General features: G+C 42.4%; 6 non-coding genes across 6 annotated transcripts; 4 read left to right on the forward strand and 2 right to left on the reverse strand.

Moving 5' to 3' along the window:
* The first annotated feature begins 1,436 nt into the window (after window positions 1-1,436).
* On the forward strand, window positions 1,437-1,556 carry LOC140286981 (U5 spliceosomal RNA). Its single transcript, XR_011911370.1, has one exon. It is a non-coding gene; the product is annotated as a U5 spliceosomal RNA (small nuclear RNA).
* A 3,946-nt stretch (window positions 1,557-5,502) lies between these two features.
* LOC140286984 (U5 spliceosomal RNA) lies at window positions 5,503-5,622 on the forward strand. The gene has a single exon (XR_011911372.1). It is a non-coding gene; the product is annotated as a U5 spliceosomal RNA (small nuclear RNA).
* A 17,101-nt stretch (window positions 5,623-22,723) lies between these two features.
* Window positions 22,724-22,837, forward strand: LOC140286974 (U5 spliceosomal RNA). Its single transcript, XR_011911363.1, has one exon. It is a non-coding gene; the product is annotated as a U5 spliceosomal RNA (small nuclear RNA).
* Window positions 22,838-23,145: 308 nt separating this feature from the next.
* On the forward strand, window positions 23,146-23,329 carry LOC140286960 (U2 spliceosomal RNA). The gene has a single exon (XR_011911360.1). It is a non-coding gene; the product is annotated as a U2 spliceosomal RNA (small nuclear RNA).
* A 4,459-nt stretch (window positions 23,330-27,788) lies between these two features.
* Window positions 27,789-27,972, reverse strand: LOC140286962 (U2 spliceosomal RNA). Its single transcript, XR_011911361.1, has one exon. It is a non-coding gene; the product is annotated as a U2 spliceosomal RNA (small nuclear RNA).
* A 308-nt stretch (window positions 27,973-28,280) lies between these two features.
* Window positions 28,281-28,394, reverse strand: LOC140286975 (U5 spliceosomal RNA). The gene has a single exon (XR_011911364.1). It is a non-coding gene; the product is annotated as a U5 spliceosomal RNA (small nuclear RNA).
* Between the last annotated feature and the right edge of the window lie 41,161 nt (window positions 28,395-69,555).

Genomic DNA, 69,555 nt, shown 5'->3' on the forward strand with positions numbered 1-69,555 from the left:
ATGTTTTTAAAGATTTTGAAAAACTCGACCGACTGCCTGATAGTTTTAGAGTGGGACACAAAACCGCTCTCTCTCTTTTTTTTTTTTATCGTGTGCCAGGGCGTTGTCTCACGTATTAGATTATGCTTAAGATACGAATGGGTTTATCAGTCACATCAGAATCCATACATACTGATCCTCCCGTAATAAAATGGTCGGATCTTATCAAACACACTTTGTTTCTTGTGACAATCAAGTCAGCGAAACAGCGTATACACGTCAAGACACTGAATCAAGTTTGCCACAAGAACTCATAAGTTTGGCAGTATTGCTCTGCCGTCAGCAATCATACACCCATTTTATTTTCGTGAGACATGTGCAAGCACCTGTTCATCTACTGTTCTATCACTATGAATTAGTGATCTATTATCAATAAGGATACTTCTACAACTACTATCAAAGTATGTCCGGACTTCTTATGTTGTCAGTTGCTATATATGAATAAGTGGGTAGCTACTGACAAGCATTAAGCATGTCACACAGCCCAAACATATAACATTTCAGGACACACCACACAGTTAACAACCACAGTGAAGCGTGTCAAAGCCCAAACATGTAACATTCAACAGGACACTTACACAACACATTCAAATCAAACAGTCAGACAACATACAAGAACATATACCCCAGCCGGCATTGCTCCCTGCCTATTTTCGTACAGCACACTATGTGTGCGCACACCTTTATTCACAAACTCTTCAACTTATACTCTTTTACCGAAGCTGCTACAGCTCGATTGGCCGAATACCCTTTGATCCTATTTCGGTGAATTTGACATCTGCCTTACATATAACAGATTAGCGGTTTAGCAGTTTTAATTTAGTTTGAGTGAAGGAATTCATTTTATAGCAAAATCCGAAATCGTGAAGAACTCATGAAAGTAAGCTTATTCTCGGATTCCTGAAACTTTAGATTTGCTCTTTCTTTTACTGCAAAGTACAACGTTGTTTTTTTTGTTTAAATCTTTCTAGACATGGTAAATATTAAGGACAAAGCAGTTTTCACATAGTTTGAGTGAAGGAATTAATTTTATAGATAAAATCCCAAGAGTCTGCTGAGAAAAGAGAGTGAATGCGAAGTAGACTTTAACACGGCTATGGGAGCGAGCCGAGTGTGGGCTAACCGGGAGAATTGCTTGAAAGAAACGCGACACCGAATGAGCGATCAGAACAAAGCCTCAATACGGGATTCTCGTGGTGTTTTTGTTGCTGCCTTGTCTTTTGCACAGAGTAAAAGACAAGGCAGCCATCGAATAGGGCCCGATTGTTCCTACTTGGTCAGCCGAGGAGCAAGGGGGGGGGGGGGGGGGGCAAGCGTCTCCACCAAGCAAAGCTCACCATGGGGAAGGTGGCTATGCCAACTAGCCTGATGCCCTGCTCCCGCAGTGACGGATAATCGTACTCTGGTTTCTCTTCATAACTCTTTCTCATAAGTCTTTCGCCTTTTACTAAAGATTTCTGTGGAGAGCAGCACTAATGAGTTGTTTCTATTTTTGGCAGGCTTTACCTTTGCGGGTGAAGCCCTTTCTGTCTGTGCAAAAGAAATCTTCTTACTGTGCAGAGTGACTTCTCTGAGTAGAGTCGCCTTACTTGTTGCGACTGTGCCGATGTTCGAAGCTGGAGTGCAAAGTTGTTGCTTGAATGGTGCTTGCTGGAGCGTGCGGGAGTGCAAAGTTATACCATTTAAAAGGGCTGAAGAGTGCTCAGTGCAGCGGGTGGGCGACACTTTGGCCACCTTGAAAACCGAGGTTACATCCACTACCAGGGGCAGCCCAAGTTCTGCCGCAAGTGTGGTGAGCATGGACACCTGGTTGAGGCTTGTACCAAGGTGTTATGTGGGAAGAGCAGAGAAATTGGGCAAACTTTTGGAGAGTGTCCAAATGGCAGGAAATGTAATCTCTGTGGAGAATTAAATCACCTCTTCAGAGATTGCCCTAAATCTTTTGCCAACAAATTAAAGACGGTAAAGCCACAGTCAAGCCAACAAAGAGAAGGACCAAAGGTGGCAGTTGGTGAACAAAGTGAAGAGGTTGACCCAATAAATTCAAACTTCCCGCCAAAAGCTTGGATTGGAAGTGAGGAGCAAAAAGGGGAGGGGCCTGTAGAGGCCTCACCACTCAGTGTTGAAGTCTGTGAGAATTCACAGGCAGAGGGTGGAGCTACGCTAAATGAGGAGGAAGAGCAGACAGGTGAGTCTAGTGAAGATACTCACCTCCCCGAAGGTCAACAGCCGAAGAGGACGGCATCTGAGCCTCTGATTCCCCAGTGGTATCAGAGAAGAGGGGAAGGGTTAGGTCCCTTTCAGACAGTTCTTCAGTGGAAGAACCTAGAGTCTTCCCCTCCGACTCACCAAATGAGGTCTCCTTTTTAACTTCAGCTCTGCAATCAACCCCCAGGGACTCAAAGTTAAATGCAACATTGCGTCAGAGGCCAACACCGAGAGTCCGAAAAGGAAATATAGATCACCCTACTCACTTTTCACCTAAAGAAATGAAGGAAGAGCTAGTTTCCCAAGAAATAACCTGTGTGTAATTTGTTTTGATAACTTAGAAAAACGAAAATGACATACCTACTTTCCTTTATGCTTTTAATGGTTCTCACCTTCTCAACACTAAATGTGAGAAGTGTGAAATCAAAGACAAGAGCCCAGAGTATTTTATCCTTCTTAGACTCCATAAAATCAGATGTGTTTTTAATACAAGAATGTGGACTACCTTTTTTAAAAAACCATAGACAATGGGAGGAAATGTGGCCCCATTTATCGATATGGAGTGGCTCAAATCAAAATAAAAATGATGGTGTGGCCATTCTAATTAAAAATCCGCATGTTCTGGTGAAAGGTAGCACAGTGGTGAGAGACGGACGGGCACTTTTAGCACACTTGAATTTTATGGGGCAAGACTTTAACCTCTTAAATATTTATGGTTTCAATGGAAAAAATGAAAGGTATGACCTTATAGAAGATATACAGCTTTACATGCTAGGGCAAGTACCTTTAGTTGTAGGAGGGGATTTTAACTGTATCTTGAGCAGGAAAGATAGAAAAAGAGCAGGGGTAGATTTTAAAGTGGATAAGACTTCGATTTTATTTCAGGGCATATGCAGGGATTTTAAGCTTACTGACTGTTTTAAAACCATGCATCCCAGAGAGGAGGGCTTCACCTGGTTTAGTCATGATGGCACCAGAGCCTCTCGCATTGATTATTTCTTTACTAGAGATTGCCCACCCACTGATGTTAGATTAACCCCTGTTTTCTTTTCAGACCACCTTATGCTCTCCTGCACCCTTTCACCCCCTTCTGGTGTGACGGTAGGAAGTGGTCTGTGGAAACTCAACTGTTCCCTGTTGGAGGATGAAATCATAGTCAGTCAGTACAGGGAATGTTATAAAGAGTGGCAGACCCTTCAAGACCTCTACGAAACACATGCACAATGGTGGGAAATGGTGAAGGAAACGACCCAGACTTTTTTTAAACAGCAAGGTAAACGTAAAAAAAGGAAAGAGAATAGATATATGATGGGACTACATAAACGCTTACAGCGCTACTTTAAACTAAATCAGTGTGGCATAGACTTTAAAGAAGAAATCAAAGATGTCAAAAAGGAAATGTCAGTTTTAGCAGAAATAAAGAGTAAAGGAATTTTTGTAAGAAGCAGGGAGCAGGAAATTGAGGAAGGTGAAAAAGAAAGAAAGTTATAAATAAAAAGGAGTGTATTCAAAATCTAAAAAGAGAAGATGGGTTTTTAACAAAATCCACACAAGAGATGATTGAAACTGTACATACCTTTTATAGTAACATGTACAAAGAGAAACCAGTGCACTTGGAAACATCGGCAGAAATCTTAAAATTCGTTGACAAAACCGTAAAAGAGAATGCACACTTGAAACAGAATTTTACTGCTTTAGAGTAAAAAAAATGCCTAACAGGTTTTAAGAGAAGTCGAGCTCCGGGTTTAGACGGGCTTCCTGCAGAATTCTATCTGACCTATTGGGACCTTTTATCATCAGACATTTTAGATGTTTTTAAAGATTTTGAAAAACTCGACCGACTGCCTGATAGTTTTAGAGTGGGACACAAAACCGCTCTCTCTCTTTTTTTTTTTTATCGTGTGCCAGGGCGTTGTCTCACGTATTAGATTATGCTTAAGATACGAATGGGTTTATCAGTCACATCAGAATCCATACATACTGATCCTCCCGTAATAAAATGGTCGGATCTTATCAAACACACTTTGTTTCTTGTGACAATCAAGTCAGCGAAACAGCGTATACACGTCAAGACACTGAATCAAGTTTGCCACAAGAACTCATAAGTTTGGCAGTATTGCTCTGCCGTCAGCAATCATACACCCATTTTATTTTCGTGAGACATGTGCAAGCACCTGTTCATCTACTGTTCTATCACTATGAATTAGTGATCTATTATCAATAAGGATACTTCTACAACTACTATCAAAGTATGTCCGGACTTCTTATGTTGTCAGTTGCTATATATGAATAAGTGGGTAGCTACTGACAAGCATTAAGCATGTCACACAGCCCAAACATATAACATTTCAGGACACACCACACAGTTAACAACCACAGTGAAGCGTGTCAAAGCCCAAACATGTAACATTCAACAGGACACTTACACAACACATTCAAATCAAACAGTCAGACAACATACAAGAACATATACCCCAGCCGGCATTGCTCCCTGCCTATTTTCGTACAGCACACTATGTGTGCGCACACCTTTATTCACAAACTCTTCAACTTATACTCTTTTACCGAAGCTGCTACAGCTCGATTGGCCGAATACCCTTTGATCCTATTTCGGTGAATTTGACATCTGCCTTACATATAACAGATTAGCGGTTTAGCAGTTTTAATTTAGTTTGAGTGAAGGAATTCATTTTATAGCAAAATCCGAAATCGTGAAGAACTCATGAAAGTAAGCTTATTCTCGGATTCCTGAAACTTTAGATTTGCTCTTTCTTTTACTGCAAAGTACAACGTTGTTTTTTTTGTTTAAATCTTTCTAGACATGGTAAATATTAAGGACAAAGCAGTTTTCACATAGTTTGAGTGAAGGAATTAATTTTATAGATAAAATCCCAAGAGTCTGCTGAGAAAAGAGAGTGAATGCGAAGTAGACTTTAACACGGCTATGGGAGCGAGCCGAGTGTGGGCTAACCGGGAGAATTGCTTGAAAGAAACGCGACACCGAATGAGCGATCAGAACAAAGCCTCAATACGGGATTTTCGTGGTGTTTTTGTTGCTGCCTTGTCTTTTGCACAGAGTAAAAGACAAGGCAGCCATCGAATAGGGCCCGATTGTTCCTACTTGGTCAGCCGAGGAGCAAGGGGGGGGGGGGGGGGGGGGGGGGGGGGCAAGCGTCTCAACCAAGCAAAGCTCACCATGGGGAAGGTGGCTATGCCAACTAGCCTGATGCCCTGCTCCCGCAGTGACGGATAATCGTACTCTGGTTTCTCTTCATAACTCTTTCTCATAAGTCTTTCGCCTTTTACTAAAGATTTCTGTGGAGAGCAGCACTAATGAGTTGTTTCTATTTTTGGCAGGCTTTACCTTTGCGGGTGAAGCCCTTTCTGTCTGTGCAAAAGAAATCTTCTTACTGTGCAGAGTGACTTCTCTGAGTAGAGTCGCCTTACTTGTTGCGACTGTGCCGATGTTTGAAGCTGGAGTGCAAAGTTGTTGCTTGAATGGTGCTTGCTGGAGCGTGCGGGAGTGCAAAGTTATACCATTTAAAAGGGCTGAAGAGTGCTCAGTGCAGCGGGTGGGCGACACTTTGGCCACCTTGAAAACCGAGGTTACATCCACTACCAGGGTCAGCCCAAGTTCTGCCGCAAGTGTGGTGAGCATGGACACCTGGTTGAGGCTTGTACCAAGGTGTTATGTGGGAAGAGCAGAGAAATTGGGCAAACTTTTGGAGAGTGTCCAAATGGCAGGAAATGTAATCTCTGTGGAGAATTAAATCACCTCTTCAGAGATTGCCCTAAATCTTTTGCCAACAAATTAAAGATGGTAAAGCCACAGTCAAGCCAACAAAGAGAAGGACCAAAGGTGGCAGTTGGTGAACAAAGTGAAGAGGTTGACCCAATAAATTCAAACTTCCCGCCAAAAGCTTGGATTGGAAGTGAGGAGCAAAAAGGGGAGGGGCCTGTAGAGGCCTCACCACTCAGTGTTGAAGTCTGTGAGAATTCAAAGGCAGAGGGTGGAGCTACGCTAAATGAGGAGGAAGAGCAGACAGGTGAGTCTAGTGAAGATACTCACCTCCCCGAAGGTCAACAGAAGGTCAATTTGTTGATAGGCATTCATTTATTTCTTCACTTCTGATGAAGTTTCAACAATAAACAACAAACTTTGTATTATGAGAAAGAACCAGAATCATTCTACAGGAATCCGAAAATAAGCTCTATTTTATGAGTTATGCACGAATTCGGATTCTCCTATAAAACGAATTCCTTAACTCAAACCAAGTTAAGACTGCTTTGTCCTTCATATTTATTCATGTCTAATCAAGTTTCAACGATAAACAACGTTGTACTTTGTAGAATGAGAAAGAACTTCTTCAGCAATAAGCATCTCTCGACATATGACGAAGTACAGATTTTGCTATAAAATTAATTCCTTCTATCAGCCTGACTTAAAACTGTTTGTCCTCCTTATTTATCCACTTCAAATCAAGTTTCAACAATTAAAAAAAATTTGTAGTTTGAGAAAGAACAACTTAATCTTCAGCAATCAGTATAAAAAGAGGTGCAAATGCCAACCATACATACCTAAAAGGTGGAGCGGAAGTATTCAGCTGCAAGTAGGTGTGAATGTTCGACCATAATTTGTAAAAAGCGGGTAAGAAAAGGTTCGAATGCCCGACTATATATTAACAAAAGCGGGAGGAGAGGTCTTCGGATGAGAGTGGGTGAGAATTTCCAACCATAATCTATAAAATACGGTGAAAGAAAATATGTGAATGCCTCATAGAACACTAAAAGCGGAAGTGTTCGGCTGCAAGAAGGTGTGAATGTCCGACTATATTTGGTGAAAAGCAGGTGAAGCAAGGTCTGAATGCCCAACCTTACATCATCAAAAGCGAGATCAGAGGTGTTTGGCTGCAAGAAGGCCATAGTTTGCCAAAAGCGGGTAAGGTGCGAATGTCCGACTAAATATCAACAAAATTTGGGGCGGAGGTCTTCGGATGCAAGTGGGTGTGAATGTCCGACTATATTTGGTGAAAAGCAGGTGAAGCAAGGTCTGAATGCCCAACCTTACATCATCAAAAGCGAGATCAGAGGTGTTGGGCTGCAAGAAGGCCATAGTTTGCCAAAAGCGGGTAAGGTGTGAATGACCGACTAAATATCAACAAAAGTGGGGGCGGAGGTCTTCGGATGCAGGTGGGTGTGAATATCCCACCATACAAGTATGGTGGAGAGGAAGCTGTGAATGGCCGACCATAGTAAAAGGCGGGTGAGAGAAGGTGCGAAAGTCAAACCATACATAATCAAAACAGGGAGCGGAGGTGTTCTGCTGTAAGAAGGTGTGAATGTCCAACCATAGTTGGTAAAAAGCGGGTAAGAAAAGGTTAAAATACCCGACTGTACACAATCAATAGCGGGAGCGGAGTTGTTCGGCTACTAAAAGGTGTGAAATTCCGACCATGGTTTGTAAAAGCGGGTAAGAAAAGGTGCGAATGCCCGACAATGTATGATCAAAAGAGGGAGTGGAGGTTTTCGGCTGCAAGAAGGTCTGAATGTCCAACTATAATTTGTAAAAACCGGGGAAGAAAAGGCTCGAAAGCCCGACTATACACCATCAAAAGTGGGAGCGGAGGTGTTCAGCTGCAAGATGGTCTGAATGTCCATCAATAATTGCTAGAAAACATTAAAGAAAATTTTCGAATATCAAACTGCACATGATCATAAGCGGGAGAGGAGGTGTTCAGCTGCAAGAAGGTGTGAATGTCTACCCATAATTACTGAAAAATGGGTAAGAAAAGGTGCGAATGCCTAACCATACATCATCAAAAGAGGGAGCGGAGGTGTTCCGCTGTAAGACGGTGTGAATGTCCGAACATAGATGGTAAAAAGCGGGTAAGAAAAGGTTAAATTACACGACTGTACACAATCAAAAGAGGGAGCGGAGTTGTTCAGCTAAGAGAAGGTGTGAAAGTCCGACCTTGGTTTGTAAAAAGCGGGTAAGAAAAGGTTCGTATGCCCGAATATACACCATCAAAAGCGGAAGCGGAGGTGTTCGGCTGCAAGATATTGTGAACGTCCGACCAAAGTTTGTAAAAAGCAGTTAAGAAAAGGTTCGAATATCTAACTAAACATAATCAAAAGCGGGAGCAGAGCTGTTCGACTGGAAGTAGGTGTGAATGTCAGATCATAATTTGCAAAAAGCTGATGAGAAAGGGTGAGAATGCCCGACTATACACCATCAAATGCGGTAGCGGAGTTGTTCGGCTGTGAGTAGGTGTGAATCTCCAACCATAATTGCTGAAAAATGTGTTAGAAAAGGTAAAAATGCCGGTCCATACATAATCAAAATCGGGAGAGGTGGTGTTCAGCTGCAAGAAGGTCTAAATGTCCATCAATAATTGCTAGAAAACATGAAAGAAAATTTTCGAAAATCAAACCACACATGATCATAAGTGGGAGAGGAGGTGTTCAGCTGCAAGAAGGTGTGAATGTCCACCCATAATACCTGACAAATGGGTAAAAAAAAGGTGCGAATGCCCAACCATACATCATCAAAAGCAGGAGTGCATGTGTGCGGCTACAAGAAGGTGTGAACGTCCGACCAAAGTTTGTAAAAAGCAGTTAAGAAAAGGTTCGAATATCCAACCATACATAATCAAAAGCGGGAGCAGAGCTGTTCGACTGCAAGTAGGTGTGAATGTCAGATCATAATTTGCAAAAAGCTGATGAGAAAGGGTGAGAATGCCCGACTATACACCATCAAATGCGGTAGCGGAGTTGTTCGGCTGTTAGTAGGTGTGAATCTCCAACCATAATTGCTGAAAAATGTGTTAGAAAAGGTAAAAATGCCGGTCCATACATAATCAAAATCGGGAGAGGTGGTGTTCAGCTGCAAGAAGGTCTAAATGTCCATCAATAATTGCTAGAAAACATGAAAGAAAATTTTCGAAAATCAAACCACACAAGATCATAAGTGGGAGAGGAGGTGTTCAGCTGCAAGAAGGTGTGAATGTCCACCCATAATACCTGAAAAATGGGTAAAAAAAAGGTGCGAATGCCCAACCATACATCATCAAAAGCAGGAGTGCATGTGTTCGGCTACAAGAAGGTGTGAACGTCCAACCAAAGTTTGTAAAAAGCAGTTAAGAAAAGGTTCGAATATCCAACCATACATAATCAAAAGCGGGAGCAGAGCTGTTCGACTGCAAGTAGGTGTGAATGTCAGATCATAATTTGCAAAAAGCTGATGAGAAAGGGTGAGAATGCCCGACTATACACCATCAAATGCGGGAGCGGAGTTGTTCGGCTGTGAGTAGGTGTGAATCTCCGACCATAATTGCTGAAAAATGTGTTAGAAAAGGTAAGAATGCCGGTCCATACATCATCAAAAGCGAGAGAGGTTGTGTTCGGCTGCAAGTAGGTGTGAATGTCCAGCCATAATTACTCACAAACGGGTAAGAAAAGGTAGTATTGCCAGACCATATATGATCAAAACAGGGAGCGGAGGTGGTTCAGCTGCAAGAAGGTTTGAATGTCCGACTAAAGTTCAAATATATTAACAAAAGCGGGAGGAGAGGTCTTCGGATGAGAGTGGTTGAAAATTTCCAACCATAATGTATAAAATGCGGTGAAAAAAAGGTGTGATAGAACACTAAAAGGTGGAGCGGAAGTGTTCGGCTGCAAGAAGGTGTGAATGTCCGACTATATTTGGTGAAAAGCAGGTGAAGCAAGGTCTGAATGCCCAACCTTACATCATCAAAAGCGAGATCAGAGGTGTTTGGCTGCAAGAAGGCCATAGTTTGCCAAAAGCGGGTAAGGTGCGAATGTCCGACTAAATATCAACAAAATTTGGGGCGGAGGTCTTCGGATGCAAGTGGGTGTGAATGTCCGACTATATTTGGTGAAAAGCAGGTGAAGCAAGGTCTGAATGCCCAACCTTACATCATCAAAAGCGAGATCAGAGGTGTTGGGCTGCAAGAAGGCCATAGTTTGCCAAAAGCGGGTAAGGTGCGAATGACCGACTAAATATCAACAAAAGTGGGGGCGGAGGTCTTCGGATGCAGGTGGGTGTGAATATCCCACCATACAAGTATGGTGGAGAGGAAGCTGTGAATGGCCGACCATAGTAAAAGGCGGGTGAGAGAAGGTGCGAATGTCAAACCATACATAATCAAAACAGGGAGCGGAGGTGTTCTGCTGTAAGAAGGTGTGAATTTCCAACCATAGTTGGTAAAAAGCGGGTAAGAAAAGGTTAAAATACCCGACTGTACACAATCAATAGCGGGAGCGGAGTTGTTCGGCTACTAAAAGGTGTGAAAGTCCGACCATGGTTTGTAAAAAGCGGGTAAGAAAAGGTGCGAATGCCCGACAATGTATGATCAAAAGAGGGAGTGGAGGTTTTCGGCTGCAAGAAGGTCTGAATGTCCAACCATAATTTGTAAAAACCGGGGAAGAAAAGGCTCGAAAGCCCGACTATACACCATCAAAAGTGGGAGCGGAGGTGTTCAGCTGCAAGACGGTCTGAATGTCCATCAATAATTGCTAGAAAACATGAAAGAAAATTTTCGAATATCAAACTGCACATGATCATAAGCGGGAGAGGAGGTGTTCAGCTGCAAGAAGGTGTGAATGTCTACCCATAATTACTGAAAAATGGGTAAGAAAAGGTGCGAATGCCTAACCATACATCATCAAAAGAGGGAGCGGAGGTGTTCCGCTGTAAGACGGTGTGAATGTCCGAACATAGATGGTAAAAAGCGGGTAAGAAAAGGTTAAATTACACGACTGTACACAATCAAAAGAGGGAGCGGAGTTGTTCAGCGAAGAGAAGGTGTGAAAGTCCGACCTTGGTTTGTAAAAAGCGGGTAAGAAAAGGTTCGTATGCCCGAATATACACCATCAAAAGCGGAAGCGGAGGTGTTCGGCTGCAAGATATTGTGAACGTCCGACCAAAGTTTGTAAAAAGCAGTTAAGAAAAGGTTCGAATATCTAACTAAACATAATCAAAAGCGGGAGCAGAGCTGTTCGACTGCAAGTAGGTGTGAATGTCAGATCATAATTTGCAAAAAGCTGATGAGAAAGGGTGAGAATGCCCGACTATACACCATCAAATGCGGGAGCGGAGTTGTTCGGCTGTGAGTAGGTGTGAATCTCCAACCATAATTGCTGAAAAATGTGTTAGAAAAGGTAAAAATGCCGGTCCATACATAATCAAAATCGGGAGAGGTGGTGTTCAGCTGCAAGAAGGTCTAAATGTCCATCAATAATTGCTAGAAAACATGAAAGAAACTTTTCGAAAATCAAACCGCACATGATCATAAGTGGGATAGGAGGTGTTCAGCTGCAAGGTGTGAATGTCCACCCATAATTCCTGAAAAATGGGCAAAAAAAAGGTGTGAATGCCCAACCATACATCATCAAAAGCAGGAGTGGAAGTGTTCGGCTACAAGAAGGTGTGAACGTCCAACCAAAATATGTAAAAAGCAGTTAAGAAAAGGTTCGAATATCCAACCAAACATAATCAAAAGCGGGAGCAGAGCTTTTCGACTGCAAGTAGGTGTGAATGTCAGATCATAATTTGCAAAAAGCTGATGAGAAAGGGTGAGAATGCCCGACTATACATCATCAAATGCGGGAGCGGAGTTGTTCGGCTGTGAGTAGGTGTGAATCTCCGACCATAATTGCTGAAAAATGTGTTAGAAAAGGTAAAAATGCCGGTCCATACATCATCAAAAGCGAGAGAGGTTGTGTTCGGCTGCAAGTAGGTGTGAATGTCCAGCCATAATTACTCACAAACGGGTAAGAAAAGGTAGTATTGCCAGACCATATATGATCAAAACAGGGAGCGGAGGTGGTTCAGCTGCAAGAAGGTTTGAATGTCCGACTAAAGTTCAAATATATTAAAGAAAGCGGGAGGAGAGGTCTTCGGATGAGAGTGGTTGAAAATTTCCGACCATAATGTATAAAATGCGGTGAAAAAAAGGTGTGATAGAACACTAAAAGGTGGAGCGGAAGTGTTCGGCTGCAAGAAGGTGTGAATGTCCGACTATATTTGGTGAAAAGCAGGTGAAGCAAGGTCTGAATGCCCAACCTTACATCATCAAAAGCGAGATCAGAGGTGTTTGGCTGCAAGAAGGCCATAGTTTGCCAAAAGCGGGTAAGGTGCGAATGTCCGACTAAATATCAACAAAATTTGGGGCAGAGGTCTTCGGATGCAAGTGGGTGTGAATATCCAACCATACAAGTATGGTGGAGAGGAAGCTGTGAATAGCCGACCATAGTTTGGAAAAAGCGGGTAAGAAAAGGTTTGAATACCCGAACATACACCATCAAAAGAGGGAGCAGAGGTGTTCCGCTGTACGAAGGTGTGAATGTCCGACCATAGTTGGTAAAAAGCGGGTAAGAAAAGGTTAAAATACCCGACTGTACACAATCAATAGCGGGAGCGGATGTGTTCGGCTACAAGAAGGTGTGAAAGTCCGACCATGGTTTGTAAAAAGCGGGTAAGAAAAGGTGCGAATGTCCGACAATGTATGATCAAAAGAGGGAGTGGAGGTTTTCGGCTGCAAGAAGGTCTGAATGTCCAACCATAATTTGTAAAAACCGGGAAAGAAAAGGCTCGAAAGCCCGACTATACACCATCAAAATCGGGAGAGGTGGTGTTCAGCTGCAAGAAGGTCTAAATGTCCATCAATAATTGCTAGAAAACATGAAAGAAACTTTTCGAAAATCAAACCGCACATGATCATAAGTGGGATAGGAGGTGTTCAGCTGCAAGGTGTGAATGTCCACCCATAATTCCTGAAAAATGGGCAAAAAAAAGGTGTGAATGCCCAACCATACATCATCAAAAGCAGGAGTGGAAGTGTTCGGCTACAAGAAGGTGTGAACGTCCAACCAAAATATGTAAAAAGCAGTTAAGAAAAGGTTCGAATATCCAACCAAACATAATCAAAAGCGGGAGCAGAGCTTTTCGACTGCAAGTAGGTGTGAATATCAGATCATAATTTGCAAAAAGCTGATGAGAAAGGGTGAGAATGCCCGACTATACACTATCAAATGTAGGAGCGGAGGTGTCCGTCTGTGAGTAGGTGTGAATGTCCGACCATAATTGCTGAAAAATGTGTTAGAAAAGGTAAGAATGCCGGACCATATCTCATCAAAAGCGGGAGAGGTTGTGTTCGGCTGCAAGAAGGTGTGAATGTCCAGCCATAATTACTCACAAACGGGTAAGAAAAGGTACTATTGCCAGACCATATATGATCAAAACAGGGAGCGGAGGTGGTTCAGCTGCAAGAAGGTTTGAAAGTCCGACTAAAGTTTGTAAAAAGCGGGTAAGACAAGGTGTGAATGCCCGACAATGTATGATCAAAAGAGGAGCGGAGGTTTTCGGCTGCAAGAAGGTCTGAATGTCCACCCATAATTACTGAAAAATGGGTAAGAAAAGGTGCGAAAGCCCAACCGCACATGATCATAAGTGGATGAGAAGGTGTTCGACTGCAAGTAGGTGTGAATGTAAGATCATAATTTGTAAAAAGCGGGTAAGAAAAGGTAAGAATGCCCAACCATAAATTATCATAAGCGGCAGCAGAGTTTCGGCTGGTATTTATCAATGTCTAGATAGATTTCAACAAAAAACAACGTTGTACTTTGCAGTAAAAGAAAGTGCAAGTCAAAAGTTTTAGGAATCCGAGAATAAGCTTATTTTCATGAGTTCTGCACGATTTCGGATTTTATGTATAAAATGAATTTCTTCACGCAAACTAAGTTAACATTGCTTTGTCCTTCATATGTACCCATTTCTACATATATTTCAAGCATAAACTTCCTCATATTACCCTGAATGAGAAAGAGCCACACTTGTGATTAAGCCATACCTCCCTTTTGAGGAGTTCTGCATGATTTGGGATTTTATCTATAAAATTAATTCCTTCACTCAAACTATGTTAAAACGGCTTTTACCTTCATATTTATCAATGTCTCGATAGATTTAAACAAAAAAACAACGTTGTACTTTGCAATAAAAGAAAGAGCAAATCAAACGTTTTAGGAATCCGAGAATAAGCTTATTTTCATGAGTTCTGCACGATTTCGGATTTTATGTATAAAATGAATTCATTCACTCAAACCAAGTTAAAACTGCTTTTTCCTTCATATTTATCAATGTCTAGATCGACTTCAACAAAGAACAACATTGTATTTTGCAGTAGAAGAAAGAGCAAAACTGAAGGATCAGGAATCCGAGAATAAGCTTCTTTTCATACGTTCTGCATGATTTGGGATTTTATGTATAAAATGAATTCCTTCACTCAAACTAAGTTAACACTGCTTTGTCCTTCATATGTACCCATTTCTACATATATTTCAAGCATAAACTTCCTCATACTACCCTGAATGAGAAAGAACCACACTTGTGATTAAGCCATACGCCCCTTTTGAGGAGTTCTGCATGATTTGGGATTTTATCTATAAAATCAATTCCTTCACTCAAACTATGTTAAAACGGCTTTTACCTTCATATTTATCAATGTCTCGATAGATTTAAACAAAAAAACAACGTTGTACTTTGCAGTAAAAGAAAGAGCCAATCAAAAGTTTTAGGAATCCGAGAATAAGCTTATTTTCATGAGTTCTGCACGATTTCGGATTTTATGTATAAAATGAATTCATTCACTCAAACCAAGTTAAAACTGCTTTTTCCTTCATATTTATCAATGTCTAGATCGACTTCAACAAAGAACAACATTGTATTTTGCAGTAGAAGAAAGAGCAACACTGAAGGATCAGGAATCCGAGAATAAGCTTATTTTCTTATGGGCAAGTGGGAACTGCTTTGTCCTTCATATTTATCAATGTGTAAACTTCTTCTACTGCAAAGTCCAATGTTTTTCTTTGTTGAAGTCGATCTAGACATTGATGAATATGGAAGGACAAAGCAGTTTTAACTTGGTTTGAGCAAAGCAATTCATTTTATAGCAAAATTCGAAATCGTGCAGAACTCATGAAAGCAAGCTTATTCTCGGATTCCTGAAACTTTAGATTTGCTCTTTCTTTTACTGCAAAGTACAACGTTGAGCAGCACTAATGAGTTGTTTCTATTTTTTGCAGGCTTTACCTTTGCGAATGAAGCCCTTTCTGTCTGTGCTTTGTTTAAATATTTCTAGACATGGTAAATATGAAGGACAAATCAGTTTTAACATAGTTTGAGTGAAGTAATGCATTTTATAAGCAAAATCCCAAATCATGCAGAACTCACGAAATGCTTTTTCTCGCTTTTCACTGCTTTTTACAAACTTTGGTCGGACGTTCACACCTTCTTGCATCCGAACACCTCCGCTTCCGCTTTTGATGATGTATATTCGGGCATTTGAACCTTTTTTTACCCGCTTTTTACAAACCATTGTCAGACTTTCACACCTTCTTGCAGCCGAACACCACCTCTCCCAATTTTGATGATGTATGGTCCAGTATTCTTACCTTTTCTAACACATTTTTCAGCAATTATGGTCGGACATTCACACCTACTCACAGCTGGACACCTCCGCTCCCGCTTTTGATCATACAATGTCAGGACATCGCTCCTTGTCTTACCAGCTTTTTACAAATTTTAGTCGAACATTCACACCTTCTTGCAGCTGAAGACCTCCGCTCCCGCTTTTGATGATGTATAGTCGGGCTTTCGAGCCTTTTCTTACCCGGTTTTTACAAATTATGGTTGGACATTCAGACCTTGCAGCCGAACACCTCCGCTCTCTCTTTTGATCATACATTGTTGGGCATTCGCACCTTGTCTTACCCGCTTTTTACAAACTATAGTCAGACATTCACACCTTGCAGCTGAACCTCCGCTCCCTGTTTTGATCATGTATGGTCTGGCAATACTACCTTTTCTTCCCCCGTTTGTGAGTAATTATGGCTGGACATTCACACCTACTTGCAGTCGAACAGCTCTGCTCCCGCTTTTGATTATGTTTGGTTGGATATTCGAACCTTTTCTTAACTGCTTTTTACAAACCATGGTCGGACTTTCACACCTTCTTGTAGCCGAACAACTCCGCTCCCGCTATTGATTGTGTACAGTCGGGTATTTTAACCTTTTCTTACCCGCTTTTTACCAAGTATGATCGGACATTCACACCTTCGTACAGCGGAACACCTCCGTTCCCTCTTTTGATGGTGTATAGTCGGGCATTCAAACCTTTTCTTACCCGCTATTTACAAACTATGGTAGGACATTCAAACCTTCGTGTATCCGAAAACCTCCGCTCTCTCTTTTGATCATACATTGTCGGACATTCGCACCTTTTCTTACCCGCTTTTTACAAACCATGGTCAGACTGTCACACCTTCTTGTAGTCGAACACATCCGCTCCCGCTATTGATTGTGTACAGTCGGGTATTTTAACCTTTTCTTACCCGCTTTTTACCAAGTATGGTCGGACATTCACACTTTCGTACAGCGGAACACCTCCGCTCCCTCTTTTGATGGTGTATGTTCGGGCATTCAAACCTTTTCTTACCCGCTTTTTCCAAACTATGGTCGGCTATTCACAGCTTCCTCTCCACCATACTTGTATGGTGGGATATTCACACCCACTTGCATCCGAAAACCTCCGCCCCAAATTTTGTTGATATTTGGTCGGACATTCGCACCTTACCCGCTTTTGGCAAACTATGGCCTTCTTGCAGCCAAACAACTCTGATCTCGCTTTTGATGATGTAAGGTTGGGCATTCAGACCTTGCTTCACCTGCTTTTCACCAAATATAGTCGGACATTCACACCTTCTTGCAGCCGAACACTTCCGCTCCACCTTTTAGTGTTCTATCACACCTTTTTTTTCACCGCATTTTATACATTATGGTTGGAAATTTTCAACCACTTTCATCCGAAGACCTCTCCTCCCGCTTTTGTTAATATATTTTAACTTTAGTTTGACATTCAAACCTTCTTGCAGCTGAACCACCTCCGCTCCCTGTTTTGATCATATATGGTCTGGCAATACTACCTTTTCTTACCCGTTTGTGAGTAATTATGGCTGGACATTCACACCTACTTGCAGCCGAACACAACCTCTCTCGCTTTTGATGATGTATGGACCGGCATTTTTACCTTTTCTAACACATTTTTCAGCAATTATGGTCGGAGATTCACACCTACTCACAGCCGAACAACTCCGCTCCCGCATTTGATGATGTATAGTCGGGCATTCTCACCCTTTCTCATCAGCTTTTTGCAAATTATGTTCTGACATTCACACCTACTTGCAGTCGAACAGCTCTGCTCCCGCTTTTGATTATGTTTGGTTGGATATTCGAACCTTTTCTTAACTTCTTTTTACATATTTTGGTTGGACGTTCACACCTTCTTGTAGCTGAACACTTCCACTCCTGCTTTTGATGATGTATGGTTGGGCATTCACACCTTTTTTTTGCCCATTTTTCAGGAATTATGGGTGGACATTCACACCTTGCAGCTGAACACCTCCTATCCCACTTATGATCATGTGCGGTATGATTTTCGATGTTCATGATTTTCATGTTTTCTAGCAATTATTGATGGACATGTAGACCTTCTTGCAGCTGAACACCTCCGCTCCCGCTTTTGATCATACATTGTCAGGCATTAGCAACCTTGTCTTACCCACTTTTTACAAACTTTAGTCGAACAGTCACACCTTTTTGAAGCCGAACACCACCTCTACCGCTTTTGATGATGTATGGTCCAGCATTCTTACCTTTTCTAACACATTCTTCAGCAATTATGGTCGGACATTCACACCTACTCAGAGCCGAACACCTCCGCTCCCGCATTTGATGGTCTATAGTCGGGCATTCTACAGCGGAAAAGACTCATTCTTATGTTTGGTTAGATATTCGAACCTTTTCTTAACTGCTTTTTACAAACTTTGGTCGGACGTTCACAATATCTTGCAGCCGAACACCTCCGCTTCCGCTTTTGATGGTGTATATTCGGGCATACGAACCTTTTCTTACCCGCTTTTTACAAACCAAGGTCGGACTTTCACACCTTCTCTTAGCTGAACAACTCCGCTCCCTCTTTTGATTGTGTACAGTCGGGTAATTTAACCTTTTCTTACCCGCTTTTTACGATCTATGTTCGGACATTCACACCGTCTTACAGCGGAACACCTCCGCTCCCTCTTTTGATGATGTATGGTTAGGCATTCGCACCTTTTCTTACCCATTTTTCAGTAATTATGGGTAGACATTCACACCTTCTTGCAGCTGAACACCTCCTCTCCCGCTTATGATGATGTGTGGTTTGATATTCGAAAATTTTCTTTCATGTTTTCTAGCAATTATTGATGGACATTCAGACCGTCTTGAAGCTGAACACCTCCGCTCCCACTTTTGATGGTGTATAGTCGGGCTTTCGAGCCTTTTCTTCCCCGGTTTTTACAAATTATGGTTGGACATTCAGACCTTCTTGCAGCCGAAAACCTCCACTCCCTCTTTTGATCATACATTGTCGGGCATTCGCACCTTTTCTTACCCGCTTTTTACAAACCATGGTCGGACTTTCACACCTTCTTGTAGCCGAACAACTCCGCTCCCGCTATTGATTGTGTACAGTCGGGTATTTTAACCTTTTCTTACCCGCTTTTTACCAACTATTGTTGGACATTCACACCGTCTTACAGCGGAACACCTCCGCTCCCTCTTTTGATGGTGTATATTCGGGCACTCGAACCTTTTCTTACCCGCTTTTTACAAACTATGGTCGGACATTAAAACCTTCTTGTAGCCGAACACATCCACTCCTGCTTTTGATGATGTATGGTTGGGCATTCGTACCTTTTCTTACCCATTTTGCAGTAATTATGGGTGGACATTCACACCTTTTTGCATTTTAACACCTCCTCTCCCGCTTATGATCATGTGCGGTTTGATATTCGAAAATTCTCTTCCCTGTTTTCTAGCAATTATTGATGGACATTCAGACCTTCTTGCAGCTGAACACCTCCGCTCCCTCTGTTGATGGTGTATAGTCGGGCTTTCGAGCCTTTTCTTCCCCGATTTTTACAAATTATGGATGGACATTCAGACCTTCTTTCAGCCGAAAACCTCCGCTCCCTCTTTTGATCATACATTGTCGGGCATTCGCACCTTTTCTTACCTGCTTTTTACAATTCATGGTCGGACTTTCACACCTTTTAGTAGCGGAACAACTCTGCTCCCGCTATTGATTGTGTACAATAGGGTATTTTAACCTTTTCTTACCTGCTTTTTGCCAATTATGGTTGGACATTCACACCTTCTTACAGCGGAACACCTCCGCTCCCTCCTTTGATGGTGTATGTTCGGGCATTCGAACCTTTTCTTACCCGCTTTTTACAAACTATGGTCAGACATTCAAACCTTCTTGTAGCCGAACACATCCACTCCTGCTTTTGATGATGGGTATTCAAACCTACTTGTTGCCCGCTTTTCATTAATTATGGGTGGACATACACACCTTGTCGCAGCCAAGCACCTCCGCTCCCTGTTAGGATCATGTATGGTTGGGCATTCGTACCTTTTCTTACCCATTTTGCAGTAATTATGGGTGGACATTCACACCTTCTTGCATTTGAACACCTCCTCTCCCGCTTATGATCATGTGCGGTTTGATATTCGAAAATTCTCTTCCATGTTTTCTAGCAATTATTGATGGACATTCAGACCTTCTTGCAGCTGAACACCTCCGCTCCAGCTGTTGATGGTGTATAGTCGGGCTTTCGAGCCTTTTCTTCCCAGATTTTTACAAAATATGGATGGACATTCAGACCTTGTTTCAGCCGAAAAACTCCGCTCCCTCTTTTGATCATACATTGTCGGGCATTCGCACCTTTTCTTACCCGCTTTTTACAAACCATGGTCGGACTTTCACACCTTTTAGTAGCGGAACAACTCTGCTCCCGCTATTGATTGTGTACAATCGGGTATTTTAACCTTTTCTTACCTGCTTTTTGCCAACTATGGTCGGACATTTACACCTTCTTACAGCGGAACACCTCCGCTCCCTCCTTTGATGGTGTATGTTCGGGCATTCGAACCTTTTCTTTCCCGCTTTTTACAAACTATGGTCAGACATTCACACCTTCTTGCAGCCGAACACTTCCGCTCTACCTTTTAGTGTTCTATGGGGTATTCACACCTTTTTTTTCACCGCATTTTATAGATTATGGTTGTAAATTCTCCCCCACTCTTATCCGAAGACCTCTCCTCCTGCTTTGGTTAATATATAGTCGGGCATTCGAACCTTTTCTTACCCGCTTTTTACAAATTATGGTCGAACATTCACACCTACTTGCAGCCGAACACCTCCGCTCCCGCTTTTGATGGTGTATAGTCGGGCTTTCGAGCCTTTTCTTCCCCGGTTTTTACAAATTATGGTTGGACATTCAGACCCCACAGCCGAAAACCTCCGCTCCCTCTTTTGATCATACATTGTCAGGCATTCGCACCTACTTGCAGCCGAATACTTCCGCTCCACCTTTTAGTGATGTATGGTTGGCATTTGCACCTTTTCTTACCCTTTCTTACCCTACTGATTGCTTAAGATTAAGTTGTTTTTTCTCAAACTACAAAATTTTTTTAATTGTTGAAACTTGATTTGAAGTGGATAAATAAGGAGGACAAACAGTTTTAAGTCAGGCTGATAGAAGGAATTAATTTTATAGCAAAATCTGTATTTCGTCATATGTCGAGAGATGCTTATTGCTGAAGAAGTACAAAGTACAACGTTGTTTATCGTTGAAACTTGATTAGACATGAATAAATATGAAGGACAAAGCAGTCTTAACTTGGTTAGAGTTAAGGAATTCGTTTTATAGGAGAATCCGAATTCGTGCATAACTCGTAAAATAGAGCTTATTTTCGGATTCCTGAAGAATGAGTCTGGTTCTTTCTCATAATACAAAGTTTGTTGTTTATTGTTGAAACTTCATCAGAAGTGAAGAAATAAATGAATGCCTATCAACAAATGTGGGATCTAAACTCTAGTGCTTCCTCTAAAATAATTTCCTTTCTCAATTCAGAAATGTGTGTGTGTAAGTCACAACACCCGTGACACCAAAACGGCTTTCTTTTCTCTCTTTTCTCTACACTCTGCACTGTGAGCACACACACCAAATCAGAAAGGCTTTTTTCTCTCTTTTCTACATTATGGACTGTGGGGACACAAAACCGCTCTCTCTTTTTTTTTTTGATTGTGTGCCAGGGCGTTGTCTCACGTATTAGATTATGCTTACGATACGAATGGGTTTATCAGTCACATCAGAATCCATACATACTGATCCTCCCGTAATAAAATGGTCGGATCTTATCAAACACACTTTGTTTCTTGTGACAATTAAGTCAGCGAAACAGCGTATACACGTCAAGACACTGAATCAAGTTTGCCACAAGAACTCATAAGTTTGGCAGTATTGCTCTGCCGTCAGCAATCATACACCCATTTTATTTTCGTGAGACATGTGCAGGCACCTGTTCATCTACTGTTCTATCACTATGAATTAGTTTATCTATTATCAATAAGGATACTTCTACAACTACTATCAAAGTATGTCCAGACTTCTTATGTTGTCAGTTGCTATATATGAATAAGTGGGTAGCTACTGACAAGCATTAAGCATGTCACACAGCCCAAACATATAACATTTCAGGACACACCACACAGTTAACAACCACAGTGAAGTGTCAAAGCCCAAACATGTAACATTCAACAGGACACTTACACAACACATTCAAATCAAACAGTCAGACAACATACAAGAACATATACCCCAGCCGGCATTGCTCCCTGCCTATTTTCCTACAGCTCACTATGTGTGCGCACACCTTTATTCACAAACTCTTCAACTTATACTCTTTTACCAAAGCTGCTACAGCTCGATTGGCCGAATACCCTTAGATCCTATTTCGGTGAATTTGACATCTGCCTTACATGTAACAGATTAGCGGTTTAGCAGTTTTAATTTAGTTTGAGTGAAGGAATTCATTTTATAGCAAAATCCGAAATCGTGAAGAACTCATGAAAGTAAGCTTATTCTCGGATTCCTGAAACTTTAGATTTGCTCTTTCTTTTACTGCAAAGTACAACGTTGTTTTTTTTTTGTTTAAATATTTCTAGACATGGTAAATATGAAGGACAAAGCAGTTTTAACATAGTTTGAGTGAAGGAATTCATTTTATAGATAAAATCCCAAGAGTCTGCTGAGAAAAGAGAGTGAATGCGAAGTAGACTTTAACACGGCTCTGGGAGCGAGCCGAGTGTGGGCTAACCGGGAGAATTGCTTGAAAGAAACGCGACACCAAATGAGCGGTCAGAACAAAGCCTCAATACGGTGTTCCCGTGGTGTTTTTGTTGCTGCCTTGTCGATTGCACAGGGGCAAGCGTTTCAATCAAGCAACGCTCACCATGGGGAAGGTGGCTATGGCAACTAGCCTGATGCCCTGCTCCCGCAGTGACGGATAATCGTACTCTGGTTTCTCTTCATAACATACAAGTCTTTCGCCTTTTACTAAAGACTTTCGTGGAGAGCAGCACTAATGAGTTGTTTCTATTTTTGGCAGGCTTTACCTTTGCGGGTGAAGCCCTTTCTGTCTGTGCAAAAGAAATCTTGTTACTGTGCAGAGTGACTTCTCTGAGTAGAGTCGCCTTACTTGTTGCGATTGTGCCGATGTTCGAAGCTGGAGTGCAAAGTTGTTGCTTGAATGGTGCTTGCTGGAGCATGCGGGAGTGCAAAGTTATACCATTTAAAAGGGCTGAAGAGTGCTCAGTGCAGCGGGTGGGCGGAGGTGCAACGTGACACTCTGGCCACCTATGGCCATAAAAAGAACACTGCTACAAGTGCGCATTGTGCCAGCAAGGGCCCTCGGACCTGAAACAGTGGACAGTTATCGCTTCTCGGCCTTTTGGCTAAGATCAAGTGTAGTATCTGTTCTTATCAGTTTAATATGTCCTCTATACGAGGACTACATATTAAATGGATTTTTAAGAATAGGAGTTGAAAAAGAAGCTTGCTCCGTTCACTCCAAGCATCGACCCAGTACTGCAGTGCCGCTGGGAACGGTGCGCTCTTCTCTGCTCTTGTGAAAAAGCAAACAGCGGTGCAGGATGGAAGTTTCAGGGAGCCCAAGATGAAACTTTCTTTTAGTCTGCTGAGAAAAGAGAGTGAATGCGAAGTAGACTTTAACACAGCTCTGGGAGCGAGCCGAGTGTGGGCTAACCGGGAGAATTGCTTGAAAGAAACGCCATACCAAATGAGCGGTCAGAACAAAGCCTCAATACGGTGTTCCCGTTGTGTTTTTGTTGCTGCCGCTGTTTGCTTTTTCACAAGAGCGCACCTGTTGAGGGGGGGCCTGGGGGGGCCTGGGTGATGGTGGGTCTCAGGCCCGGGCTGCTGCGACTGGTGTGACCGGGTGGTTTGTTTGTTTGTTTTTTGTTGTTGTTTGTTTGTTTTTTGTAGAGGTCCTCCGGAGTGGGGTTGGGTTTAGTGGGGTGGGGCGGGATGGGTACCTTCTGGGGGTACAGTAGCTCCCAGAATATGGTCGCTGCAGGCCCCGAGCCTGGTGGACATCAGGCCCTCCTGTCCTGTGTTGGCTCCCTTTTAAAAAGTACAGAACTTAGAACAGGTCTAGTCCCTGGCTTTCGGCAGAACTGTCTTCTTTACTTTTTTTTTTTTTCCCCTTATCGTGTTCAGCATTATGGCAGCAGAATTGTAGTCTGAATACCTTTGATGCCAAACAGATTTGCTTTGCCAAGGGAAGTTTTATAAATGTAAAGCTCCCCTTGATGCCCATTTATTTATTTCTGTTTACAATATATGACATGTAATAGAACTGAACCGGACCGGGGGACAAGGAAAGAAGAAGAGGAAAGAAGAGAAAAACAGAACATACATCGCATACAACACAGCTGTGGATATAGATGACCTGAGACGACATGATAATACATCAACTGCTTAGCGACCATGCTACTGGACTAATGAATGTGGTTGTGTGTGTGTGAGAACATGCAACACCCATGGCACAGGACCTACATGATAACCGTGCTTAGTTATGAGTGTATAAGCATACAGGGCCACAATCCACAGCCCCCCCAAGCAATCAGAAGCAGGCAGAGAGGGCCACAAGACCCGGGCCACCAGCAGCCCCCACAGAGCACAGAACCCAGGAAGCCCACCGCAGGGGCAACCACGCATCCACCCAGAAGACTGCAGAGGAAGCCCCCGGAAAGAGCCCCCATAAGCATAGGGCAGAGGCCCTCCGGGAGCCAGGGGCAACAGCCCACCGACGTCGCCAGGCCCCAGCCGCCCAGACATGGGCCGTGCACTGGATCCGGGCCCCAGGAGCCCGAGCGCCCCCAAACCCCCCGGCAGAGGCCCCACCCAATACCCAGGAGGGCCAAGCGCCCCAGACAGCCACACAGTGGGTCAGCGCCTGCCCCAGCACCCCTGGCCAAGTGCCCTGGGAGTCAAGACGTGCCCACAGGTGGGTGAAGTCGCGAGCAGCGGAGAGAGGCCACGCCGCCCCCCCCATCGGGAGAAGCACAGACAGGCCAGGCGACAGCAAGTCCAAGATCCAGGCCCAATCATTACCACACACACTTTCATGTCCCATACATCCACACGTCCTCCCTCCCTCGACTCCGCTGGGGTGTAGTGCAGCGGGCACACCAGGGGGCCAGCAGCCACCACAGACCCCAAACCAGCAGAACAATTAATTAATCCTCCTGGCCCCTCCCGCCCCGAGCAGCAACCAGGAAGCAGGGGTGTGCGAAGAAGACCCCTCCCCTCACCCTTCTGGCTCTTCAATATTTTCTAATAGTGAGCAATTAAAATTGAGGGGCAGCCAAACTTGTAGAACTGGGAGCGTGGCCCTCTGGGAAGCCTACATACCCAAAGAGCCCCGCCCACCAGATGCCACTCAGTGTAACCACCCCCCAAGACCTAATGTGTGTGTGTGAGTGTGTTTGATAAGTAGTAATGTCTAAGGTGTAATTAAAACAGGGGTGGGAACTGCAGAGTGCAACTACTGCAGAGTCCACTACACCCCACCGAACACACACGCCCCCAAAACCCTTCATGTGTGAGTGTGTGCTGTGTACAGGAGCCAGAAGGGAGAGGGGTATGGGGATATACACTGGGGGCAGCCAGGGACTGGCTGCAATAGGCATCCCCGCTACCAGGGAGCCAACACAGGACAGGAGGGCCTGATGTCCACCAGGCTCGGGGCCTGCAGCGACCATATTCTGGGAGTTACTGTACCCCCAGAAGGTACCCATCCCGCCCCACCCCACTCAACCCAACCCCACTCCGGAGGACCTCTACAAAAAACAAACAAACCACCCGGTCACACCAGTCGCAGCAGCCCAGGCCTGAGACCCACCATCACCCAGGCCCCCCCAGAACCCCCCTCAACAGGTGCGCTCTTGTGAAAAAGCAAACAGCGGCAGCAACAAAAACACAACGGGAACACTGTATTGAGGCTTTGTTCTGACCGCTCATTTGGTATGGCGTTTCTTTCAAGCAATTCTCCCGGTTAGCCCGCACTCGGCTCGCTCCCAGAGCCGTGTTAAAGTCTACTTCGCATTCACTCTCTTTTCTCAGCAGACTCTTGGGATTTTATCAATAAAATGAATTCCTTCACTCAAACTATGTTAAAACTGCTTTGTCCTTCATATTTACCATGTCTTGAAAGATTTAAACAAAAAAAACAACGTTGTACTTTGCAGTAAAAGAAATAGCAAATCTAAAGTTTCAGGAATCCGAGAATAAGCTTACTTTCATGAGTTCTTCACGATTTCGGATTTTGCTATAAAATGAATTCCTTCACTCAAACTAAATTAAAACTGCTAAACCGCTAATCTGTTACATGTAAGGCAGATGTCAAATTCACCGAATTAGGATTATTCGGTATTCGGCCAATCGAGCTGTAGCAGCTTCGGTAAAAGAGTATAAGTTGAAGAGTTTGTGAATAAAGGTGTGCGCACACATAGTGAGCTGTAGGAAAATAGGCAGGGAGCAATGCCGGCTGGGGTATATGTTCTTGTATGTTGTCTGACTGTTTGATTTGAATGTGTTGTGTAAGTGTCCTGTTGAATGTTACATGTTTGGGCTTTGACACTTCACTGTGGTTGTTAACTGTGTGGTGTGTCCTGAAATGTTATATGTTTGGGCTGTGTGACATGCTTAATGCTTGTCAGTAGCTACCCACTTATTCATATATAGCAACTGACAACGTAAGAAGTCCGGACATACTTTGATAGAGTAGTTGTAGAAGTATCCTTATTGATAATAGATAAACTAATTCATAGTGATAGAACAGTAGATGAACAGGTGCCTGCACATGTCTCACGAAAATAAAATGGATGTATGATTGCTGACGGCAGAGCAATACTGCCAAACTTATGAGTTCTTGTGGCAAACTTGATTCAGTGTCTTGACGTGTATACGCTGTTTGGCTGACTTGATTGTCACAAGAAACAAAGTGTGTTTGATAAGATCCGACCATTTTATTACGGGAGGATCAGTATGTATGGATTCTGATGTGACTGATAAACCCATTCGTATCTTAAGCACAATCTAATACGTGAGACAACGCCCTGGCACACGATAAAAAAAAAAGAGAGAGCGGTTTTGTGTCCCCACAGTCCATAATGTAGAAAAGAGAGAAAAAAGCCTTTCTGATTTGGTGTGTGTGCTCATAGTGCAGAGTGTAGAGAAAAGAAAGCCGTTTTGGTGTCACGGGTGTTGTGACTTACACACACACATTTCTAAATTGAGAAAGGAAATTATTTTAGAGGAAGCACTAAAGTTTAGATCCCACATTTGTTGATAGGCATTCATTTATTTCTTCACTTCTGATAAAAATGATAAGACTGACCTAAAGAATTGGAGGCCCATCACACTTTTAAACTTTGACTGTAAACTTTTTAGCAAGGTTTTAACGACACGGATGTCCTCTGTTTTAGAGGAGGTAATTCACCCAGACCAGGCTTGTGCCATCTCAGAGAGACAACTCACCGACAGCCTCGTACTGATTCGAGACATCATTGATTACGCTAGAGACAGAAACACCCGGCTTGTCATCTTAAATTTAGACTTTGAAAAAGCTTTTGATCGGGTCTCGCATCAATATCTCTTTCAGGTGTTGCAGCCATCGAATAGGGCCCGATTGTTCCTACTTGGTGAGATTTGCTTGGTTGAGACGCTTGCTCCCCCCCCTTGCTCCTCGGCTGACCAAGTAGGAACAATCGGGCCCTATTCGATGGCTGCCTTGTCTTTTACTCTGTGCAAAAGACAAGGCAGCCACAAACACCACGGGAACACCGTATTGAGGCTTTGTTCTGACCACTCATTCGGTGTCGCGTTTCTTTCAAGCAATTCTCCCGGTTAGCCCACACTCGGCTCGCTCCCAGAGCTGTGTTATAGTCTACTTCGCATTCACTCTCTTTTCTCAGCAGATTAAAAGAAAGTTTCATCTTGGGCTCCCTGAAACTTCCATCCTGCACCGCTGTTTGCTTTTTCACAAGAGCAGAGAAGAGCGCACCGTTCCCAGCGGCACTGCAGTACTGGGTCGATGCTTGGAGTGAACGGAGCAAGCTTCTTTTTCAACTCCTATTCTTAAAAATCCATTTAATATGTAGTCCTCGTATAGAGGACATATTAAACTGATAAGAACAGATACTACACTTGATCTTAGCCAAAAGGCCGAGAAGCGATAACTGTCCACTGTTTCAGGTCTGAGGGCCCTTGCTGGCACAATGCGCACTTGTAGCAGTGTTCTTTTTATGGCCATAGGTGGCCAGAGTGTCACGTTGCACCTCCGCCCACCCGCTGAACTGAGCACTCTTCAGCCCTTTTAAATGGTATAACTTTGCACTCCCGCATGCTCCAGCAAGCACCATTCAAGCAACAACTTTGCACTCCAGCTTCGAACATCGGCACAATCGCAACAAGTAAGGCGACTCTACTCAGAGAAGTCACTCTGCACAGTAACAAGATTTCTTTTGCACAGACAGAAAGGGCTTCACCCGCAAAGGTAAAGCCTGCCAAAAATAGAAACAACTCATTAGTGCTGCTCTCCACGAAAGTCTTTAGTAAAAGGCGAAAGACTTGTATGTTATGAAGAGAAACCAGAGTACGATTATCCGTCACTGCGGGAGCAGGGCATCAGGCTAGTTGCCATAGCCACCTTCCCCATGGTGAGCGTTGCTTGGTTGAAACGCTTGCCCCTGTGCAATCGACAAGGCAGCAACAAAAACACCACGGGAACACCGTATTGAGGCTTTGTTCTGACCGCTCATTCGGTGTCGCGTTTCTTTCAAGCAATTCTCCCGGTTAGCCCACACTCGGCTCGCTCCCAGAGCCGTGTTAAAGTCTACTTCGCATTCACTCTCTTTTCTCAGCAGACTCTTGGGATTTTATCTATAAAATGAATTCCTTCACTCAAACTATGTTAAAACTGCTTTGTCCTTCATATTTACCATGTCTAGAAAGATTTAAACAAAAAAAAAACAACGTTGTACTTTGCAGTAAAAGAAAGAGCAAATCTAAAGTTTCAGGAATCCGAGAATAAGCTTACTTTCATGAGTTCTTCACGATTTCGGATTTTGCTATAAAATGAATTCCTTCACTCAAACTAAATTAAAACTGCTAAACCGCTAATCTGTTACATGTAAGGCAGATGTCAAATTCACCGAAATAGGATCTAAGGGTATTCGGCCAATCGAGCTGTAGCAGCTTTGGTAAAAGAGTATAAGTTGAAGAGTTTGTGAATAAAGGTGTGCGCACACATAGTGAGCTGTAGGAAAATAGGCAGGGAGCAATGCCGGCTGGGGTATATGTTCTTGTATGTTGTCTGACTGTTTGATTTGAATGTGTTGTGTAAGTGTCCTGTTGAATGTTACATGTTTGGGCTTTGACACTTCACTGTGGTTGTTAACTGTGTGGTGTGTCCTGAAATGTTATATGTTTGGGCTGTGTGACATGCTTAATGCTTGTCAGTAGCTACCCACTTATTCATATATAGCAACTGACAACATAAGAAGTCTGGACATACTTTGATAGTAGTTGTAGAAGTATCCTTATTGATAATAGATAAACTAATTCATAGTGATAGAACAGTAGATGAACAGGTGCCTGCACATGTCTCACGAAAATAAAATGGGTGTATGATTGCTGACGGCAGAGCAATACTGCCAAACTTATGAGTTCTTGTGGCAAACTTGATTCAGTGTCTTGACGTGTATACGCTGTTTCGCTGACTTGATTGTCACAAGAAACAAAGTGTGTTTGATAAGATCCGACCATTTTATTAGGGGAGGATCAGTATGTATGGATTCTGATGTGACTGATAAACCCATTCGTATCGTAAGCATAATCTAATACGTGAGACAACGCCCTGGCACACAATCAAAAAAAAAAAGAGAGAGCGGTTTTGTGTCCCCACAGTCCATAATGTAGAAAAGAGAGAAAAAAGCCTTTCTGATTTGGTGTGTGTGCTCACAGTGCAGAGTGTAGAGAAAAGAGAGAAAAGAAAGCCGTTTTGGTGTCACGGGTGTTGTGACTTACACACACACATTTCTGAATTGAGAAAGGAAATTATTTTAGAGGAAGCACTAGAGTTTAGATCCCACATTTGTTGATAGGCATTCATTTATTTCTTCACTTCTGATGAAGTTTCAACAATAAACAACAAACTTTGTATTATGAGAAAGAACCAGACTCATTCTTCAGGAATCCGAAAATAAGCTCTATTTTACGAGTTATGCACGAATTCGGATTCTCCTATAAAACGAATTCCTTAACTCTAACCAAGTTAAGACTGCTTTGTACTTCATATTTATTCATGTCTAATCAAGTTTCAACGATAAACAACGTTGTACTTTCTAGAATGAGAAAGAACTTCTTCAGCAATAAGCATCTCTCGACATATGACGAAATACAGATTTTGCTATAAAATTAATTCCTTCTATCAGCCTGACTTAAAACTGTTTGTCCTCCTTATTTATCCACTTCAAATCAAGTTTCAACAATTAAAAAAATGTTGTAGTTTGAGAAAAAACAACTTCATCTTAAGCAATCAGTAGGGTAAGAAAGGGTAAGAAAAGGTGCAAATGCCAACCATACATCACTAAAAGGTGGAGCGGAACTATTCGGCTGCAAGTAGGTGCGAATGCATGACAATGTATGATCAAAAGAGGGAGCGGAGGTTTTCGGCTGCAAGGTCTGAATGTCCAACCATAATTTGTAAAAACCGGGGAAGAAAAGGCTCGAAAGCCCGACTATACACCATCAAAAGCGGGAGCGGAGGTGTTCGGCTGCAAGTAGGTGTGAATGTTCGACCATAATTTGTAAAAAGCGGGTAAGAAAAGGTTCGAATGCCCGACTATATATTAACCAAAGCAGGAGGAGAGGTCTTCGGATAAGAGTGGGTGAGAATTTACAACCATAATCTATAAAATGCGGTGAAAAAAAAGGTGTGAATACCCCATAGAACACTAAAAGGTAGAGCGGAAGTGTTCGGCTGCAAGAAGGTGTGAATGTCTGACCATAGTTTGTAAAAAGCGGGTAAGAAAAGGTTCGAATGCCCGAACATACACCATCAAAGGAGGGAGCGGAGGTGTTCAGCTGTAAGAAGGTGTGAATGTCCGACCATAGTTGGCAAAAAGCAGGTAAGAAAAGGTTAAAATACCCGATTGTACACAATCAATAGCGGGAGCAGAGTTGTTCCGCTACTAAAAGGTGTGAAAGTCCGACCATGGTTTGTAAAAAGCGGGTAAGAAAAGGTGTGAATGCCCGACAATGTATGATCAAAAGAGGGAGAGGAGGTTTTCGGCTGAAACAAGGTCTGAATGTCCATCCATATTTTGTAAAAATCTGGGAAGAAAAGGCTCGAAAGCCCGACTATACACCATCAACAGCTGGAGCGGAGGTGTTCAGTTGCAAGAAGGTCTGAATGTCCATCAATAATTGCTAGAAAACATGGAAGAGAATTTTCGAATATCAAACCGCACATGATCATAAGCGGGAGAGGAGGTGTTCAAATGCAAGAAGGTGTGAATGTCCACCCATAATTACTGCAAAATGGGTAAGAAAAGGTACGAATGCCCAACCATACATGATCCTAACAGGGAGCGGAGGTGTTTGGCTGCGACAAGGTGTGTATGTCCACCCATAATTAATGAAAAGCGGGCAACAAGTAGGTTTGAATACCCATCATCAAAAGCAGGAGTGGATGTGTTCGGCTACAAGAAGGTGTGAACGTCCGACCAAAGTTTGTAAAAAGCAGTGAAGAAAAGTTTCGAATATCCAACCAAACATAATCAAAAGCGGGAGCAGAGCTGTTCGACTGCAAGTAGGTGTGAATGTCAGATCATAATTTGCAAAAAGCTGATGAGAAAGGGTGAGAATGCCCGGCTATACACCATCAAATGCGGGAGCGGAAGTGTTCGGCTGTGAGTAGGTGTGAATGTCAAACCATAATTGCTGAAAAATGTGTTAGAAAAGACTAGAATGCCGGACCATACATCATCAAAAGCGGGAAAAGTGGTGTTCGGCTGCAAGTAGGTGTGAATATACAGCCATAATTACTCACAAACCGGTAAGAAAAGGTAGTATTGCCAGACCATACATTATCAAAACAGGGAGCGGAGGTGGTTCAGCTGCAAGGTGTGAATATCTGACTAAAGTTTATAAAAAGCGGGTAAGACAAGGTGCGAATGCCTGACAATGTATGATCAAATGAGGGAGCGGAGGTTTTCGGCTGCAAGGTCTGAATGTACAACCATAATTTGTAAAAACCGGGGAAGAAAAGGCTCGAAAGCCCGACTATACACCATCAAAAGCGGGAGCGGAGGTGTTCGGCTGCAAGTAGGTGTGAATGTTCAACCATAATTTGTAAAAAGCGGGTAAGAAAAGGTTTGAATGCTCGACTATATATTAACAAAAGCAGGAGGAGAGGTCTTCGGATAAGAGTGGGTGAGAATTTCCAACCATAATCAATAAAATGCGATGAAAAAAAAGGTGTGAATACCCCATAGAACACTAAAAGGTGGAGCAGAAGTGTTCGGCTGCAAGAAGGTGTGACTGTTCGACTATATTTGGTGAAAAGCAGGTGAAGCAAGGTCTGAATGCCCAACCTTACATCATCAAAAACGAGATCAGAGGTGTTTGGCTGCAAGAAGGCCATAGTTTGCCAAAAGCGGGTAAGCTGCGAATGACCGGCTAAATATCAACAAAAGTGGGGGCGGAGGTCTTCGGATGCAAGTGGGTGTGAATATTCCACCATACAAGTATGGTGGAGAGGAAGCTGTGAATGGCCGACCATAGTAAAAAGCGGGTGAGAAAAGGTGCGAATGTCCAATCATACATGATCAAAACAGGGAGCGGAGGTGTTTGGCTGCGACAAGGTGTGTATGTCCACCCATAATTAATAAAAAGCGGGCAACAAGTAGGTTTGAATACCCATCATCAAAAGCAGGAGTGGATGTGTTCGGCTACAAGAAGGTTTGAATGTCTGACCATAGTTTGTAAAAAGCGGGTAAGAAAAGGTTCGAGTGCCCGAACATACACCATCAAAAGAGGGAGCGGAGGTGTTCCGCTGTAAGACGGTGTGAATGTCCAACAATAGTTGGTAAAAAGCGGGTAAGAAAAGGTTAAAATACCCGACTGTACACAATCAATAGCGGGAGCGGAGTTGTTCCGCTACAAGAAGGTGTGAAAGTCCGACCATGGTTTGTAAAAAGCGGGTAAGAAAAGGTGCGAATGCCCGACAATGTATGATCAAAAGAGGGAGTGGAGGTTTTCGGCTGCAAGAAGGTCTGAATGTCCAACCATAATTTGTAAAAACCGGGGAAGAAAAGGCTCGAAAGCCCGACTATACACCATCAAAAGTGGGAGCGGAGGTGTTCAACTTCAAGACGGTCTGAATGTCCATCAATAATTGCTAGAAAACATGAAAGAAAATTTTCAAATATCAAACTGCACATGATCATAAGCAGGAGAGGAGGTGTTCAGCTGCAAGAAGGTGTGAATGTCTACCCATAATTACTGAAAAATGGGTAAGAAAAGGTGCGATTGCCTAACCATACATCATCAAAAGAGGGAGCGGAGGTGTTCCGCTGTAAGACGGTGTGAATGTCCGACCATAGATGGTAAAAAGCGGGTAAGAAAAGGTTAAATTACCCGACTGTACACCATCAAAAGAGGGAGCGGAGTTGTTCAGCTAAGAGAAGGTGTGAAAGTCCGACCTTGGTTTGTAAAAAGCGGGTAAGAAAAGGTTCGTATGCCCGAATATACACCATCAAAAGCGGAAGCGGAGGTGTTCGGCTGCAAGATATTGTGAACGTCCGACCAAAGTTTGTAAAAAGCAGTTAAGAAAAGGTTCGAATATCTAACCAAACATAAGAATGAGTCTTTTCCGCTGTAGAATGCCCGACTATAGACCATCAAATGCGGGAGCGGAGGTGTTCGGCTCTGAGTAGGTGTGAATGTCCGACCATAATTGCTGAAGAATGTGTTAGAAAAGGTAAGAATGCTGGACCATACATCATCAAAAGCGGTAGAGGTGGTGTTCGGCTGCAAAAAGGTGTGACTGTTCGACTAAAGTTTGTAAAAAGTGGGTAAGACAAGGTGCGAATGCCTGACAATGTATGATCAAAAGCGGGAGCGGAGGTGTTCAGCTGCAAGAAGGTCTACATGTCCATCAATAATTGCTAGAAAACATGAAAGAAACTTTTCGAAAATCAAACCGCACATGATCATAAGTGGGATAGGAGGTGTTCAGCTGCAAGGTGTGAATGTCCACCCATAATTCCTGAAAAATGGGCAAAAAAAGGTGTGAATGCCCAACCATACATCATCAAAAGCAGGAGTGGAAGTGTTCGGCAACAAGAAGGTGTGAACGTCCAACCAAAATATGTAAAAAGAAGTTAAGAAAAGGTTCGAATATCCAACCAAACATAATCAAAAGCGGGAGCAGAGCTGTTCGACTGCAAGTAGGTGTGAATGTCAGATCATAATTTGCAAAAAGCTGATGAGAAAGGGTGAGAATGCCCGACTATACACCATCAAATGCGGGAGCGGAGTTGTTCGGCTGTGAGTAGGTGTGAATGTCCAGCCATAATTACTCACAAACGGGTAAGAAAAGGTAGTATTGCCAGACCATATATGATCAAAACAGGGAGCGGAGGTGGTTCAGCTGCAAGAAGGTTTGAATGTCAAAGTAAAGTTCAAATATATTAACAAAAGCGGGAGGAGAGGTCTTCGGATGAAAGTGGTTGAAAATTTCCAACCATAATGTATAAAATGCGGTGAAAAAAAAGGTGTGATAGAACACTAAAAGGTGGAGCGGAAGTGTTCGGCTGCAAGAAGGTGTGAATGTCCGACTATATTTGGTGAAAAGCAGGTGAAGCAAGGTCTGAATGCCCAACCTTACATCATCAAAAGCGAGATCAGAGTTGTTTGGCTGCAAGAAGGCCATAGTTTGCCAGAAGCGGGTAAGGTGCGAATGTCCGACTAAATATCAACAAAATTTGGGGCGGAGGTTTTCGGATGCAAGTGGGTGTGAATATCCCACCATACAAGTATGGTGGAGAGGAAGCTGTGAATAGCCGACCATAGTTTGGAAAAAGCGGGTAAGAAAAGGTTTGAATGCCCGAACATACACCATCAAAAGAGGGAGCGGAGGTGTTCCGCTGTACGAAAGTGTGAATGTCCAACCATACTTGGTAAAAAGCGGGTAAGAAAAGGTTAAAATACCCGACTGTACACAATCAATAGCGGGAGCGGATGTGTTCGGCTACAAGAAGGTGTGACAGTCCGACCATGGTTTGTAAAAAGCGGGTAAGAAAAGGTGCGAATGTCCGACAATGTATGATCAAAAGAGAGAGCGGAGGTTTTCGGATACACGAAGGTTTGTATGTCCTACCATAGTTTGTAAATAGCGGGTAAGAAAAGGTTCGAATGCCCGACTATACACCATAAAAAGCGGGAGCGGAGGTGTTCCGCTGTAAGACGGTGTGAATGTCCGACCATAGTTGGTAAAAAGCGGGTAAGAAAAGGTTAAAATACCCGACTGTACACAATCAATAGCGGGAGCGGAGTTGTTCGGCTACAAGAAGGTGTGAAAGTCCGACCATGGTTTGTAAAAAGCAGTTAAGAAAAGGTTCGAATATCCAACCAAACATAATCAAAAGCGGGAGCAGAGCTGTTCGACTGCAAGTAGGTGTGAATGTCCAGCCATAATTACTCACAAACGGGGGAAGAAAAGGTAGTATTACCAGACCATACATGATCAAAACAGGGAGCGGAGGTTCAGCTGCAAGGTGTGAATGTCTGACTATAGTTTGTAAAAAGCGGGTAAGACAAGGTGCGAATGCCCAACAATGTATGATCAAAAGAGAGAGCGGAGGTGTTCGGCTGCAAGGTCTGAATGTCCAACCATAATTTGTAAAAACCGGGTAAGAAAAGGCTCGAAAGCCCGACTATACATCATCAAAAGCGGGAGCGGAGGTGTTCAGCTGCAAGAAGGTGTGAATGTTCGACTAAAGTTTGTAAAAAGCTGGTAAGACAAGGAGCGATGTCCCTTCATTGTATAATCAAAAGCGAGAGCGGAGGTGTCCAGCTGTGAGTAGGTGTGAATGTCCGACCATAATTGCTGAAAAATGTGTTAGAAAAGGTAAGAATACTGGACCATACATCATTAAAAGCGGGAGAGGTGGTGTTCGGCTGCAAGAAGGTGTGAAAGTCCGACAATGGTTTGTAAAAAGCGGGTAAAAAAAGGTTCGAATGCCCGAATATACATCATCAAAAGCGGAAGCGGAGGTGTTCGGATGCAAGAAGGTGTGAACGTCCGACCAAAGTTTGTAAAAAGCAGTGAAAAGTGAGAAAAAGCATTTCGTGAGTTCTGCATGATTTGGGATTTTGCTTATAAAATGCATTACTTCACTCAAACTATGTTAAAACTGATTTGTCCTTCATATTTACCATGTCTAGAAATATTTAAACAACGTTGTTTTTTTGTTTAAATCTATCGAGACATTGATAAATATGAAGGTAAAAGCCGTTTTAACATAGTTTGAGTGAAGGAATTGATTTTATAGATAAAATCCCAAATCATGCAGAACTCCTCAAAAGGGGCGTATGGCTTAATCACAAGTGTGGTTCTTTCTCATTCAGGGTAGTATGAGGAAGTTTATGCTTGAAATATATGTAGAAATGGGTACATATGAAGGACAAAGCAGTGTTAACTTAGTTTGAGTGAAGGAATTCATTTTATACATAAAATCCCAAATCATGCAGAACGTATGAAAAGAAGCTTATTCTCGGATTCCTGATCCTTCAGTTTTGCTCTTTCTTCTACTGCAAAATACAATGTTGTTCTTTGTTGAAGTCGATCTAGACATTGATAAATATGAAGGAAAAAGCAGTTTTAACTTGGTTTGAGTGAATGAATTCATTTTATACATAAAATCCGAAATCGTGCAGAACTCATGAAAATAAGCTTATTCTCGGATTCCTAAAACTTTTGATTGGCTCTTTCTTTTATTGAAAAGTACAACGTGGTTTTTTTGTTTAAATCTATCGAGACATTGATAAATATGAAGGTAAAAGCCGTTTTAACATAGTTTGAGTGAAGGAATTAATTTTATAGATAAAATCCCAAATCATGCAGAACTCCTCAAAAGGGAGGTATGGCTTAATCACAAGTGTGGCTCTTTCTCATTCAGGGTAATATGAGGAAGTTTATGCTTGAAATATATGTAGAAATGGGTACATATGAAGGACAAAGCAGTGTTAACTTAGTTTGCGTGAAGAAATTCATTTTATACATAAAATCCGAAATCGTGCAGAACTCATGAAAATAAGCTTATTCTCGGATTCCTAAAACTTTTGATTTGCACTTTCTTTTACTGCAAAGTACAACGTTGTTTTTTGTTGAAATCTATCTAGACATTGATAAATACCAGCCGAAACTCTGCTGCCACTTTTGATAATTTATGGTTGGGCATTCTTACCTTTTCTTACCCGCTTTTTACAAATTATGATCTTACATTCACACCTACTTGCAGTCGAACACCTTCTCATCCACTTATGATCATGTGCGGTTGGGCTTTCGCACCTTTTCTTACCCATTTTTCAGTAATTATGGGTGGATATTCAGACCTTCTTGCAGCTGTAAACCTCCGCACCTCTTTTGATCATACATTGTCGGGCATTCACACCTTGTCTTACCCGCTTTTTACAAACTTTAGTCGGACATTCAAACCTTCTTGCAGCTGAACCACCTCCGCTCCCTGTTTTGATCATATATGGTCTGGCAATAGTACCTTTTCTTACCCGTTTGTGAGTAATTATGGCTGGACATTCACACCTTCTTGCAGCCGAACACAACCTCTCCCGCTTTTGATGATATATGGTCCGGCATTCTTACCTTTTCTAACACATTTTTCAGTATTCGAACCTTCTCTTACCCGCTTTTTACAAACCATGGTTGGACTTTCATACCTTCTTGTAGCTGAACAACTCCACTCCTGCTTTTGATGATTTATGGTTGGACATTCGCATCTTTTCCTACCCATTTTTCAGTAATTATGGGTGGATATTCACATCTTCTTGCAGCTGAACACCTCCTCTCCCGCTAATGATCATGTAAGGTTTGATATTCGAAAATTTTCTTTCATGTTTTAAAGCAATTATTAATGGACATTCACACCTACTTGCAGCCGAACACCACCTCTCCCGCTTTTGATGATGTATGGACCGGCATTCTTACCTTTTCTAACACATTTTTCAGCAATTATGGTTGGAGAATCACACCTACTCACAGTCGAACAACTCCGCTACCGCATTTGATGGTGTATAGTCGGGATTTCTCACCCTTTCTCATCAGCTTTTTGCAAATTATTCTCTGACAGTCACACCTACTTGCAGTCAAACAGCTCTGCTCCCGCTTTTGATTATGTTTGGTTAGATATTCGAACCTTTTCTTAACTGCTTTTTTACAAACTTTGGTCGGACGTTCACACCTTCTTGCAGCCGAACACCTACGCTTCCGGTTTTGATAGTGTATATTCGGGCATACGAACCTTTTCTTACCCGCTTTTTACAAACCATGGTCGGACTTTCACACCTTCTCTTAGCTGAACAACTCCGCTCCCTCTTTTGATTGTGTACAGTCGGGTATTTTAACCTTTTCTTACCCGCTTTTTACCAACTATGATCGGACATTCACACCGTCTTACAGCGGAACACCTCCGCTCCCTCTTTTGATGGTGTATGTTCGGGCATTCGAACCTTTTCTTACCCGCTTTTACAAACCAGGGTCGGACTTTCACACCTTTTAGTAGCCGAACAACTCCGCTCCCGCTATTGATTGTGTACAGTCGGGTATTTTAACCTTTTCTTACCCGCTTTTTACCAACTATGGTCGGACATTCACACCGTCTTACAGCGGAACACCTCCTCTCCCGCTTATGATCATGTACGGTTTGATATTCGAAAATTTACTTTCTTGTTTTAAAGCAATTATTGATGGACATTCAAACCTTCTTTTTGATTGTGTATAGTCGGGCTTTCGAGCCTTTTCTTCCCGGTTTTTACAAACCATGGTGTGACTTTCACACCTTCTTGTAGCCAAACAACTCCGCTCCCGCTATTGATTTTGTACAGTCGGGTATTTTAACCTTTTCTTACCCGCTTTTTACCAACTATGGTCGGACATTCACACCGTCTTACAGCGGAACACCTCTGCTCCCGCTTTTGATGGTGTATAGTCGGGCTTTCGAACCTTTTCTTACCCGCTTTTTACAAACTATGGTGGGACATTCAAACCTTCTTGTATCCGAAAACCTCCGCTCTCTCTTTTGATCATATATTGTCGGACATTCGCACCTTTTCGTACCCGCTTTTTACAAACCATGGTCGGACTTTCACACCTTTTAGTAGCCAAACAACTCCGCTCCCGCTATTGATTGTGTACAGTCGGGTATTTTAACCTTTTCTTACCCGCTTTTTACCAATTATGGTCGGACATTCACACCTTCTTTCGGCGGAACACCTCCGCTCCCTGTTTTGATCATTTATGGTCTGGCAATACTACCTTTTCTTACCCGTTTTTAGGTAATTATGGCTGGACATTCACAGCTTCTTGCAGCCGAACACCTCTTCTCCCGCTTTTGATGATGAATTGTCCGGCATTCTTACCTTTTCTAACACATTTTTCAGCAATTATTGTCGGTCATTCACACCTTTCTCATCAGCTTTTTGCAAATTATGATCTGACATTCACACCTACTTGCAGCCGAACACCTCGGCTTCCGCTTTTGATGGTGTATATTTTGGCATTCGAACCTTTTCTTACCCGCTTTTTACAAACCATGGTCGGACTTTCACACCTTCTTTTAGCCGAACAACTCCGCTCCTGCTATTGATTGTGTAGAGTCGGGTAATTTAACCTTTTCTTACCCGCTTTTTACCAACTATGGTCGGACATTCACACCTTCTTACAGCGAAACACCTCCGCTCCCTCTTTTGATTGTGTATGTTCGGGCATTCGAACCTTTTCTTACCCGCCTTTTACAAACTATGGTCGGACATTCAAACCTTCTTGTGGCCGAACACATCCACTTCTGCTTTTGATGATGTATAGTTGGGCATTCATACCTTTTCTTACCCATTTTTCAGGAATTATGGGTGGACATTCACACCTACTTGCAGTCGAACAGCTCTGCTCCCACTTTTGATTGTTTGGTTGGATATTCGAACCTTTTCTTAACTGCTTTTTACAAACTTTGGTCGGACATTCACACCTTCTTGCAGCCGAACACCTCCGCTTCCGCTTTTGATGGTATATATTCGGGCATTCGAACCTTTTCTTACCCGCTTTTTACCAACTATGGTCGGACATTCGCACCATCTTACAGCGGAACACCTCCGCTCCCTCTTTTGATGGTGTATGTTCGGGCATTCGCACCTTTTCTTACCTGCTTTTTACAAACTTTGGTCGGACGTTCACACCTTCTTGCAGCCGAACACCTCCGCTTCCGCTTTTGATGGTATATATTCGGGCATTCGAACCTTTTTTTACCCGCTTTTTACCAACTATGGTCGGACATTCGCACCATCTTACAGCGGAACACCTCTACTCCCGCTTTTGATGATGAATGGTCTGGCATTCTTACCTTTTCTAACACATTTTTCAGCAATTATTGTCGGTCATTCACACCGTCATTGGAGACGTCCTTTGAGTGAAGGAATATATTTCCCCATTCCAAGTCTGAGAATGGGAAACAGTAGTGAAAAAATATGTGCGCCTCCTTTATTGGCTGTGTCGCTCACTCCAGAGCAATTCGATTTTTTTAATGTTTGTGGTGCTCGCCCTCACATTTCCTTGGCCAAACCTACACACTGGCATTGACAAGGTGTGGGAGAGTTTGTTGCTACATGTCAGAAAGAAACAGATTGGACCGTTTCACCTGCTGATCCAAATTTGATGTTTTCTGAACGATTGTCAGCATACAAAAAAACATTTTTGAGTACAATGCATTGTCAAAGAACTGTGGAATTAATTCCTACCACAGAATCACATTTTTCAGCAACTTTTGTTGGTCATTCACACCTTTCTCATCAGCTTTTTGCAAATTATGATCTGACATTCACACCTACTTGCAGCCGAACACCTCGGCTTCCGCTTTTGATGGTGTATATTTTGGCATTCGAACCTTTTCTTACCCGCTTTTTACAAACCATGGTCGGACTTTCACACCTTCTTTTAGCCGAACAACTCCGCTCCCGCTATTGATTGTGTAGAGTCGGGTATTTTAACCTTTTCTTACCGGCTTTTTACCAACTATGGTCGGACATTCACACCTTCAACATGCCCTTCAATGTCCACAATTTTGGCGTCACGAACAGGATCCCTCGACTGGTGTCTCTGGACCGGACCGCAGTGCATGGCCAGCCTGGACTGAAGTAGCTGTTCCAGCCTCATACCTCCAAGGCCTTTTCTGAGAGAGAGGACTGGCAGGTCCTTTTCCTGAATACCAGCGCTCGGATCATTTTTTAAATATGATAGTCTGAGACGATAGGACTGCTTTTTAGTTTTTATTTGAATAAAAGAGGGTTTCCCGGTTGTGTCATTAGTGAGACAGAGATTTCATGGGTAAGTGAAACTTTTGAAGCAGTCCGAAGAAGTGTGAAGTACTCCGAAGAAGTGTGAGTACAGATTAAAGGTCCTCATTGGAGACGTCCTTTGAGTGAAGGAATATATTTCCCCATTCCAAGTCTGAGAATGGGAAACAGTAGGTCTCAGACTTTTGACCCTACCGGGGGACCTAAGCATGTTGAAATGAAAAAGAAATATGGTCCAGAGGTTTTCCACCTGAAGGTTCTTTTAGTATGTTAGAAATAAGAAAATTAGAAGAAAAGTTTTGCAAATATGAGAAAGAGATGAAGCAAAAAAAAGAAAATTAAGTTTAAATAAGAAGTAAGAAAGGTATAGAATGTTGGAAAAAATAAAGTGTATTAAGAGAAAGAAAGGAAAATGTTAAACAAATGCCATGACGGAATGATGATAATAATTTAGTATGTGGACGAAAACATAATTCAGCTCTGATTAAGACTGAATCTTCTTTTAAACCACCACCATATTCCACTGATAACACTTTTTCTCCTTCTGCACCTCTTTACCCCACCCTGAGCGCTCTCGCTGTGCCGGATCCAGACCTGGACTCCTGCCCTCCACGACGCCTGCAACAACAACAGCCAGCCCTGCCACAAGCCTCTGGCTCTCGGGAAGAAGGGACTTCTTCCATCCTCCCTCGGGAAGAAATTCCATCATTCTCACAACATCAGTTACATAGGTCTGATGATGAGGAAAAGGAAGACGTTTGGTTCTCCAGCGTACCTGCCCAAGAACTTTTAACGCAAGTGACAAAAATCCTTTACCCACAATCTGGACTTCAGAGATCTAAACGTGAGAAAAAACAAAACCAGATTCAAACCATGCCTATGGTTAAAGTTGCAGTTCCCACTGGACCATTACTGGTTTATCGACCCTGGACTGAGACTGACATCATGGAAGCATAACAATGCTTACCAGATCCAGAGATTTCTGGACCCCATTTTGCTGACGAGTTGCGAGATTTCTGCGCACAATTCTGCCCGACCGGGGTTGAATTGCGTCGCATATTGGCAAAAAAGTTCAAACTGACGACCTCTGCAAAATAGAGGCCAGTATGCTACAACTGGATTTGCGACCTACCAACAGTGAACGAGGACATAATGATAACGCTCAATATGAAGCAGCCATCCAAAGACTGTGTCAAGCCATCACCACTCAATTTCCAACCAAAATCAATATGTCCCACATTTACACCTGCAAACAGAAACCCGGTGAAGGGACTGATGATTTTGTACACCGCATCCTTGAGGAAGTCAGCAAGCACAGCGGTCATCAGAGACCAAGGGATTTGGGTAATGAATCAGGGCCATGGGAGAGTATTGCATGCAATGCAATAATTAAAGGCCTCATGCCAGATGTCGCCACTGAAGTAAAGAACATTTACGTGGGATGGTGTGAGGGTCCTCGTTTGGCTGAGGTTCGCCGATATGCTCGCCATGCTCATAACCAAGTTGAGACGCGTAAGACAACCAAAAGGGACAAGTGTGAAAAGGAGCTGCATTTGGCAGCCATGACCATGTATTACGCAGTTGGTGTAAACAGAGGACGAGGCCGAAGTTGAAGACGTGGACGTGTGGGAGAGGAGGTCGAAATGGGCCACGCCAGAGCTATGATCCGAATATTTGTTTTTACTGTGGCTGTGTCCACAGCTGAAAAGTGATGAAATTGGGCAAAAGGCTGACTGAGGGTGGGAGGCAGGTTCTGGACGTCACGCGGCAGCGGAGCCTCCACTAATGGGTGATAGCACAAACACACTCACACATTTTTCCTGCTCTGTGTAGTGAAGAAACGCTTGCCGACTGTGATTCACGTAGTAAAGTTTTGCATGCTAGTTCCGTCCTAGAGCAAAGATATTTCTCTCAGAATATAGGAACTTATGTTCATCAGTAGTGACGTCAGGGGAGGTTGATTGTCCTCCAAAGTTAAGTGGAAACCACGTTTACTCTATGTCTGCATCAGGCCAGGTTGTGAAGGAGAAAATGACATCGCCCATTGCGTGTGTCACTCCCGATGGGCTCTCCTTCAAACACTCATTTTTGTTATCAGAGTTGTGTCCCATTAACCTGATGGGCTGTGATCTCATGTGTAAATTAGGCATTATTTTAACTTCTACACCAGAGGGTGTTAACGTTATGTTACAGCCTGACAAAGTTTTTACAGCAGTGCAGTTTGATTCATCTGCACTTACATATGCTTATGAGTGGAAACTTCCCAGCTCTCCTTTTTCACAACAACTAGTGGAAGAAGCAAAAGCGTTAGTTTCACCCCTTTCTGATTTCATGCAACCTGCTGATTTGCACTGAACATCACACATTTCTTTGGGGCCTGACAATGACTATGAGAAGAAGTGAAAAAATATGTGCGCCTACTTTATTGGCTGTGTCGCTCACTCCAGAGCAATTCGATTTTTTTAATGTTTGTGGTACTCGCCCTCACATTTCCTTGGCCAAACCTACACACTGGCATTGACAAGGTGTGGGAGAGTTTGTTGCTACATGTCAGAAAGAAACGGATTGGACCGTTTCACCTGCTGATCCAAATTTGATGTTTTCTGAACGATTGTCAGCATACAAAAAAACATTTTTGAGTACAATGCATTGTCAAAGAACTGTGGAATTAATTCCTACCACAGAATCACATTTTGAAGCATGTTTTTAATCTGAAAAAGATTTGTCTTCGATACCCATGTTGGCTGAAGTGCCCAATGATCTTTGGGCGAAGAGCAAATATGATGTGGGGTTGTTTATTGTTGAAACTAGATTAGAAATAGATTAATATGAAGGACAAAGCAGTTTGAACTTGGTTTGAGAGAAGGAATTAATTTTATTGCAAAATCCGAATTCATGCATAACTCGTCAAATAGATAGTGAAGTGTCGTTCGTGAGCGATTCGTTCGATATGAACAAATTTTTTATATGACTCGGGAGTAACGAGTTGTCTCAGTGAGTGATTCGTTCATTTTCATGCAGTACCCTTCCTCACCACATGGCAGGCGGCAGCTTCATAAGCTCAGTCAGCAGGACAGGAAACAGTATTGATTCGTTCATGACTCAACTCCTCGACTGACGGGTCCTCGCACAGGAAACAGTATTGATTAGTTTACGACTCAACTCCTTGGGTCTTCGTTCATTTGTCACGTTTTAAATTCTACCTTTCATTTGAAAGGCTGAAGAGCAGTAGGCACAACAGTTCGTTCACAAACCGCATCGTTAATCTCATAGACTATTCTACCATCAACAACTTGGAAACCACAATCGACTCTCTAGATGCAGAAAAAGCATTTAATGGAGGGAACTGGAAATTTTTATTCGCAGCATAAAACAAATTTGGGTTTGGGTCACACTTCATCAACTGGATAAGGATATTATATAGCTCCCCAAATGCAAGTGTCAGGACAAATGATCAAACTTCTCCAAGCTTCAGTCTGCAGAGAGGTACAAGACAGGGTTGCTCACTTTCTCCCTCACTTTTTGCTATTTTCATCAAACCTTTAGCAGCTGCTATCAGACAAGATAGAAATATTAAAGGCATCCAACCCCAAAATATTGAGCATAAAATAAGTCTTTATGCTGATGATGTATTATTTTTCCTTCAGAACTCAGAGACGTCTCTCACTCACACGATCACACTCATAAATAAATTCTCGGCACTTTCTGACTACTCTATCAAATGGTCTAAGACCACAGTTCTGCCCATTAACTGTAGGGTCCAGAATATACCTGCGATCACTTTACAGTCAGGAAATATTAGATATTTAGGCATAAACATTTCCTCCAGGCTCTCAGAGCTAACAAAGCTAAATTATGTGCAATTATTAAAGAGAGTAGAGGACGATCTCTCTCGTTGGAAGTCCTTACCTATATCACTTATGGGGAGAGTTACAACCATTAAAATGATGATACTACCAAAAGTTAACTATTTGTTCTCAATGATCCCCATAAAACCATTTGCTACTTGGTTTAAGTCACTAGATTCATGCATCTCCAAATTTCTGTGGAAAAACAAACCACCACGTATTAGTTTAAAAACCCTACAGAAGACCAAGGACAGTGGTGGATTAGATTTACCTAATTTTCAGCACTATTCCTTAGCCAATAGGTTACAATATATATCAAAATGGTTTAAACCTTGTTGTTGTCACAGTTCCCAGAGACGTTGTAATCGTTGAGGATTCTATATTCACCCCCTCATTAGAGGCACGTGTTGCAGATTGATGACACTGAATCTTCTTCTCTGTTCATTGCTGGCATCATTCCCAGCATCGTAAGTGTTCGTGGCATTGTTAGCCTCTTCTTCTGGATCTTGATATCGAGCATCCTTTTGTATTTCTGGTTTGTAAGTCCTCTCTCTTCGTTCACCGGAGTCTTCGTCTCTTTGTCCTTGAGTTTGGTGATTTTTTCTTCTTTTGATGCCTTGACACAGTGTGACAGGTGATACCACGTGGGAGATCCTTTAACTTGGACTGCTGTCCCTGTGCTGCGAAATGGCTGTGCTGCTCAAATGGTCTCTCCTTCATCATATACACAGTTATTTATACATCACCTTCCACCATGAAGCGTTGTCCCTTTTTGTTTCTCTCTTTGTTCTTAAAATGCTGTTATGCATGTCTAAACCAATCCATTAAACTAGATCATTTTGGCAGTAAAGCGATCTACAATGTGCTTGGTCGCAAAGCTGCTCATCTGTGGTAAACAGCTCTTCAAAAAGGCATTCTTCAATTGATTTCACTAATTTTATGTAATAATTTTGTGATTTCCTACAAAACTACACTTCTTCTCCCATCGGTATGAGTATTTAATATTGTCTGGGTCCCGTTAAAACATGTATTTTTCCCATCTAATTCCTTGTTTGCTTTAAAACAAGTATTCCCCATTTTCTATCCCTTCAGTAGCCAACCAGTTTGTATGGAGTACACTGGAGCAACTTGACTGATCAGTAAAACACTGCTTTTGTTGTCACCGCAAGGCTTCCCCCGTCGGTTGTTTCACTGAGACACTACTGAGTAACTACAACTCAACACAGTTTATACACATAACATTCATATACATACTAACAAACAAACAAACAATAATTTATCGCAATTTTCTCATCTCTGTTTGAACGTACACCCAGGTAAATATTCCTGTAGTCTTCTCATACCGACTATGGACCCATTCATTGTTTAACTTCACTGTTTTGCAAATCCTAATTGAATATTACACATTGACATTGAACTTTACTGGATAAGCAGGTCTTCATTGCATTCAGCAGCCTATATGTGAGCATCTATGTGTAAGCTGTTCTTCTTTGCATTTATCAGCAGCAAGCAATTCTTCACTGCACATGCATATGTAAATAGTAAAACAATTCCAATGTGTTAGCGAAACCTTCTATATCACAGTGGTTTCTAAGATCTATTTTAAGTTCTTTGCCATCAGTGAGATGACATAGTTTACAAAGTGTGTCAAATTATCACTGAAGATCTTTTCAGGAATTTCAAATCTAGAAATGAGTTATTTTACGCGTGATTTTGCTACTGAGAGTGCATCTGCTTGTGCACATGGAAATATTTCAGACCATTTGGTAAAAACCTCTGTTGTCACTGAGCAGAATCGTTTCCCTTAACATTAATTTAGTTCAATGAAATCTACACAATAATGAAATAATGAAATACAAACAAATATGTTGAAAAAGATACACTGGCTTAGGGAATTATCTTCGTTTTGGTCTTAGATTGCCCTGTGGAATGTATTTTGCACATATTTGACCTGCTAGACAAAACTTTATTCATTTATTTATTCTAAAAAAAAAAATTCAATAATTAGTAAAACCATATGCTGTAAAAACCTTGTTCATTATTGCTTCCATCCCTCCTGTTGAGACATGACATGGTCCGTGGCTCAATACTGCAGCATATTTAAACAAATTCTTTGGCAGTATGGTTTTCCTTCCGGTCATTCATACGAGTCTATTGTAGATGGCAATTGAATAACATCTAATAATGCTAAAATATTTGTAGTTTATACATTTAGCTGTGGATGTCAACATACCTGTTTTTCCAATGCTGTGTTAACACATGTACAGTTGAGAAGGCATACTGACTGTCAGTGTAAACGTTAACAACCTTTTTGTTATTTAATTTACAAGCTTCAGTTAAAGCTACCAATTCGACTGCTTGAAAAGAGTAATTTTTTGGTAGTGGTTGTTTTAAGAAAACTTCAGTTTCTGTTACTACTGCAAATCCTGTAGCATTTGTGCCATCAGGGTTTTTTGCTTGACCTGTTGAATAAATATAGTTATTTCTGCATTTTCATAACGTATATCAGTTAAGTCTGGCCTGGGTAAAACACTGATGGTTATTTCTGACATGCAATCATGAGGCTTTCCATCTGTGGGGTAGGTAGCAGTGTGGATGGATTAAGTGTAGCACATCTCTCGACAACAAGGTGTGGCTGTGAAAGAAGAACTGTTATGTAGGAGAGATGTCTGGTAAAGATATTTTGTTAAGTAACCATATCACAGCCACTGCATGAGGTACCTTAAGTGTTAATGGGTGAAATAACACCATTATTGTTGATGCCTGCACTGCCAATGGCTTCTGGCCATTGATTCAAAAGTACGATCTCGTCCCTTTTTCCCCCTTTCAGTGGACACTGGCCCCTAATTACCGCAATTCAGCAGGGGGTCTTTCATTAGGAGTACTGGACTCCCCCGTGCATGGTTTCAGCTCCGACCCTGGAAAGCGGAAAAAACGTTGAGATCTGGTTTGAGGACCCAATTGTTGAGAAAAGTCTCTCAATGAGACTCAGAGTTGCTGGAGTCAGTTAATGCAAATGTTTAATCTTGCAGCAAGTTCAAGAATGTGTGTGTGTATGGGTGTATGTGTGCGAACGTGTGTGAGTTTGTGTGTGTGAGAGTTTAAAGAACCTGTTATCCACAGGCAGGTCTTAACTAGTATGGCACAGGTCCAGCCTGTCTCATCTTTTTTGGAAGGTCCAGCGCTCGGCCGTAACCCTTCTGTCTGTTTGGACTCTCACATACATTCGGTTAATCATAGAAAAACGAGAACAAAACTTTTTAGCCCCTTAAATTCATAAAACAGACATGGTGCAGTTATTTCCATTCTAGAAAATAAGAGTAATCACCACCATTCCTATAAATTCTGGATATTCTAACAATCTGAATCTTTTTTAAATGTTCGATGAAGCCCTTTGCTGTTCTGTTTAGAGACTCAGCTGATCATAAACCAAGTTTTGCTCTTGAACCAAGCTTCTAAACTCTTCACCTTTTTCATTTCTCAGTTAGTATTCACTTTAAAACTGATTAAAAGAAAAATTAAATGAATGCCTATCAACAAATGTGGGATCTAAACTCTAGTGCTTTCTCTAAAATAATTTCCTTTCTCAATTCAGAAATGTGTGTGTGTAAGTCACAGCACCCGTGACACCAAAACGGCTTTCTTTCCTCTCTTTTCTCTACACTCTGCACTGTGAGCACACACACCAAATAAGAAAGGCTTTTTTCTCTCTTTTCTACATTATGGACTGTGGGGACACAAAACCGCTCTCTCTCTTTTTTTTTTTGATTGTGTGCCAGGGCGTTGTCTCACGTATTAGATTATGCTTAAGATACGAATGGGTTTATCAGTCACATCAGAATCCATACATACTGATCCTCCCGTAATAAAATGGTCGGATCTTATCAAACACACTTTGTTTCTTGTGACAAGTCAGCGAAACAGCGTATACACGTCAAGACACTGAATCAAGTTTGCCACAAGAACTCATAAGTTTGGCAGTATTGCTCTGCCGTCAGCAATCATACACCCATTTTATTTTCATGAGACATGTGCAGGCACCTGTTCATCTACTGTTCTATCACTATGAATTAGTTTATCTATTATCAATAAGGATACTTCTACAACTACTATCAAAGTATGTCCGGACTTCTTATGTTGTCAGTTGCTATATATGAATAAGTGGGTTGCTACTGAAAAGCATTAAGCATGTCACACAGCCCAAACATATAACATTTCAGGACACACCACACAGTTAACAACCACAGTGAAGCGTGTCAAAGCCCAAACATGTAACATTCAACAGGACACTTACACAACACATTCAAATCAAACAGTCAGACAACATACAAGAACATATACCCCAGCCGGGTAGGAAGGTCCAGCGCTCGGCCGTAACCCTTCTGTCTGTTTGGACTCTCACATACATTCGGTTAATCATAGAAAAACGAGAACAAAACTTTTTAGCCCCTTAAATTCATAAAACAGATAGTCTGAGACGATAGGACTGCTTTTTAGTTTTTATTTGAATAAAAGAGGGTTTCCCGGTTGTGTCATTAGTGAGACAGAGATTTCATGGGTAAGTGAAACTTTTGAAGCAGTCCGAAGAAGTGTGAAGTACTCCGAAGAAGTGTGAGTACAGATTAAGGTCCTCATTGGAGACGTCCTTTGAGTGAAGGAATATATTTCCCCATTCCAAGTCTGAGAATGGGAAACAGTAGGTCTCAGACTTTTGACCCTACCGGGGGACCTAAGCATGATGAAATGAAAAAGACATATGGTCCAGAGGTTTTCCACCAGAAGGTTCTTTTAGTATGTTAGAAATAAGAAAATTAGAAGAAAAGTTTTGCAAATATGAGAAAGAGATGAAGCAAAAAAAAAGAAAATTAAGTTTAAATAAGAAGTAAGAAAGGTATAGAATTTTGGAAAAAATAAAGTGTATTAAGAGAAAGAAAGGAAAATGTTAAACAAATGCCATGACGGAATGATGATAATAATTTAGTATTAGCTGTGCCGGATCCAGACCTGGACTCCTGCCCTCCACAACGCCTGCAACAACAACAGCCAGCCCTGCCACAAGCCTCTGGCTCTCGGGAAGAAGGGACTTCTTCCATCCTCCCTCGGGAAGAAATTCCATCATTCTCACAACATCAGCTACATAGGTCTGATGATGAGGAAAAGGAAGACGTTTGGTTCTCCAGCGTACCTGCCCAAGAACTTTTAACGCAAGTGACAAAAATCCTTTACCCACAATCTGGACTTCAGAGATCTAAACGTGAGAAAAAACAAAACCAGATTCAAACCATGCCTATGGTTAAAGTTGCAGTTCCCACTGGACCATTACTGGTTTATCGACCCTGGACTGAGACTGACATCATGGAAGCATAACAATGCTTACCAGATCCAGAGATTTCTGGACCCCATTTTGCTGACGAGTTGCGAGATTTCTGCGCACAATTCTGCCCGACTGGGGTTGAATTGCGTCGCATATTGGCAAAAAAGTTCAAACCGTCCGACCTCTGCAAAATAGAGGCCAGTATGCTACAACTGGATTTGCGACCTACCAACAGTGAACGAGGACATAATGATAACGCTCAATATGAAGCAGCCAACCAAAGACTGTGTCAAGCCATCACCACTCAATTTCCAACCAAAATCAATATGTCCCACATTTACACCTGCAAACAGAAACCCGGTGAAGGGACTGATGATTTTGTACACCGCATCCTTGAGGAAGTCAGCAAGCACAGCGGTCATCAGAGACCAAGGGATTTGGGTAATGAATCAGGACCATGGGAGAGTATTGCATGCAATGCAATAATTAAAGGCCTCATGCCAGATGTCGCCACTGAAGTAAAGAACATTTACGTGGGATGGTGTGAGGGTCCTCGTTTGGCTGACGTTCGCCGATATGCTCGCCATGCTCATAACCAAGTTGAGACGCGTAAGACAACCAAAAGGGACAAGTGTGAAAAGGAGCTGCATTTGGCAGCCATGACCATGTATTACGCAGTTGGTGTAAACAGAGGACGAGGCCGAAGTCGAAGACGTGGATGTGTGGGATCAGAGCTATGATCCGAATATTTGTTTTTACTGTGGCCAGACTGGACACTGGAAGAAGGACTGTCCACAGCTGAAAAGTGATGAAATTGGGCAAAAGGCTGACTGAGGGTGGGAGGCAGGTTCTGGACGTCACGCGGCAGCGGAGCCTCCACTAATGGGTGATAGCACAAACACACTCACACATTTTTCCTGCTCTGTGTAGTGAAGAAACGCTTGCCGACTGTGATTCACGTAGTAAAGTTTTGCATGCTATTTCCGTCCTAGAGCAAAGATATTTCTCTCAGATTATGGGAACTTATGTTCATCAGTAGTGACGTCAGGGGAGTTTTATTGTCCTCCAAAGTTAAGTGGAAACCACGTTTACTCTATGTCTGCCTCAGGCCAGGTTGTGAAGGAGAAAATGACAATGCCCATTGCGTGTTGTCACTCCCGATGAGCTCTCCTTCAAACACTCATTTTTGTTATCAGAGTTGTGTCCCATTAACCTGATGGGCTGTGATCTCATGTGTAAATTAGGCATTATTTTAACTTCTACACCAGAGGGTGTTAAGGTTATGTTACAGCCTGACAAAGTTTTCACAGCAGTGCAGTTTGATTCATCGGCACTTACATATGCTTATGAGTGGAAACTTCCCAGCTCTCCTTTTTCACAACAACTAGTGGAAGAAGCAAAAGTGTTAGTTTCACCCCTTTCTGATTTCATGCAACCTACTGATTTGCACTGCACATCACACATTTCTTTGGGGCCTGACAATGACTATGAGAAGAAGTGAAAAAATATGTGCGCCTACTTTATTGGCTGTGTCGCTCACTCCAGAGCACTTCGATTTTTTTAATGTTTGTGGTACTCGCCCTCACATTTCCTTGGCCAAACGTACACACTGGCAGTGACAAGGTGTGGGAGAGTTTGTTGCTACATGTCAGAAATAAATGGAGTGGACTGTTTCACCTGCTGATCCAAATTTGATGTTTTCTGAACGATTGTCAGCATACAAAAAAACATTTTTGAGTACAATGCATTGTCAAAGAACTGTGGACTTAATTCCTACCACAGAATCACATTTTGAAGCATGTTTTTTATCTGAAACAGATTTGTCTTCGATACCCATGTTGGCTGAAGTGCCCAATGATCTTTGGGCTAAGAGCAAATATGATGTGGGGTTGATAAAAGGCTGTGAACCAGTAATTGTCACCCCTAAATCAGACTTTTGTCCATGTAAAAAACAGTACCCTTTTAAGCCTGAAGCAATTAAAGGGATTAAACCTGTTTTTCAATCTTTTCAGAAAACAGGCGTTATTGTTCCTTTTGAAAATTCACCTGTGCTTACTCCATTGTTTCCTGTTAAAAAGATTAAAGATGCTGGCCAGCCAGATGAATGGCGTTTTGTACAGGACCTCCAAGCGGTGAATGCTGCAGTTCAGCCACATGCTCCTACTGTGCCCAACCCACACACTATTTTGTCTCAAATTACATCAGATGCACAGTTTTTCTCAGTGGTTGACTTGTCGCCAGTGCACCCTGATAGCCCATTTTGGTTTGCTTTTTAGTTTGAAGGGAGATCTTGGACTTTTACCCGGTTATGCCAGGGGTACTGTGAAAGTCCCACTATTTACAATGCTGCCCTCAAAGCTAGTCTGGATTAACTTCAATCAACCACAGGCTCTGCTCTTTTGCAGTATGTGGATGACATCCTTTTATGTGGTCCATCTAAACAACAGTGTGAAAAAGACAGTGAATCTGTTGAAACATCTTCCTTCTTATGGCCATAAAGCCAGCCTTTCTAAGTTACAGTTTGTACAGGACGAAGTCACCTTTTTGGGTCATGTGATTTCTAAGGATGGGCGCTCACTTTCTCCTAAACGTGTTGCTGCAGTTCAGATCATTCCTAAACCGGTTACTAAAAAACAGCTTATGTCATTCTTAGGTATAACATCTTACTGCAGGAACTTTATTCCTAACTACTCTTTTCTCGAAGCTCTCTTAGGTGCTCTTATCCATGGTAAAGGCAGCTGCAGTTCTGACATGCAGCTCCAGTCAGCTGATCGTGTTCCATGGACTCCTGAGGCTGAATCAGCCTTTAGTCAGCTTAAGCTGGCTCTTCAAACTGCACCAACACTTGGCATTCCAGATCCTCATAAACCTTTCATACAGGCAGTTGATGAGAAGCATGGTTGTATGACATCTGTTCTTATGCAGGAACATGGGGCAGGCAAAGGCCAGTGGCTCATTTCTCAGCAAAACTGGACTCTGTGGCTGCAGGCCTGCCTGGTTGTCTTCGTGCTGTTGCAGCTGCAGAGAAAGCTGTCCTGGCCTCCCAAGATATTGTGGGCTACGCTAATTTGACTGTTTTGGTTCCTCATACTGTTGCCATTATTCTTCTCGAGCAGAAAACTTCACATCTTTCAACTGCTTGTTGGCTCAGATACACCTCTGTGCTCCGTGATATGCCAAATGTCACTGTTAAACGTTGTACTGTTCTGAATCCTGCTACTTTGCTTCCGACTCCTGAGGATGGGGAGCCTCATGACTGTGAAGCTGTTTTGGAACAAGTTTGTACACCCCGACCTGATCTTTTAGAGACTCCTCTTCCAAACTCTGACATGATTCTTTTTGTAGATGGATCAGCTTTGCGTGATCCAGCCACAGGTACTAACTGTGTTTGGTTTGCAGTATGTTCTTCACATGACACTTTGTTGTCTGGTTCTCTTCCTAAACATTTCTCCGCTCAAACTACTGAGCTTATTGCACTTACTGAAGCTTGTAAGTTGGCAGCTGGTAAGTCTGTCACTATTTACACAGATTCCAGATATGCTTTTGGTGTTGTTCATGACTTTGGTGCGCTGTGGAAACACAGGCATTTCCTTAAATCAGATGGTAAAACTATTCTGAACTCCAAGCAGGTTTCTGATCTTCTTGATGCGATCCTTTTGCCTACAGCAATCTCGGTCTGTAAGTGTGCAGCTCACACTAACTCAGACGATCCTGTTGCTTGTGGCAATGCCAGAGCTGATGCTGCAGCTAAGCAGGCAGCTAATTTTTTTCCTGTTTTTGCTTCCCTCTCTTTGCAGGCAGAAGACTCCCTCACAGATCTCCATGCTTTGCAAACTTTTGCCTCTGCAGATGAAATTTGGTCCTCTGGACGCATTTGGTCCTCTGTGGGTGCAACTCATACGGATGGTGTTTGGATGGGACCTGAGGGTAAACCCTGTCTACCTAAACATTTTTTTCCTCATTTTTCAAAATTGACACATGGGTTGAACCATGTGTCAAAAGGAGGGATGCTGAATGCACTCACTGCTCAGTGGTTCACAAAAGGGTTCAGTTCATATGCGCAAAAATACTGTCAGTCATGTATGGTTTGTGCCACACATAATGTAGGAAAGGCATTACACACATCGCAAGTTGCACACCCTCCACCAGAGAAACCTTTTGAACATTTGATGATGGATTTTGTTGAACTCACACCAGCTGAAGGAAAGAAATATGCACTAGTAATAGTGGACGTGTTTAGTAAATGGGTTGAAGTTTTCCCTGCAAAACATGCAAACAGTAATGCAGTGACTAAAGCACTGCTAAACAGAAATCATTCCTAGATGGGGCATTCCAGAGAAGATCAGCAGTGATAATGGCACACATTTTGTAAACACTGCATTGACTGAGGTTGGTAAATTCCTGGGAATAAGCTTGCGCACACATTGTGCTTATCATCCACAGAGTGGAGGTGCTGTGGAAAGAGAAAATGGTACATTAAAGTCCAAGTTAGCCAAATGTTGTGAAGAAACAGGTCTGCCATGGACAAAAGCATTACCTATTGTGCTTACCTACATGAGAATGAGAATCAGAGCTCAAGTGAATCTCAGCCCATTTGAAATTTTATTTGGCAGACCTCCTAACCTGGGATTGGGACCTGTAACCAGACCCCTCCCTTCCACAACTGTTTGTGATGATGCTATGTTGTCTTACTGTCGAAACCTTTCCACTGTTCTATCTCAAGTTTCACAGGCAGTAAAAGCAGCCCTTCCAGCCACAGAAAACACACCACTCCAACCAGATGACAGGTGGTGAAGGAACTTCGCAGGAAACATTGGAAGTCCAAACGTTGGCAAGGCCCGTTCCAGGTGCTACTGGTCACTCACACAGCTGTTAAAGTTGCAGAGAGAGCAACCTGGATTCATGCCAGTCACTGTAAGAAGGTACCAGAACCAGTAGATGACTTCCACCCTGACATACATCAGCCTAACCAACACGCCCGGAAGGACAAAGATAAGAGTCAGCAGTAAAAGCTGTACTCCACCGGTGTGTTAAGTGCTAGTAACCTCTGACACCGAAGATTGAAACATCCTTACTGAGACCAGCGATGAAGATGATCATACACATGCTGTGAACCATGGAAGAAACTGTTTGTTGTTTGTATTTTCTTATTTGTAACCAGCATGTGCACATTGTATCTTGATTTCACAGGAAGCAATAATACAGGGCTGCCGTATTTCCCCACGACCCGAGAGACCACCAGACGCCCGAAGCCACACAGCCCCCCCCAGCACACACCCAACCGCCCAGAGCGACGGGACAGCAACCCACCACCACCACTATGTGATCAAGCTAATCAGAAGGGACCAGAGAGAATTAAATTCAGCCAATTGATGTTTTGAGGAAGCAGACATTGTTTCCATGCTAATATAATCTAAAAGAAAATTTCTAAACTGGTTAATACACAGATTGTTCTTCGCTTTCCAGTTCATGAGAATAGTTTTCTTTGCTATACATAACACTGTGAGGATCATGTGTGCTAAGCTAAATTCCACATTGATGTTGTCTAAGTCACCCAGTATGCACAGTGTGGGGCATGCAGGAATGGTACACTTTAGTCATGTTGATAGGTCCGCACAGACTTCAAGCCAGAACTTCTGGACAGGCGCACAAAACCACAAAGCGTGTGCATAATCATCAGGTGTGTTATCTGTGCAATGTGAGCAGATGTTTGAGTGTGTTAAACCCATCCTGAACATCCTTTGTCCTGTATAGTGTGTTCTATGAAGAATTTTGTATTGTATGAGCTGTAAATTAGGATTTCGAGTCATTCTGAAGGTGTTCAAACATATATGTGGCCAGAAGCTATGACTAGAACTGATGGATAAATCTGCCTCCCATTTTGAGGACGGTAGAGACATTGTGTCATCTATCTTAGACAATAATTTATATATTTTTGATAGTAGTTTTGGGGTGCAGATGCTTAGAAATTCTACTACCCTAATCGGGAGTTGTAAGTCTGGTTGGTGGAGGATATATTTCTTTTTTATTATAGACTTAAGTTGTTGATATTCTAGGAATTTATTGCTGCCTATCTCATGTTGTGATATGAGCTCATAAAATAAAATAAAATGTCCATTTTGGATTATATATATAATAAGAAAATACAAACAACAAACAGTTTCTTCCATGGTTCACAGCATGTGTATGATCATCTTCATCGCTGGTCTCAGTAAGGATGTTTCAATCTTCGGTGTCAGAGGTTACTAGCACTTAACACACCGGTGGAGTACAGCTTTTACTGCTGACTCTTATCTTTGTCCTTCCGGGCGTGTTGGTTAGGCTGATGTATGTCAGGGTGGAAGTCATCTACTGGTTCTGGTACCTTCTTACAGTGACTGGCATGAATCCAGGTTGCTCTCTCTGCAACTTTAACAGCTGTATGAGTGACCAGTAGCACCTGGAACGGGCCTTGCCAACGTTTGGACTTCCAATGTTTCCTGCGAAGTTCCTTCACCACCTGTCATCTGGTTGGAGTGGTGTGTTTTCTGTGGCTGGAAGGGCTGCTTTTACTGTCTGTGAAACTTGAGATAGAACAGTGGAAAGGTTTCGACAGTAAGACAACATAGCATCATCACAAACAGTTGTGGAAGGGAGGGGTCTGGTTACAGGTCCCAATCCCAGGTTAGGAGGTCTGCCAAATAAAATTTCAAATGGGCTGAGATTCACTTGAGCTCTGATTCTCATTCTCATGTAGGTAAGCACAATAGGTAATGTTTTTGTCCATGGCAGACCTGTTTCTTCACAACATTTGGCTAACTTGGACTTTAATGTACCATTTTCTCTTTCCACAGCACCTCCACTCTGTGGATGATAAGCACAATGTGTGCGCAAGGTTATTCCCAGGAATTTACCAACCTCAGTCAATGCAGTGTTTACAAAATGTGTGCCATTATCACTGCTGATCTTCTCTGGAATGCCCCATCTAGGAATGATTTCTGTTTAGCAGTGCTTTAGTCACTGCATTACTGTTTGCATGTTTTGCAGTGAAAACTTCAACCCATTTACTAAACACGTCCACTATTACTAGTGCATATTTCTTTCCTTCAGCTGGTGTGAGTTCAACAAAATCCATCATCAAATGTTCAAAAGGTTTCTCTGATGGAGGGTGTGGAACTTGCGATGTGTGTAATGCCTTTCCTACATTATGTGTGGCACAAACCATACATGACTGACAGTATTTTTGCGCATATGAACTGAACCCTTTTGTGAACCACTGAGCAGTGAGTGCATTCAGCATCCCCCCTTTTGACACATGGTCCAACCCATGTGTCAATTTTGAAAAATGAGGAAAAAAATGTTTAGGTAGACAGGGTTTACCATCAGGTCCCATCCAAACACCATCCATATAAGTTGCACCCACAGAGGACCAAATGCGTCCAGAGGACCAAATTTCATCTGCAGAGGCAAAGGTTTACAAAGCATGGAGATCTGTGAGGGAGTCTTCTGCCTGCAAAGAGAGCTGCATGTCAGAACTGCAGCTGCCTTTACCATGGATAAGAGCACCTAAGAGAGCTTCGAGAAAAGAGTAGTTAGGAATAAAGTTCCTGCAGTAAGATGTTATACCTAAGAATGACATAAGCTGTTTTTTAGTAACCGGTTTAGGAATGATCTGAACTGCAGCAACACGTTTAGGAGAAAGTGAGCGCCCATCCTTAGAAATCACATGACCCAAAAAGGTGACTTCGTCCTGTACAAACTGTAACTTAGAAAGGCTGGCTTTATGGCCATAAGAAGGAAGATGTTTCAACAGATTCACTGTCTTTTTCACACTGTTGTTTAGATGGACCACATAAAAGGATGTCATCCACATACTGCAAAAGAGCAGAGCCTGTGGTTGATTGAAGTTAATCCAGACTAGCTTTGAGGGCAGCATTGTAAATAGTGGGACTTTCACAGTACCCCTGGCATAACCGGGTAAAAGTCCAAGATCTCCCTTCAAACTAAAAAGCAAACCAAAATGGGCTATCAGGGTGCACTGGCGACAAGTCAACCACGGAGAAAAACTGTGCATCTGATGTAATTTGAGACAAAATAGTGTGTGGGTTGGGCACAGTAGGAGCATGTGGCTGAACTGCAGCATTCACCGCTTGGAGGTCCTGTACAAAACGCCATTCATCTGGCTGGCCAGCATCTTTAATCTTTTTAACAGGAAACAATGGAGTAACCACAGGTGAATTTTCAAAAGGAACAATAACGCCTGTTTTCTGAAAAGATTGAAAAACAGGTTTAATCCCTTTAATTGCTTCAGGCTTAAAAGGGTATTGTTTTTTACATGGACAAAAGTCTGATTTAGGGGTGACAATTACTGGTTCACAGCCTTTTATCAACCCCACATCATATTTGCTCTTAGCCCAAAGATCATTGGGCACTTCAGCCAACATGGGTATCGAAGACAAATCTGTTTCAGATAAAAAACATGCTTCAAAATGTGATTCTGTGGTAGGAATTAAGTCCACAGTTCTTTGACAATGCATTGTACTCAAAAATGTTTTTTTGTATGCTGACAATCGTTCAGAAAACATCAAATTTGGATCAGCAGGTGAAACGGTCCACTCCATTTCTTTCTGACATGTAGCAACAAACTCTCCCACACCTTGTCACTGCCAGTGTGTACGTTTGGCCAAGGAAATGTGAGGGCGAGTACCACAAACATTAAAAAAATCGAAGTGCTCTGGAGTGAGCGACACAGCCAATAAAGTAGGCGCACATATTTTTTCACTTCTTCTCATAGTCATTGTCAGGCCCCGAAGAAATGTGTGATGTGCAGTGCAAATCAGTAGGTTGCATGAAATCAGAAAGGGGTGAAACTAACGCTTTTGCTTCTTCCACTAGTTGTTGTGAAAAAGGAGAGCTGGGAAGTTTCCACTCATAAGCATATGTAAGTGCCGATGAATCAAACTGCACTGCTGTGAAAACTTTGTCAGGCTGTAACATAACCTTAACACCCTCTGGTGTAGAAGTTAAAATAATGCCTAATTTACACATGAGATCACAGCCCATCAGGTTAATGGGACACAACTCTGATAACAAAAATGAGTGTTTGAAGGAGAGCTCATCGGGAGTGACAACACGCAATGGGCATTGTCATTTTCTCCTTCACAACCTGGCCTGAGGCAGACATACAGTAAACGTGGTTTCCACTTAACTTTTGAGGACAATCAAACTCCCCTGACGTCACTACTGATGAACATAAGTTCCTATATTCTGAAAGAAATATCTTTGCTCTAGGACGGAAATAGCATGCAAAACTTTACTACGTGAATCACAGTCGGCAAGCGTTTCTTCACTACACAGAGCAGGAAAAATGTGTGAGTGTGTTTGTGCTATCACCCATCAGTGGAGGCTCCGCTGCCGCGTGACGTCCAGAACCTGCCTCCCACCCTCAGTCAGCCTTTTGCCCAATTTCATCACTTTTCAGCTGTGGACAGTCCTTCTTCCAGTGTCCAGTCTGGCCACAGTAAAAACAAATATTCGGATCATAGCTCTGGCGTGGCCCATTTCGACCTCCTCTCCCACACGTCCACGTCTTCAACTTCGGCCTCGTCCTCTGTTTACACCAACTGCGTAATACATGGTCATGGCTGCCAAATGCAGCTCCTTTTCACACTTGTCCCTTTTGGTTGTCTTACGCGTCTCAACTTGGTTATGAGCATGGCAAACATATCGGCGAACGTCAGCCAAACGAGGACCCTCACACCATCCCACGTAAATGTTCTTTACTTCAGTGGCGACATCTGGCATGAGGCCTTTAATTATTGCATTGCATGCAATACTCTCCCATGGTCCTGATTCATTACCCAAATCCCTTGGTCTCTGATGACCGCTGTGCTTGCTGACTTCCTCAAGGATGCGGTGTACAAAATCATCAGTCCCTTCACCGGGTTTCTGTTTGCAGGTGTAAATGTGGGACATATTGATTTTGGTTGGAAATTGAGTGGTGATGGCTTGACACAGTCTTTGGATGGCTGCTTCATATTGAGCGTTATCATTATGTCCTCGTTCACTGTTGGTAGGTCGCAAATCCAGTTGTAGCATACTGGCCTCTATTTTGCAGAGGTCGGTCGGTTTGAACTTTTTTGCCAATGTGCGACGCAATTCAACCCCAGTCGGGCAGATTGTGCGCAGAAATCTCGCAACTCGTCAGCAAAATGGGGTCCAGAAATCTCTGGATCTGGTAAGCATTGTTATGCTTCCATGATGTCAGTCTCAGTCCAGGGTCGATAAACCAGTAATGGTCCAGTGGGAACTGCAACTTTAACCATAGGCATGGTTTGAATCTGGTTTTGTTTTTTCTCACGTTTAGATCTCTGAAGTCCAGATTGTGGGTAAAGGATTTTTGTCACTTGCGTTAAAAGTTCTTGGGCAGGTACGCTGGAGAACCAAACGTCTTCCTTTTCCTCATCATCAGACCTATGTAACTGATGTTGTGAGAATGATGGAATTTCTTCCCGAGGGAGGATGGAAGAAGTCCCTTCTTCCCGAGAGCCAGAGGCTTGTGGCAGGGCTGGCTGTTGTTGTTGCAGGCGTCGTGGAGGGCAGGAGTCCAGGTCTGGATCCGGCACAGCGAGAGCGCTCAGGGTGGGGTAAAGAGGTGCAGAAGGAGAAAAAGTGTTATCAGTGGAATATGGTGGTGGTTTAAAAGAAGATTCAGTCTTAATCAGAGCTGAATTATGTTTTCGTCCACATACTAAATTATTATCATCATTCCGTCATGGCATTTGTTTAACATTTTCCTTTCTTTCTCTTAATACACTTTATTTTTTCCAACATTCTATACCTTTCTTACTTCTTATTTAAACTTAATTTTCTTTTTTTTGCTTCATCTCTTTCTCATATTTGCAAAACTTTTCTTCTAATTTTCTTATTTCTAACATACTAAAAGAACCTTCAGGTGGAAAACCTCTGGACCATATTTCTTTTTCATTTCAACATGCTTAGGTCCCCCGGTAGGGTCAAAAGTCTGAGACCTACTGTTTCCCATTCTCAGACTTGGAATGGGGAAATATATTCCTTCACTCAAAGGACGTCTCCAATGAGGACCTTTAATCTGTACTCACACTTCTTCAGAGTACTTCACACTTCTTCGGACTGCTTCAAAAGTTTCACTTACCCATGAAATCTCTGTCTCACTAATGACACAACCGGGAAACCCTCTTTTATTCAAATAAAAACTAAAAAGCAGTCCTATCGTCTCAGACTATCATATTTAAAAAATGATCCCAGCGCTGGTATTCAGGAAAAGGACCTGCCAGTCCTCTCTCTCAGAAAAGGCCTTGGAGGTATGAGGCTGGAACAGCTACTTCAGTCCAGGCTGGCCATGCACTGCGGTCCGGTCCAGAGACACCAGTCGAGGGATCCTGTTCGTGACGCCAAAATTGTGGACATTGAAGGGCATGTTGAAGGTGTGAATGTCCGACCATAGTTGGTAAAAAGCGGGTAAGAAAAGGTTAAAATACCCGACTCTACACAATCAATAGCGGGAGCGGAGTTGTTCGGCTAAAAGAAGGTGTGAAAGTCCGACCATGGTTTGTAAAAAGCGGGTAAGAAAAGGTTCGAATGCCAAAATATACACCATCAAAAGCGGAAGCCGAGGTGTTCGGCTGCAAGTAGGTGTGAATGTCAGATCATAATTTGCAAAAAGCTGATGAGAAAGGTGTGAATGACCAACAAAAGTTGCTGAAAAATGTGATTCTGTGGTAGGAATTAATTCCACAGTTCTTTGACAATGCATTGTACTCAAAAATGTTTTTTTGTATGCTGACAATCGTTCAGAAAACATCAAATTTGGATCAGCAGGTGAAACGGTCCAATCTGTTTCTTTCTGACATGTAGCAACAAACTCTCCCACACCTTGTCAATGCCAGTGTGTAGGTTTGGCCAAGGAAATGTGAGGGCGAGCACCACAAACATTAAAAAAATCGAATTGCTCTGGAGTGAGCGACACAGCCAATAAAGTAGGCGCACATATTTTTTCACTACTGTTTCCCATTCTCAGACTTGGAATGGGGAAATATATTCCTTCACTCAAAGGACGTCTCCAATGACGGTGTGAATGACCGACAATAATTGCTGAAAAATGTGTTAGAAAAGGTAAGAATGCCAGACCATTCATCATCAAAAGCGGGAGTAGAGGTGTTCCGCTGTAAGATGGTGCGAATGTCCGACCATAGTTGGTAAAAAGCGGGTAAAAAAAGGTTCGAATGCCCGAATATATACCATCAAAAGCGGAAGCGGAGGTGTTCGGCTGCAAGAAGGTGTGAACGTCCGACCAAAGTTTGTAAAAAGCAGGTAAGAAAAGGTGCGAATGCCCGAACATACACCATCAAAAGAGGGAGCGGAGGTGTTCCGCTGTAAGATGGTGCGAATGTCCGACCATAGTTGGTAAAAAGCGGGTAAGAAAAGGTTCGAATGCCCGAATATATACCATCAAAAGCGGAAGCGGAGGTGTTCGGCTGCAAGAAGGTGTGAATGTCCGACCAAAGTTTGTAAAAAGCAGTTAAGAAAAGGTTCGAATATCCAACCAAACAATCAAAAGTGGGAGCAGAGCTGTTCGACTGCAAGTAGGTGTGAATGTCCACCCATAATTCCTGAAAAATGGGTAAGAAAAGGTGCGAATGCCCAACCATACATCATCAAAAGAAGAAGTGGATGTGTTCTGCTACAAGAAGGTTTGAATGTCCGACCATAGTTTGTAAAAAGTGGGTAAGAAAAAGTTCGAATGCCCGAACATACACCATCAAAAGAGGGAGCGGAGGTGTTCCGCTGTAAGACGGTGTGAATGTCCGACCATAATTGGTAAAAAGCGGGTAAGAAAAGGTTAAAATACCCGACTGTACACAATCAATAGCGGGAGCGGAGTTGTTCGGCTACAAGAAGGTGTGAAAGTCCGACCATGGTTTGTAAAACGCGGGTAAGACAAGGTGCGAATGCCCGACAATGTATGATCAAAAGAGGGAGCGGAGGTGTTCGGCTGCAAGGTCTGAATTTCCAACAATAATTTGTAAACACCGTTGAAGAAAAGCCTCGAAAGCCCGACTATACACCATCAAAAGCGGGAGCAGAGGTGTTCAGCTGCAAGAAGGTCTGAATGTCCACCAATAATTACTGAAAAATGGGTAAGAAAAGGTGTGAATGCCCAACTATACATCATAAAAAGCAGAAGTGGATGTGTTCGGCCACAAGAAGGTTTGAATGTCCGACCATAGTTTGTAAAAGGCGGGTAAGAAAAGGTTTGAATGCCCGAACATACACAATCAAAAGAGGGAGCGGAGGTGTTTCGCTGCAAGAAGGTGTGAATGTCCGAGCATAGTTTGTAAAAAGTCGGTAAGAAAAGGTTCGAATGCCAGAACATACACCATCAAAAGAGGGAGCGGAGGTGTTCCGCTGTAAGAAGGTGTGAATGTCCGACCATAGTTGGTAAAAAGCGGGTAAGAAAAGGTTAAAATACCCGACTCTACACAATCAATAGCGGGAGCGGAGTTGTTCGGCTAAAAGAAGGTGTGAAAGTCCGACCATGGTTTGTAAAAAGCGGGTAAGAAAAGGTTCGAATGCCAAAATATACACCATCAAAAGCGGAAGCCGAGGTGTTCGGCTGCAAGTAGGTGTGAATGTCAGATCATAATTTGCAAAAAGCTGATGAGAAAGGTGTGAATGACCGACAATAATTGCTGAAAAATGTGTTAGAAAAGGTAAGAATGCCGGACAATTCATCATCAAAAGCGGGAGAAGAGGTGTTCGGCTGCAAGAAGCTGTGAATTTCCAGCCATAATTACCTAAAAACGGGTAAGAAAAGGTAGTATTGCCAGACCATAAATGATCAAAACAGGGAGCGGAGGTGTTCCGCCGAAAGAAGGTGTGAATGTCCGACCATAATTGGTAAAAAGCGGGTAAGAAAAGGTTAAAATACCCGACTGTACACAATCAATAGCGGGAGCGGAGTTGTTTGGCTACTAAAAGGTGTGAAAGTCCGACCATGGTTTGTAAAAAGCGGGTACGAAAAGGTGCGAATGTCCGACAATATATGATCAAAAGAGAGAGCGGAGGTTTTCGGATACAAGAAGGTTTGAATGTCCCACCATAGTTTGTAAAAAGCGGGTAAGAAAAGGTTCGAAAGCCCGACTATACACCATCAAAAGCGGGAGCAGAGGTGTTCCGCTGTAAGACGGTGTGAATGTCCGACCATAGTTGGTAAAAAGCGGGTAAGAAAAGGTTAAAATACCCGACTGTACAAAATCAATAGCGGGAGCGGAGTTGTTTGGCTACAAGAAGGTGTGAAAGTCACACCATGGTTTGTAAAAACCGGGAAGAAAAGGCTCGAAAGCCCGACTATACACAATCAAAAAGAAGGTTTGAATGTCCATCAATAATTGCTTTAAAACAAGAAAGTAAATTTTCGAATATCAAACCGTACATGATCATAAGCGGGAGAGGAGGTGTTCCGCTGTAAGACGGTGTGAATGTCCGACCATAGTTGGTAAAAAGCGGGTAAGAAAAGGTTAAAATACCCGACTGTACACAATCAATAGCGGGAGCGGAGTTGTTCGGCTACTAAAAGGTGTGAAAGTCCGACCCTGGTTTGTAAAAGCGGGTAAGAAAAGGTTCGAATGCCCGAACATACACCATCAAAAGAGGGAGCGGAGGTGTTCCGCTGTAAGACGGTGTGAATGTCCGATCATAGTTGGTAAAAAGCGGGTAAGAAAAGGTTAAAATACCCGACTGTACACAATCAAAAGAGGGAGCGGAGTTGTTCAGCTAAGAGAAGGTGTGAAAGTCCGACCATGGTTTGTAAAAAGCGGGTAAGAAAAGGTTCGTATGCCCGAATATACACTATCAAAACCGGAAGCGTAGGTGTTCGGCTGCAAGAAGGTGTGAACGTCCGACCAAAGTTTGTAAAAAAGCAGTTAAGAAAAGGTTCGAATATCTAACCAAACATAATCAAAAGCGGGAGCAGAGCTGTTTGACTGCAAGTAGGTGTGACTGTCAGAGAATAATTTGCAAAAAGCTGATGAGAAAGGGTGAGAAATCCCGACTATACACCATCAAATGCGGTAGCGGAGTTGTTCGACTGTTAGTAGGTGTGATTCTCCAACCATAATTGCTGAAAAATGTGTTAGAAAAGGTAAGAATGCTGGTCCATACATCATCAAAAGCGGGAGAGGTGGTGTTCGGCTGCAAGTAGGTGTGAATGTCCATTAATAATTGCTTTAAAACATGAAAGAAAATTTTCGAATATCAAACCTTACATGATCATTAGCGGGAGAGGAGGTGTTCAGCTGCAAGAAGATGTGAATATCCACCCATAATTACTGAAAAATGGGTAGGAAAAGATGCGAATGTCCAACCATAAATCATCAAAAGCAGGAGTGGAGTTGTTCAGCTACAAGAAGGTATGAAAGTCCAACCATGGTTTGTAAAAAGCGGGTAAGAGAAGGTTCGAATACTGAAAAATGTGTTAGAAAAGGTAAGAATGCCGGACCATATATCATCAAAAGCGGGAGAGGTTGTGTTCGGCTGCAAGAAGGTGTGAATGTCCAGCCATAATTACTCACAAACGGGTAAGAAAAGGTACTATTGCCAGACCATATATGATCAAAACAGGGAGCGGAGGTGGTTCAGCTGCAAGAAGGTTTGAATGTCCGACTAAAGTTTGTAAAAAGCGGGTAAGACAAGGTGTGAATGCCCGACAATGTATGATCAAAAGAGGTGCGGAGGTTTACAGCTGCAAGAAGGTCTGAATATCCACCCATAATTACTGAAAAATGGGTAAGAAAAGGTGCGAAAGCCCAACCGCACATGATCATAAGTGGATGAGAAGGTGTTCGACTGCAAGTAGGTGTGAATGTAAGATCATAATTTGTAAAAAGCGGGTAAGAAAAGGTAAGAATGCCCAACCATAAATTATCAAAAGTGGCAGCAGAGTTTCGGCTGGTATTTATCAATGTCTAGATAGATTTCAACAAAAAACAACGTTGTACTTTGCAGTAAAAGAAAGTGCAAATCAAAAGTTTTAGGAATCCGAGAATAAGCTTATTTTCATGAGTTCTGCACGATTTCGGATTTTATGTATAAAATGAATTTCTTCACGCAAACTAAGTTAACACTGCTTTGTCCTTCATATGTACCCATTTCTACATATATTTCAAGCATAAACTTCCTCATATTACCCTGAATGAGAAAGAGCCACACTTGTGATTAAGCCATACCTCCCTTTTGAGGAGTTCTGCATGATTTGGGATTTTATCTATAAAATTAATTCCTTCACTCAAACTATGTTAAAACGGCTTTTACCTTCATATTTATCAATGTCTCGATAGATTTAAACAAAAAAACCACGTTGTACTTTTCAATAAAAGAAAGAGCCAATCAAAAGTTTTAGGAATCCGAGAATAAGCTTATTTTCATGAGTTCTGCACGATTTCGGATTTTATGTATAAAATGAATTCATTCACTCAAACCAAGTTAAAACTGCTTTTTCCTTCATATTTATCAATGTCTAGATCGACTTCAACAAAGAACAACATTGTATTTTGCAGTAGAAGAAAGAGCAAAACTGAAGGATCAGGAATCCGAGAATAAGCTTCTTTTCATACGTTCTGCATGATTTGGGATTTTATGTATAAAATGAATTCCTTCACTCAAACTAAGTTAACACTGCTTTGTCCTTCATATGTACCCATTTCTACATATATTTCAAGCATAAACTTCCTCATACTACCCTGAATGAGAAAGAACCACACTTGTGATTAAGCCATACGCCCCTTTTGAGGAGTTCTGCATGATTTGGGATTTTATCTATAAAATCAATTCCTTCACTCAAACTATGTTAAAACGGCTTTTACCTTCATATTTATCAATGTCTCGATAGATTTAAACAAAAAAACAACGTTGTTTAAATATTTCTAGACATGGTAAATATGAAGGACAAATCAGTTTTAACATAGTTTGAGTGAAGTAATGCATTTTATAAGCAAAATCCCAAATCATGCAGAACTCACGAAATGCTTTTTCTCACTTTTCACTGCTTTTTACAAACTTTGGTCGGACGTTCACACCTTCTTGCATCCGAACACCTCCGCTTCCGCTTTTGATGATGTATATTCGGGCATTCGAACCTTTTTTTACCCGCTTTTTACAAACCATTGTCGGACTTTCACACCTTCTTGCAGCCGAACACCACCTCTCCCGCTTTTAATGATGTATGGTCCAGTATTCTTACCTTTTCTAACACATTTTTCAGCAATTATGGTCGGACATTCACACCTACTCACAGCTGGACACCTCCGCTCTCGCTTTTGATTATACAATGAAGGGACATCGCTCCTTGTCTTACCAGCTTTTTACAAACTTTAGTCGAACATTCACACCTTCTTGCAGCTGAACACCTCCGCTCCCGCTTTTGATGATGTATAGGCTTTCGAGCCTTTTCTTACCCGGTTTTTACAAATTATGGTTGGACATTCAGACCTTGCAGCCGAACACCTCCGCTCTCTCTTTTGATCATACATTGTTGGGCATTCGCACCTTGTCTTACCCGCTTTTTACAAACTATAGTCAGACATTCACACCTTGCAGCTGAACCTCCGCTCCCTGTTTTGATCATGTATGGTCTGGTAATACTACCTTTTCTTCCCCCGTTTGTGAGTAATTATGGCTGGACATTCACACCTACTTGCAGTCGAACAGCTCTGCTCCCGCTTTTGATTATGTTTGGTTGGATATTCGAACCTTTTCTTAACTGCTTTTTACAAACCATGGTCGGACTTTCACACCTTCTTGTAGCCGAACAACTCCGCTCCCGCTATTGATTGTGTACAGTCGGGTATTTTAACCTTTTCTTACCCGCTTTTTACCAACTATGGTCGGACATTCACACCGTCTTACAGCGGAACACCTCCGCTCCCGCTTTTTATGGTGTATAGTCGGGCATTCGAACCTTTTCTTACCCGCTATTTACAAACTATGGTAGGACATACAAACCTTCGTGTATCCGAAAACCTCCGCTCTCTCTTTTGATCATACATTGTCGGACATTCGCACCTTTTCTTACCCGCTTTTTACAAACCATGGTCGGACTGTCACACCTTCTTGTAGCCGAACACATCCGCTCCCGCTATTGATTGTGTACAGTCGGGTATTTTAACCTTTTCTTACCCGCTTTTTACCAAGTATGGTTGGACATTCACACTTTCGTACAGCGGAACACCTCCGCTCCCTCTTTTGATGGTGTATGTTCGGGCATTCAAACCTTTTCTTACCCGCTTTTTCCAAACTATGGTCGGCTATTCACAGCTTCCTCTCCACCATACTTGTATGGTGGGATATTCACACCCACTTGCATCCGAAAACCTCCGCCCCAAATTTTGTTGATATTTAGTCGGACATTCGCACCTTACCCGCTTCTGGCAAACTATGGCCTTCTTGCAGCCAAACAACTCTGATCTCGCTTTTGATGATGTAAGGTTGGGCATTCAGACCTTGCTTCACCTGCTTTTCACCAAATATAGTCGGACATTCACACCTTCTTGCAGCCGAACACTTCCGCTCCAACTTTTAGTGTTCTATCACACCTTTTTTTTCACCGCATTTTATACATTATGGTTGGAAATTTTCAACCACTTTCATCCGAAGACCTCTCCTCCCGCTTTTGTTAATATATTTGAACTTTACTTTGACATTCAAACCTTCTTGCAGCTGAACCACCTCCGCTCCCTGTTTTGATCATATATGGTCTGGCAATACTACCTTTTCTTACCCGTTTGTGAGTAATTATGGCTGGACATTCACACCTACTCACAGCCGAACAACTCCGCTCCCGCATTTGATGGTGTATAGTCGGGCATTCTCACCCTTTCTCATCAGCTTTTTGCAAATTATGATCTGACATTCACACCTACTTGCAGTCGAACAGCTCTGCTCCCGCTTTTGATTATGTTTGGTTGGATATTCGAACCTTTTCTTAACTTCTTT

The sequence above is a fragment of the Leuresthes tenuis genome, unplaced genomic scaffold (assembly GCF_036924035.1).
Source record: "Leuresthes tenuis unplaced genomic scaffold, fLeuTen1.0.hap1 SCAF_102, whole genome shotgun sequence".
Classification (NCBI taxonomy): domain Eukaryota; kingdom Metazoa; phylum Chordata; class Actinopteri; order Atheriniformes; family Atherinopsidae; genus Leuresthes; species Leuresthes tenuis.